The sequence below is a fragment of the Dromiciops gliroides genome, chromosome 4 (assembly GCF_019393635.1).
Source record: "Dromiciops gliroides isolate mDroGli1 chromosome 4, mDroGli1.pri, whole genome shotgun sequence".
Lineage (NCBI taxonomy): Eukaryota > Metazoa > Chordata > Mammalia > Microbiotheria > Microbiotheriidae > Dromiciops > Dromiciops gliroides.
The window spans coordinates 27,342,802-27,403,749 of record NC_057864.1 but is presented as its reverse complement, the minus strand read 5'-3'; the positions used below and the strand labels follow the sequence as shown (position 1 = coordinate 27,403,749).

The 60,948-nt window shown below is 46.9% G+C and overlaps 1 protein-coding gene across 1 annotated transcript; it reads right to left on the bottom strand.

Moving 5' to 3' along the window:
• Positions 1-17,718: 17,718 nt before the first annotated feature.
• On the bottom strand, positions 17,719-41,660 carry LOC122754545 (epidermal growth factor receptor substrate 15-like). The gene is made up of 8 exons (XM_044003072.1): positions 41,559-41,660; positions 40,964-41,053; positions 38,772-38,819; positions 32,768-32,863; positions 31,697-31,761; positions 29,386-29,511; positions 28,336-28,395; positions 17,719-17,799 (listed from the first exon to the last, which is right to left on the bottom strand). The coding sequence occupies exons 1-6, from the start codon at positions 41,658-41,660 to the stop codon at positions 29,433-29,435; spliced, it is 480 nt and encodes a 159-aa protein (XP_043859007.1). The 3' UTR covers positions 17,719-17,799; positions 28,336-28,395; positions 29,386-29,432.
• Positions 41,661-60,948: the final 19,288 nt, after the last annotated feature.

The window sequence follows — 60,948 nt, the reverse complement described above, 5'->3', positions numbered from 1 at the left end:
TCCTTCCTATCCGCCTCTCTGTGTCCTGCCCCTAAAAGTGCAGTCAGCCACATCCTGGCCTTGGTGTTGGTTCCACCTCTGACATTTACTAGCCGGGCTCACGCTCCTTCTGGGAACCTCAGTTTCCTCATTTGTAAAAGGAGATATCCTTGTGAGGAAAATGTCTTTTAAAGCCGGAAGCGTCAGGCAGCATGCTGGCCTGCTGACCTCTGGGCCTGAGCAGAGGTGAGTCCCATCTCTTCCCCAAGAGCAGCCCTGATGGTGTTACCTACCTTGGCTGGGTCAGAAACAAAACAAATGCATTTAGCAGCTGCTACACTGAGGGACAGAGAGAGGAGGATGCTTGGTTTTAGATGAGAATGCACACACACACACAGCTAAAAATTCACAGCGGCACACAAGCTCAAGAGGCCTGAGGCCTGGGGGCGGGGGGACAAGGTGGCAGGAAGAGGGAGTTACAGACCCGGAGAGCCCTGGGGAAGCTGCTCAGGGAGAAGATGCCCTCGGCTAGGATTCCCAGGACAGCCAGAAGGACTAGGGTTTATAGTCTATGGATGGGCTGGGAACAAGATGGGTCTTACCACATTCAGAAGTAACCTATGACTGACTTTAAGTTAATGACAGCCCCAGTCCCCAACTACTAAAAATCAGCTTCCCTGGCAATGCTACAGCCCTCATCAGCAACCCAAGAGAGGGAAGGAGAGGAAGAAGGGAGGAAAGGGCAGAGGGAAGGAGGGAAGAAGAGAGAAGAAGAGGAAGGGAGAAGAGAAGGGAAGGAGAATGACAGAGGGAGGGGTGAAAGGAAAGAGAAAGGCTGAGTCCCTGGGCACAGCTTCTGCCAAGGAGAGCCCTCATTCACTCAGTGGAATGAAGAGCAGTCTGCAACCGACCCCTGCCAGGCCAAAGCCAACTGTGGCACCACCGGCCCCGACGCAGCCACTCCTGACGGTGAATGGAGCTGAATAAGCATGATTTTAGCAGGGGAGAAAAGCCTGTGGGTGACATGAATGTGTGGTGCAGGAGATGGGACGAGAACAAATGCGGATGATCAGAGACACAAAAGCTCAGGGGAGTATTTCCCTTCATGTCAAGTCATGGAATAGAAGCCTCCAGATGCTCCAAAGGGAATTCCCAGAAACCTCAGTTAGCTGGAGAGCTGAGTCACATGCATCAATCACACCCGCCCGGCCCCCAGCTCCTGTTGGCATCTGGAGATTCAGCTGCAGCTGGCCACTAGGGCTGTGGTGAAAGGGCCCAGGAGGGCAAAAGGATCTGAGGGGGCTCTGAACCGGGCATGAAGCGTCTCCCATCTGGGACAGACCTTGTTACGGCTCCCTAGAGATCTACTCAATTTCTGAAAACCGGTATGATCCTCCTGGCCACACTTACCTCCTCCCCAGGGCTACAAGCACTGGAGAAATGTGAACCTTTCAATAGGGCAAATCATCTGGGGCTTCACAAAGGAGAAATTACAAAACAGACCCTCCCCAGCCCCAAGCTCAGGGCAGCCAGGCACTGATGAGGAAGGTCTACCAGGGGAGGGGCCCCATATAGTTCACATAGGTCAACCCTTTCATTTTACACATGAGGAAACTGAGTCCCATGTTCACGTGCATCGAGGCTAGAATTGGAAGCAAGTCTACGAACTCCAAATTCACTGTCCTTTCCACTCCATCAAGCTGAGTGACAACAGCCTATTGTTATGTGTTTGCATAAGATGCAGAATGATGACCAAAATATGACTAGTGACCTGTTTTCTACTGGTGCTACAACAACCATTAAAATAGCCACCAAGGCTGTTGTTTTTTCCATTTTGAGGTTTTTCATCATTGCTCTGATTTTTCTCTTATAACATGACTAATGCAGAAATAGGATTAATGTTATTATGTATATATATATATATATATATAACCTATATCAGATTACCTGCTGTCTAGGGGAGGGAGGGAAAAAAATCTGAAATTGGAAAGCTTGTATAAACAAAAGTTGAAAACTATCTTTACATGTAATGGGAAAAAAAATAAAATACTTTATTAATTAAAAAATAAATCAATGGGGGGCGGCTAGGTGGCACAGTGCCCTGGATTCAGGAGGACCTGAGTTCAAATCCGGCCTCAGACACTTGACACTTACTAGCTGTGTGACCCTGGGCAAGTCACTTAACCCCCATTGCCCCGCAAAAATTTTTTTAAATAAATAAATAAATGGAATTAAGTTGAGCAACAACAACAACAATAAAAAAAAATAGCCACCAAGAAATCATGTATCAATAAGGTAGTGAACTAGCCTACAATGGGATCAGTCCATTCCCAGAAATAGCTGGTTTCGGGAGAAAACTGTGTCAGGGAAGGTAAATCCTCGCCAACCAAGCCCAGCCAGAGGTTCCTGCTGTTAACGAGTGAGTGATGGCAACAAAGTGAGAAATGAACGTGCTGGGTGACAAAGATGAAGGGCGTGAACACTGCAGTGTCACAGACCAGCCATCCACCTTCCCCTCCGTCCCACCAAACTCCTCACAGCCTTGATCCATCACATTCCACACATCAGGACCCAGGCCAACATCCATTATAATGCTGGCAGTAGCTGCCTCACAGAATCTTAGAGGTGGACAGCATGCCAGGCCCAACCAATGCCTCAATGGAAGGCCCTCAGCAGCATCTCTGACGAGGGGCTTGGCAGTCCCTGCTTGAAGACCACTAGCTCCCAGGGCAGCCCATGCCCCAAGGGCATAACTCTCATTACTCAGAGGGGTCTCCCTACATCAAGCCCAAATCTTTCTTGGGCTGCAGATCTCTTCTCTCCTCAGTCACATGACAACTGGTCAAGAGGCTCACACCGGTCAACAACGAACTTTTTCCAAAGGAGCTAATTCTGTTGTGCCCCAAAGAGACACCAACCAGGCAAATGAGAATAAGGCAGGATAGCCCAGTAACTGAACAGAGGTTGTTGGGTTGTTTGGTTTGGGGTTTGGGGGTTTTTTTTGGGGGGGAGGGCGGGGAGAAAAGAGCACTGGGCTTGGAGACACTGAAGAGACTGGGGTTGTAGCTTTGCACAGTGCCTGGCACACAGTAAGTGATTAATAAATGTTTATTGATTGGTTGTATGCCAACTTTGATGCTGTGTGACCTTAAGTAAGTTGGTGCCCTTCTTCTCATCTCCAGTTCTTCACTAAAAAAAGGAGCTAATAACATTTTCTCTCTCTTGTGCTGGGGTAGGGGGAAGAGGGACAATATTATTATTCTCATTCTTGTCCTTAAAAAAAACCAACCCTGGGGGGCAGCTAGGTGGCGCAGTGGATAAAGCACCAGCCCTGGATTCAGGAGGACCTGAGCTCAAATCCAGCCTCAGACATTTGACACTTACTAGCCGTGTGACCCTGGGCAAGTCACTTAACCCTCACTGCCCCACCAAAAAATAAAATAAAGTAAAATAGAGTGTAGACATCATATTTCAAGAAAACTGCCTGAATCCAGCCTCAGACACTCTGGGCAGGTCACTCTACTCTGCCTAAGTTTCCCCAATGTAAAATGAGGCTCATAAGAACACCTACCTCATTGTGAGGATCAAACAGAGATCATATTTATGACAAGAGCTCAGTACGGTGCCTGGCACAGAGTGGGTATCCTATAAATGCTTAGGCCCTTCTCCCTCCCTTCCCATATCTCTTAGAACCAGACAGCAAAGTGGAAACAACAAGAGGGGCAGGGCCCACATACAAAAGTATCACTTCTTGTTGGAACTCAAAAGGCAGAGGGGATGCCTATCAAATGGGGCATGACCCAACAAATTGTGGCATCTGAACATGATGGAATGTTTTTGCACATAAAAGATGACTTCACAGAAACTTGGGAAGACTATTCTGGACTAATGTAGAGAGCAATGAGCAGAACCAGGGGGCAGATAATGCCACAATAACTGCCATTTTTCTTTGAAAGACAGAGCTCTTGGGCAGCTAGGTGGCGCAGTGGATAGAGCACCGGCCCTGGATTCAGGAGTACCTGAGTTCAAATCCAACCTCAGACACTTAACACATACTAGCTGTGTGACCTTGGGCAAGTCACTTAACCCCAATTGCCTCACTTTAAAAAAAAAAGAAAGAAAAAAGAAAGACAGAGCTTTGACCAATGGAGTGACCAAGCAGACCCCGGCCATCTCTATCCATCTCCTGATAGCCAGATGAGGAGCTCTGTGAGAGTAAGGAAGACCTTTATGGGTAAGCAGAAAGCCAAGCTAGGAAGTCAAGCTAAAAAAAAAAAAAATCTAAGCCTTGGAGCCCAAAAGAGCCTGGTTTGGGAGCCCACTCACTTCACACCAGCTGTCCCACACATGTCTGGGAACCTCCATCTTCTTCTTCTTCTCCTCTTCCTCCTTGAGGCAGGGATGAGGCTCAGGGCCTGCTCTGCCCCCACTCCCCAAGGTGAGAAGAATGATCCCTTGAGGGCCTGGGCCCACCCCAGGCCTTTAGTGAGCATCAGAAATAGAAGACGACAGGGGCAGCTAGGGGGCGTAGTGGATAGAGCACCGGCCCTGGATTCAGGAGTACCGGAGCTCAAATCTGACCTCAGACACTTGACACTTACTAGCCGTGTGACCCTGGGCAAGTCACTGAACCCCCATTGCCTGCCCCCCCCAAACAAAACAAAAGAAATAGAAGATGACAGAAGAAAGAAGCTCGCTACCATCTTCTTCCACATACCTCTGCAGGTCCATTATTTCATTGTTCAGGGTATCGAGTTCCTTAATAGCAGAAAAATCAGCCACTGGACTTGAGCCTACAAAGCTCTGGAAAGAGAACATAGACACACATAGATTTATTATCAATTGTAACATAAAATAACATCTGCACAAATAACGTTAAAGGCACTAGACAAACACAAGGTGGTGTTATTAGGAGTAAACTCATCACCAACAAAACAAAGAGGATACCAAATTGATAAGAAAATAACACCCCCCCAATCTCCCCTACTTCTCTAGGTCATGGGTTCTTAAAGTTTTGGGGTCACCAATCCCCTGGGCATTGGGGTTCTTAAATGTATCCAACAAAATCTGTAGGATTATATACAGGGAAACCAGTTCTAAAGAGCTACAGTTCTCAGAATGTCAAAGGCAGCCAGAGAGCAGGTGAAGAAACCTCATTCTAGGCAAAGCAGGCCTCCTCTTGCTCTGTGCTGGCTTCCTAATGTCCAAAAATACACAGTTAATCAAACAAAGGTGCTCCACCCACCAGTTCCCCCAGACCATGCCCTCCAGTGAGTGGCAGTCTGGGGATGACCACTGGCCCTTCCTAAGCCTCAACCGTGATCCCTTTGCCCTAAGACTCTTCAGAAGGGTTGATCATTAAGAAGGGCAGGGCCTGCCCTTCCCGCTTTCCCTGGCAGTGCCCTAGACCCAGCTAGCACCCCAGGCTCAGACTCCTTTGTGACCAGGAGCACACATCAAAGTTTTGACTGAGATTATGTGGAATGGCCTTCAGAGTCCTGGGTCTGATGGGTGGCAGGAGCTGTAAAAGCTCAAGAGGAAAGGCTATGAGTGAATTCAACTTCAATTAAGTACCTGTTATATACAAGGCATGAGGGGCCAAGGTGGCCCAATGCCCAGCACGCTGGCCTCTGGCTCTATGAGAAGTCAATCCTGGCTATACGGCCATGGCAAAGGTGCTGCCCTGCACTGGTGGAGGAAGTTTCCTCACCTGGGAGCGAGTGTCCCATGCCAAGGAAGATATGGAAAGCATCTCTTTTTTGGTCCGAGAGCTCATACAGTTTGATCCTATAGAAGCCCTGGCATCTACATTTGGAGGAATGAATTCTTCTGAGCTTTTCCATGTGTACTAGCAGGTCACATGATGCCTCTGCTCAAAAGCCTTCCTCGGCTCTATAACTGTGCCCAAAGTTCAGCCCACATCCTTGGCTTTGCCAACCTTCCTGGGTATCCTGGAGTCCCTGTGGGTCCCAAACAAGTCCTGAGATTTCCCTCCTCTGTTCCTTTGCTCACACTCTTCTGTGTGCCTAGAATGTGACTGTGTCCCCTCTTAAAAGTCCAGCTCAGAAGCTGCTTCCTTCAGGAACCCTTCCTGACTGCACCTCTGGAAACTTCCCCCGAGCCATGCACCTCACTGAGGTGCTGTGCGCCTCCATCCCTACTAGACCATAAGCCCTATGAGAGGAGAGGTCATGTCTTCTCCAAACTCTGCCAGTCCCCATGGCCGGCAGCTCTGTCCATGTGCTGGCTTGTTGTCCAAACACACCACAGTGCTTCTTGCTGGCACTCAATTTCCCCAGAGTGCTCCAGGCCAGCTCCAGCCCACCTTGTGCCATAAAGCCTCGGCAGGATCCCAGCCAAGCCAAAGTCCAGGGCCAAGAGGTCGGGGCTCTGACTCTTGCTAATTGTCCAAGCACCAAGAATCAGTCCTGCCAAAGCCTCTGGGGCCTGGTATGAGGGCCCTGTCACCCAGGGTCCTGGTCTGCGTTAACAGTCCTCCAACTGGGAAACACCTGGAGTGGGACTGAGGGCGGGTGTGGCCTCACGCCAAGGAAGGCTCACTCTAGCATCCCTGATGCTCCCGGAAGGGGAATATTCAGAACTCAGGCTTTAAGGCGAAATGCAGGAGACTGCGCCAATGCTTCCCCCCCAAATCCCAGAATCTTTGATTCTCAAAGCTGGATCGTGTAGTCTGAGCCCATGTGAGAATCTAAGTACTTTTAGTGACAGGGAACTCCCTACCTCTGTGATAAAATCATGGAATGTGGCAGAGCCCAGGGGTCCCGCCTGATTGATTTAGTATTGTTTGAGAAACTAAGTACCTACTTGGGATGATTAGATATAGGCCACACCTGGCCTGCCCTGAGTGACATATACTATTGACGTCACTAGGGGGACCACTCTCAGCCAAGCAAGTTGAAGGACCTCCCTTTTTGGGGGAGGGAGAGAAAAAGCAGAAAAGAGAATGCTGAGGTGGGGAGCTTCCGAGAGAGGACTGGAGAGGGGCTGCACAGCTGACTCCCAAAGAAATTACGGACCCCAGGTGGTGAGTTAATAGACACGAGGCCAGCTCTTTGAATTAGCTGAGCTGGAAGCAAGTTTGGGGATTGAGTCAGTCTTTGCTAGAGCCAGGGAGCTTGTCCACCTTTCTCTTCCCCTATTCCCTTGTCCCTGGCTTTATTAACTTCACCTTTGCTGTATATTTTATTCCCATTAATAAAACCTGATTTATTTGTGGTAAAGAGGTTGTTAATCTCCTTTCTTCTTGGCCTGGGAGAAATAACTAAAAAAGGCAGTTTGGAAGGGAGGAAACTCTGGACCTAGAGGTCCCTCCATTTTCTGAACCCCAATATTACAGCGAGCCACCCAATTAACCTTCCCCATATTAAATTTGGCCCCTACACCTCCCAAGGTACCCCAAGCTACCACTGGGCCCCTTCCTTGAATAACAGCAAGTAAAAATCCTTGCCCCTGTCATTTGCAGTTCTTCTTGCTGGTTTTACCTTCTGAAGCCCCAGAGGGGAAATAAATGAACACAACTCCCGTGAGATGCAGCCCAGAGATGATATGAGATCTCTGAATGTTGCTGGATGTTCAGGCTCAGCATTCACAGGGAGAAGGGGGAAGGAGCAATGCGATGTTTTCTGTCTTCTGAATTCTTTTTATCCCCATGCAGACCCACTTCAGTCTCTCCCCCCAGGTCCTTGGGGAGGCCAAGCCAGGCAAAGAGGACAACCTTGCCAGGCTAGGGAAGGACATATGCCATGCAGGAGAGCTCTAAGCCATCCTGCTTCAAGAGGGTGTGGCTGGGGGGGAGCTCTGGGAGGAACCTTGGGCTTCAAAACAGGTACCCCCCCCCCAACCAAAACCCAATAAGTTCTTGAAAAGGCAAAAAGTAAAGCTCTAACCTTGAGAGAGAGAGGAGTTAAGAAACTGAGAGTACAAGAAAGGTGCAAAGCAGAGGGCGGCAGAAAGGAGAAAAGGGTCCAAACTAGAAAAAACACAAAAAGGAAAGCAAACGTCACAAAGAGGTTAGGCAACGCTGGAAAGAAAGGGAGTGTCTTTTTTCAAATCAGAATACAAAGAAAAAAGAGATATTCTCAAAAGACCTCAAATCAATGTCAAAATTAGCACAGATTTGGTTTTTTTTGGTTAGGCGATACAGTGATTACGTAAGCTAAAACAGGTAAAATTCCATTTTAACGTTGCATGCCCTGGTAAATGGAATATGTGCTGGTGCCATGCTGATCAATCAGGTGAGTAGGTTCCTGTGGGGCAGTATCAAACTGGAGGATACCATAGAGACCACCCAGTACTGAACCCTCATTTTACCCAGGAGGAAAGTGTGGCCTCTATTGGCTAAGTGACTTGGCCAAGGTCACCCACGGGCTATACTGCATACCCAGGATTCAAACATGCGTCATAAGGTGGGTGCTCCTTCCACTTAAAAGAAGCCAGTCCAATCAGTGGAGAGAGGCAGGAGAGCTGGGTCCACATGCCAGCTTATGCCCTTCCATCTCAGGGCCTCAGATGCCTTGTTTGTAAGGCAAGGGCGTTAGGTTAACCACAGAATCTCTGTGGTAGAAGGTTAGACGGGACGTGAAAGGAACCCCCTGACCAGCGGGGATGCACAGGAAAGCGTCCACAGAGGAGACTGGCAGTTCGTGGGGGAACCCACCTCAAACCAGCCCAGAGGCCTTCCCCCACTGCCCCTTGTTCTACCCTCCCAGAAACACACAGCTGGTCTCATTCCTCGTCGAACCCAAGTCTGCTCTTCCTCTAAGCCTGTTCTCATGCTCTTCCCCATGCTGCCTGCCCTGTTCTAGACACCTGAGTTCAAATCTGACCTTGGGCACCTGACATTTACTAGCTGTGAGATCCTGAGCAAGTCATTTAACAATCACTGCCCTGCAAAAAACCAAATATTTAAAAAATTAAAAATAAGAAAAACTTTTCATATCCAAATTCAGGGCTTTTACATTTACTCCTCTGGAGTTTCAGTTCATGAGATTCAGACCCGTGCTCTAGCCTACTGAGATTCTTTCTAATATTCACTGTCCCCTAGCATGTTGGCTCTGCCCCCCTGCCTCCCCAACTTTCCCTCATGAGCACATGCCTATGCCTCTCTCCAAGTCATGGACCAGAGTGCTCACCAGCCCACACCTGCCAGGCACAGCTCCTGGGGCCACAAGGCCACTGACCCATCTATCTCAGAGTTGGGCCACCCGGCCAGGTCTGAATCCATTTAACTGTATCATGCCCATGTCAGCTCTCCCCATCATCTCTGCAAAGTATCTAACACTTCATCAAGAACTCTGCCACAAAGCTAAGGCCAACTAGCACCAGGGCACCATCTTGGCTAGGTCAATCATCAGGTGCCAAGAAGAGGCAGGTGCTTCTGGACTGCGCTGTTCTGGCTGAGGCTGGACAAGACGGGCAGCACCCACCCTGTCTCTTCAGTGCTCCAGCCCTGGCGCAGGGTGAGCTTGCGGGCTCCTTTCCCATCCCCTCTTTGCTCTCTCCAACCCTGGCGGTGTCATTACAGCCGCTGCTTCTTTCAGGCCCTGGGGAGGGAGATGGCTTACAAAATGATCTCTGAGGCCCCTCTAGCACTGAAGCTGTGACTCTGTGGCACCATGAGGTCTCCAATGCAATGGATGGAAATCATTCTGTTTTGTAGTTTGCTTTCCACCATGTTTGTATTGAGGAGACAGGACTGGGGATGGGGGGAGGTGCAGTGTGAGAGGAAGGTGACCCATAACACAAGCTGCGGGAGCCAAGGCCCTGGACAGACCACCGGGGGAGGTACAAATGCAGACAAAGCAGCAGCATGGACTGTGCTCAGGGCCTCCTCTTTCATCTGTGCTCACAGCCCAGGAATCCTCAGCAACCCCCAAAGAAAGCTCAAACCCCCTCCCCCGTCCCCCAAAAGCCAGGATGTTGCTATAATCTGTAAAGGAACACTCTCCTTAGAGGCTTGCTTTGTCTATAAATAAAGCCCCTCAATGTGCTGTTCCAGGGAATTTCCATTCAAAATAATTTGGAAAAGATGTAATTTTAAGGTTCCACCAAGTTTGTTAAAATAGAATTTTTGCCTGTTTGGCTAAATTAGTACATAACAACAATAATTAATACCTAAAAGACAAGTTCTCACATTTACTAAACACCATATGTGTTAGTGTGACAGCACCTGCTCTGTCCCAGAGAACTATGAGGAGGGGAATCAAGACAAGCAGTGGGGCTTTACAGGCCCCCCAAAGGCTCAGGGATGGCGAGTGGCCTGCCCTTAGCAGGAAAACAAATGGTGGAAGAATACTAAGATGGACTAGCCTTTTCATGATGCTATCAGAAGCCTAGGGCCAGCCAAGGTCATGCTTGAAAAGGTTTCCAGGCTGCCTGAAAGAAGGTAAGGCAAGAAGGCACTAAGTGGCCAGTGGAAATCCAGGAACTCACGTGACTAGAACCTGTAACTCTCGAGCCTGGGCTCTTCCATTCTCACCCAAATGTGTGGACACCCTTGGGGGAACACAGAAAGGCTGGGCCAGGCTTTACTCCGCTCCAAGAGGAGGGAGGGATGAATGAATGGGGAAGCATCAGACACATGTCCAGAGAGGCCACTCAGAACTGGGTCGGAGACAGACTCGCCATCTCCAGCGTCCAGCCCAATCAGCTCTCGACTGCACGTAGGGTGACAATCCACTAAGTGGTGTGAATTTCCCAATCCCCTCGATGAACTCTGTGCTCAGAACATAGTAGGTGCTTTGGAAGTGAAGTCTTACCTTCTGTAGAGCGGTCCTATCTGATGGCGGGATCATCTCCGCAGAAAGAATCTGAGGAGGATCAATGCCCTTGATTAGCTTCTGATTAATTAAGTGAAAAGCCAGAGCAAACTGCTCCTTCGAAAGTTTCCCACAGTCCTTTGTGTCACACAGTGCCCTGTTCAAACAGAGAGAGGGAAAGCAGCTGTTAGCTTCCACAGAGAAAAGCTCATACCCATCTCATCCGTCCATGTCCTGCTTCCCTGGGGCTGTGGGTGGGGGTGTGGCAGGTCATTCCCCAGGCTCCCTCCTTACCTCAACCAGCCAGGATCCTTCCTCTTCAGAGGAAGCACAGCTTAGGGCCCCCCTAACTCTAGGGAACAGCTGAACTTGTGAACTGCAGGTGAGCTCTGCCAGACTCTGCCCAGGGCTCTTCTGTCTCCACCTCACCATTGCCCCCCTCCTGGGACCGTGACACACCCCTCCCCCACACCCCTGGGGAGATGGATGCCAAGACCCTCCAGGGCCAGGGCCATGTGCCACTTAGCTTCCCAGCCTGACAGAGGGGCCATATGAAAAATATTTGCTGGATTTGTGTCCTTCACTTACAACATCTTCCATTCAGACCACACAGAAAAAGGCTTTTCACATAGTCCCTGTCTTTCCTTTTTTTAAAAGGGAGTCTCATAAGCCTGTGCCTTACTCCATGGGTTCTTGTAAGAAGCAAATCGCTTTCCAGTGGGAAAAGCAAAAGCAAGTCAGATGGCAAAGCATCTGCTCTCCCCGATGATGGCCGCAGGCACGTGCACAAGAACAGGAGCATTTAGCCTGAGGCTGGGGAGAAGGACTGGGTCCCATGAGTGTTCCTGTGCCTGGGTGGGGCATCCCAACCAGGCTGGCCTGCCTGCTAGGAATCCAAGATCCTCCAAGATCCAACCTTCTGCTTTCAGAGACCTCGTAGGCCTGCTTGGTTTGCTGACGGCCCATAGGCTAAAGGACCCCGAGAAAAACCAAGCTGGCATGCAAACAGCTGGGGAGAAATCCCGGGGACATCCCAACAGTGGAGCAAAGGCAGCAGCATGAAAACCGCCTCACCACCCCAGAGACACAAGCTCCAGGCAGGGTTTCTCTTTTGCACTGGTTATTGACCACACTGCTTTCTAACGCTCATCCGTGTGCCCCAGCTCTCACCGTCAAAGAGAACCCCTCTGGGTCTCAGGCAGACTGTTTCCCGCTCTTGCTCTGTCCTGTTTGTTCCCTAGGGCCCTCACACCCCATGGCCTCTGTGATGCTCCGGCCTCAGAGATGGCTGAACAACAGCACACAAAGAGTCTTGAGTAACAGGTAGGTATCACACTGGTCTCTGAAGGTAAGCCCAAGGGCTACAAGAGGGGCTTGGATGCCAGCAGGGTGTGCTAGCAAGCACACCAGATTTGCAGACAGAGGACCTCAGTTTGAGACCCCAGCTGTACACATCTCCCTATTCAACACCACTTGCCAGCTTTAGGCCTATTTTCTCTGGTCCCTTGAGATCTTTACACATCATATTGTCCACCCCTCCTAACTTTACCTCGTCTCCAAATCTGATAAGCACACCGTCTATTCCTTTGTCTCGGTCACAATCAGTGTGAAAGCCAGGGTCAAAGCCGGATCTCTGGGCTGCTCCCCTTCCAAGTTCACATCTATTACTAATGACCTTTCTGGTTAAATCGAGGCACCAAACACTTCTGAATCCCGTGTTATCTAGCCCACATCTCTTCTCGTCCATAAGAACAGGAGTAACCCTAACAAGTATTTTGCTCAGATACAGATAGACAATTTTTACGGAGATATAAAAGCCCTATAAAAATAGGAAATCCAGTTCACTGGGTACAGCCGATTCTTAATGCATTCACACCGGCGCTCCTGGTTGCTGTTTCCTTTCTGCATGTTTAAGGCCAGTCCCTTCAATAACATAGTCAAACATTTTCTAGTAACCCTAAGTCGAGCTCAGTGCCATGTTGTTTACATATCTCATTCTCTTCCCTTTGGGGGGAGGAGACAGCCGTGTGTGCGCCATCTTGCCTTTGTTCAGTTGCCTTCCTGTGCTCCACAAGGCCCAGAGACCAGCCCACTCACAAGCTAAGGCACGGGGTCTGCCTGGGCCTGACCACCTGGCCCCTAGAGGCAGCTGCTAACTGCACTCTTACCATGTCCCTGCCGATCTTGGGCACTGACTAGCCATTTCTGTGCTCAGTGAAGACTTCTTTGACCCCCCCCCCTTTTAAAAAACAAAAACAAAAGAAAAAACTTCGAGCTGCCCTTAGCTTTCCTTTCCAGCCTCAGTGCGTGCTGGGCTTTATTACAATGGACATTGCCACAGGATGATGTTGGGCTTTTAAAACTTTATTATCCTTATTTCCATCCTCTAAACATCTCTTTTAAAAATCTAAGCTGGCTTTTAAAAAAACAACCTGTTTGGGGGGTGGGGGGGCAGAATCTCCACATCAAATATTTATGATAAAAGCCTGCTAAGAGCATGCCCCAATGGGGGATCTCCCTATAGGGAGAAAGGATATGAACAACTTTGAAAAGAAGAAATGCAAACCATCAGAAAATGTGTCTAAGTCACAAAGAAGAGGAAGAGGAATAAGAACTTAGTGTTCGTTTCACATTCACCCAACTAAGAAAGATTAAAAGTGAGAGAAAGAATGACCAATGTAGAAGGAGACTGAGGGAAGATGGGCACACCAGCACGAATTGCTCGAGGAACTATGAAACACAGTCCAAAAAATAAGTTAATGGTTGGATGAATGGGAGTCAAATCACTAAATTCTTTATCCCTAAACTAATCCCCCAGGAGGTCAAAGAAGGAAATGGTTCACCCAGCCAGTCAGTCAGTCAACAAGCATTTATGAAGTGCTTTCTTTGTGCTAGGCACTGTGCTAAGCACTGAGGATACAAAAAGAGGCAAAAGATAGTCCCTGCCCTTGGGGAAACAAGCAAACAGATGCTTACAAACAAGCTATACTTAGCATAAATAGGGAAGACCCTAGACTTGAGAGAGACTGGGAAAGGCTGCCTGTAGAAAGCAGGACTTTAGTTGGCACTTGATCTATACTGTCGCCCACATCTGCCAAAAAAGCAAAAGAAGCACAATCCTGGAGCCAAGTGGGTGCTTCTTAACTAGGGAATGACCAGAAAAAACTGTAGCATATGAACTAATGGGCACAATTTCTTGGGCTGTAAGAAATGATAAATCAAATGAAGTATTCATAAAGACATGGACAAGTTGTGGAAACTGATACAAAGTCAAGTAGAAACAGGAGAAATGATAGCCAGTGATCACAATGATAGAAACCCAACACTCTGGGCAGTTGATCCATGACTACTTTAAATGGCCAGTTTTGGGTCCAGAGATCAGTGACAAAACACCCTCTGCTCCTCTTACATGCCAGGAGCACCATGGGGCTCCTGCACTGGCTTGGTCAGTTCTGCCGAGCTGTTTCAATTTGACACAAGAGAGGAGTGGGGAGGGGACAGATCGGGTGGGACACTGGGAAAAAAGGCAGCAGCAAAATGGGCTTTCAAAACTCTTAGGATCAGGAGGACCTGAGTTCAAATCTGGCCTCAGACACCTAACACTTACTAGCTGTGTGACCCTGGGCAAGTCACTTAACCTCAACTGCCTCACCCCCCCCCCCAAAAAAAAACCCTCTTAGGAGGGAGCAGTTAGGTGGCACAGTAGATAAAGCATCGGCCCTGGATTCAGGAGGACCTGAGTTCAAATCCAGCCGCAGACACTCGACACTAGCTATGTGACTCTGGGAAAGTCACCTAACCCTCACTGCCCTGCAAAAACAAAAAACAAAAAACAAAAAACAAAAAACAAAACAAACTTCTAAGAAGGCCCATCAGTTCCCTGTACATGCACCATGGCCTCGTGGGCCATCATCTCCTTTCCGCCATCACAGGATGGCCACCCCCTTGAGAGCAGACACTGTTGTCCATCTTTGCTCTCATCTTTGGGTCCCTACTGCTTAATATAGTACCTTGCACATCATAGTAAATGAGCCATTCAACATTTATTAAGTTAAGCACCTACTATGTGGCAAGTATTATTTTGTTTTTCAGTCAATTAGTCGTATCCAATTTTTTGTGATCCCATATGGGATTTTCTTGGCAAAGCTACTAGAGTGGTTTGCCATTTACCCCTCTGGCGGAGTAAGGCAAAAAGAGGTTAAGTGACTTGCCCAGGGTCACACAGCCAGTGATTGCCTGGGATTGAATTTGAACTCAGGTCTTCCTGACTCCAGGTCTCCCCCATCCATTGAGCCATGTAGCTGTGTCATGTGCCAAAGAAAGACTTAAAAATTATCTGCTGGCTCTTCCCTTGAGCTGTCCGAGGTAATCACTTAAGATGGTGAGGTACTCTCTTGATTCAGAGAACCCCACGAAATCATGCAAGTCAAGGGGTTCAAATCTCCGGGTCTACTTCAAGAATATCTGTGAAACAGCCCAAGCTACTGAGGGCATGCGTATCCGAAAAGCTACCAAGTATTTGAAAGATGTCACATTGAAGAAACAATGTGTTCCCTTCTGTCGATCCAATGGTGGAGTCGGCAGGTGTGCCCAAGCTAAGCAATGGGGTTGGACACAGGGTCGTTGGCCCAAAAAGAGTGCCGAGTTCTTGCTGCATGTGCTTAAAAATGCTTAAAGTCATGCTGAACTGAAGGGTCTGGATATGGATTCTCTTGTCACTGAGCATACCCAGGTTAACAAGGCCCCAAAATGAGACGGCGCACTTACAGGGCTCATGTCCGAATCAGCCTATACATGAGCTCCCCTTGCCACACTGAGATGAGACTGACCCAAAAGGAACAAATTGTTCCTAAACCAGAAGAGGAGGTTGCTCAAAAGAAAGAGAAACTGAAGAAACAAAAGTTTATGGCACAGGAGTAAATGTGATATTAATATGCAAATAAAAGTGAAATTAAACCATTTGTTACAGTAAAGAAACAAAACAAAACAAAAAAACCTGCTGAATCCTGAGCTCTCAACCTCTTGCATTCTCAAACTGGTCACTTGGAGAATCACAACACCGTGGTCCTTTGGGTCAAGCACGATGCCACAGGGCAGGGTGTACACAAGCTATCCAAGCCCCAAACCCATGAGCCAAGGGCGGAGATAAAGAAGAGAGGCAGCTGAAGGTTCATTAAACACTGAACAAAACCACAGGTATGTGGGTCCTTCCTTCTCAGATGAAATTCTAACTATGTGGCGGCTGCTGACACCACGTTCTCTCAATTGCTGGCCTTGGACAACTCATGGTCAGTCTATGGCCCAGCACCCTGAGGCACTGCTCAGTTTTCCAGTTTGTGCATCAACTAATCCTAAAACAAAAACTGCTTCTTTCCTAAGGGTTCCAACCATGATTCCAACATCCAACGAGGGCCAATACAAAGCTGACCACATGCTGGACAACAATGACAATAGCTTACAACATGGGAGGGGGAGAAAAGGTAAGTAAGAAAGCACCAAGAGTTCAGGAGAAGACCTCATCAGGAAGGGAGAGAGGAGGGCCTGCCCTTGGCAGCTGAGCTGGGTCTCAAAAGAAGGATCTTGGCAGGCACAGGGTGGCAGGCGGGCATCCCAGGCCTAGGCCTGCTTGCCAGGAGACCAGGGAGGGCAGGACCAATGAGAAGGGGCCGGGCGCGGTGTGCAGGGGTACACCTTTAAACAAATGCTTACCAGATATGCGCTAGCAAAGCAGATGGCAATCCTGTCTTAAGGAAAATCTCTCGGACCTCAAACCCAGACACAAAGCCGTCCACGTCCTTATCAGTCTTCAGGAATATCTCATCATATTTTGCCTTTTCTGCAGGTGATACGACCCACTGAAAAAAAGCAAAGAGCTGCTCAGCAGAAGGGCCCCCCCCCCTCCCCCAGCCAGGCAGTCACTCTCCTCTAGGACACCAGGCTGTCTGTCCCCAGTTCTGAGCACTGTCTACCCAACCCCCTCCCAAGGTCGCCCATACCAAAGGCAGATCATTAAGAAAAATCAAGATGCAGGAACCGATTCCCAGAAATGCCACCTCCCACCCCTTTATGGAATAATTGCATTGAAATCCAGTTCTCTCTTGACTTCCGCATGCCCACCGCACTAGGAGAAGGGAGGATCCCAGGCACTGAAGGAGTGGAGAGATAAAGTCTGGAGAAAAAAAGACTCCGAGAGGATCTCAAATGCTAACAGACAGCTTCCATTCCCTCTTTATCAGATGTGAACTGGCTGATTTGCTCATTTCACTTTCATTTCTTTACTTCTTCCATTCATCCAGGAAGGCTAGATGTAATTGGACTGTAAGGAAGGGGTGTGGGACTCACCCCATGCAGGTGAGAGTCCAGAGCTCCAATCCCATCTTCCATATTTACCAAGCTGCAGGACTGTGGCACAGTACCCTCCCTGAGCCTCAGTTTTCTCATCTGGAAACTGGGGGTGATAATATTTGCACTCCCTAACTCACAGGGCTGGTGTGAGGAAAGCACTTTGTAAGTCTTAAAGCCTTGTACTCAACAGTCATCACCAGTAATAATACAAAATCTCCAGGGGAAGCTACAAAATTGGATCATTAGTCTACAAATAATCAAGAGCTGATTAGACACAAATAGAACTTCCCAGGGCATAACGAGACAAGGGCAAGCATGCTGGGTAAGTGAGGAAGGAAGAAGTCCCAGATGGTGCACGTGGTCGTCTTCTGCACATGTTGGTACCATGAGCACCAGATTTGTGAACACTCCTTCCAGCTGGGTAAAATTCATCCTCAGTCAATTGGTTAAATGCCAGGCAGTTAGTTAACAAGGACGGTGAACATGGCTTCATGGTTACCTGTGTCGCTGCCCTTGCAGGTAAGACTCCTCCTGGTGGCGACGCCCGGCGTGGGTCCCTGGCAGGTGCTATGGAAGGCATCGACCGCTTGGAGGCTGAGGTACTAACCATTTTCCTCTTTGATGGTGGCACCAAGGCTGGCGGCAAGGACATTGGCACAGGTTCTTTTTCAAGGGCACAGTATACCAAAAACATGGCCTTCAAAAGAGATGAGCCAAGGAAAGATGTTACCATCATTAGGTACATTGGGCCACTCAAAACGGATGGATGACTTAGGCATAAGGAGTGACATCATAAGCAAATAAGGGAAGCACGGAAGATTTTACCTTTGTGCTCTATGGATAAGGAAGAGTTTATGACCAAAAAAAAAAGAGAAGATCACAGGAGGTAAAAAGGAGAATTTTTATTACACAAAATTAAAAAGGTTCCATACAAACAAAACCAATGCAGCTAAAATTAGGAGGAAAGCAGGGAATTTGGGGAAATTTTCCATCAAGTTTCTCTGAAAATGGCCTCACTTCTCAAATAGATGGAACTAAGTGAAATTCATAAAAATAAGAGCCATTCCTGGGGGCAGCTAGGTGGCGCAGTGGATAAAGCACTGGCCCTGGATTCAGGAGGACCCGAGTTCAAATCTGGCCTCAGACACTTGACACTCACTAGCTGTGTGACCCTGGGCAAGTCACTTAACCCTCATTGCCCCACAAAAAAATGAAATAAAATAAAATAAGAGCCATTCCCCAGCTGATAGTCAATGGATAGGAACAGGCAATTTTCAGAGGAAGAAATCAAAGTTATCAAGTCATGAAAAAATGCTCTAAATCAGTAGTGATTTGAGAAATGCAAACTAAAACAAATCTGAGGTGCTACATCATAATTACCAGAATGGCTAATATAACAGAAAAAGAAAATGATAGATACTAAAAGGGAAGTGGAAAAATAAGTACACTAATGCACTGGTTGTTCTTTTTGTTTGTTTTTTTTTTTAAGTGAGGCAATTGGGGTTAAGTGACTTGCCCAGGGTCACACAGCTAGTAAGTGTTAAGTGTCTGAGGCCGGATTTGAACTCAGGTACTCCTGACTCCAGGGCCGGTGCTCTATCCACTGCATCATCTAGCTGCCTCCATTAATGCACTGTTGATATAACTGTGAACTGATCCAACTATTCTGTAGAACAATTTGGAACCATGCCTAAAGGGCTCCAAAACCATGCATACCCTCTGACCCAGCAATACCACTACTCCATCTGTATCCCAAAGAAAAAGGAAAATGACCCATATGTACATATCAATTGGGAGATGCCCTGAATGAATTGTAGCATATGATTGTGATGAAATACTACTGTGCTATAAAAAATGATGAGCATGGTTTCAGAAAAATCTGGAAAGACTTACATGAACTGATGCAAAGCAAAGTGACTAGAACCATGAGAATATTGTATATAGTAACAGCAATAGTATAACAACAATCAACTGTGAAAGACTTAGCTGTCTGGGTCAAGACAACGATCCAAGACAATTCCAAAGGACCCATTTTGAAAAATTCATCTTCAGAGAGAGAAATGATCAACTCTGAGTGAAGACTGAATCATACTTTTTTTTTTCAAACTTTATTTTTATTGTTCTTTTTCTGTGTACTTTCTTTCTTTCTTTTTATGAGGCAATTGGGGTTAAGTGACTTGCCCAGGGTCACACAGCTAGTAAGTGTCAAGTGTCTGAGGCCGGATTTGAACTCAGGTCCTCCTGAATCCAGGGCCAGTACTTTATCCACTGCACCACCTAGCTGCCCCATCTGTGTGCTTTCTTTTACAACATGGCTAATATGTTTTGCGTGACTTCACATATATAATCAATATTATATCATTTGCCTTTTCAAGGGGTTGAGGAGGAACAAGAGGGAAGAAGAGAATTTGAAACTCAAAATTTTTCTTGTTTTTCTGTTTGTTTTTTTTTTTAGTGAGGCAATTGGGGTTAAGTGACTTGCCCAAGGTCACACAGCTAGTAAGTGTTAAGTGTCTGAGGCGGGATTTGAACTCAGGTACTCCTGACTTCAGGGCCAGTGCTTTATCCACTGCGCCACCTAGCTGCCCCACGAAACTCAAAATTTTTAAAAAAGAATGTTAAAAAAAATTTTTTTTACCTGCAACTGGGAAGTATTTAATGAAATAAATTTTTTGAAATTATTTTTTAAAAAGAAACACCTGAGAAGACTCATATGAACTGATGTAAAGAGAGCAGAACCAGAAGGTCATTATACACAGTAACAGCAATATTTTGAGGATGATCAACTGTGAAAGATTTAGCTACTCTGATCCAAGACAATTCTAAAGGACTCATTATGAATAATGCTATCTACCTCCAGAGGGAGAAATGAGAGACTGAGTACAGATAGAAGCAAACTGTTTTTACTTTATTTTTATTGCCTTTTATTTTTTTTGGCAATATAGCTAATATAGAAATATGTTTTGCATGACTTCACATGTATAATCAATATATTGCCTGCTTTCTCAGTAGGTGGAAGAAGGGCTGGGAGGGGGAATTAGGAATTCAAATTTTTAAAAAAGTGAATGTTAAAATAAGCACATTAAGATGTAAATAAATAAATGGATGGATGAATAAACAATTTTTTAAAAAAGGAATATTGAGCCAGTCATGGCTGGGTTTGAGGCCTCTTTAGGGGGATTCCCTGGTCCTCTGAAGGCAAGTATCTCCCTATCACCAAAACATCTGCACCAAGGCAAGTGGCCAATTAAAGTATACACCCAGCCCCATGCTTCACGTGGCTCTAAGGAAGAAATGGGAATATAGGACTCCCACCCCTTTCCCCAAAGAACTGGCCAGACCTGAAGTTCTTAAAGGCAGCTCAGAACCTTCCAGGACTTTTCAGCTCCCTTTCCCTAGGAGTTTTAAAAGCCAAAGATGTTGAGGTTGCCAATCTAGCGCCTGCATTCCTACTCCCCCAACATGCCTCCCTACCCCAGACTCCAACAGGGACAGAGCAACAGTTCAGTGGCTTGGGAAGTTGTTTGTGGCCCAGATTAGAGTTGTGGAAAGGGGCCCACAGGACCACATTCACTCTGCCATTCCCACTCTGAACTAAGGTGCCGAGCTGGTGGTGACCAACTTCCCATGTGAGACCAGTCACGTCCATCGTTCTAGCAGAGTCACTCGGTTTAGGCTCCATTTGCCAGTCTGGCAATTTCTGCATTTCATTTCTTTCACATTATACAAAATGGTCTAGGTTAAATTTGTTTTTTGCCCAAGCATAAATTTAGGTCTGATATGAATTAGGGTCCCATGAACAGAAACACTTGACATCTGGAGATAAACAGCATGGCTTCCACACCCAGAAAAGCGAGCTTTTAATCCTCGGGCCCTTACCAACAACTCTCCCCTCCCTAGGAATGGCTGGAGAATTCAACTTCTGTTTTAGAGTCTCCTAAGAGGCTGTCTCTGGCTCAGCCTCCATGGAGCTCAGGGTTACAGAAACAGATCAGACCCCAAACCTCATGACTCAAAGACCACTTAGAATTTATAGAGAAGTACAAGATTGGCACCAAATGAGGGGAAATGATTAGCAAGGACCACAAAAGGTCAGCGTTCCTCCCAGCAGATGGAAGTGATTTCCTGGAAAGGCGGGTACTGAAAACACAAAGTACAGTTGGCCATCTGTTGTCAATGGACAACAAAAATTTTTGGAAGCTAAAGAACATGTTTTTAATTTCCCATTGCCTGAATATGTTGCTTTCCTTCACAAACGAATTCAAAATACATTTTTAAAACTTTCCACAAGAGTCGTGACCAACTTGAAATCGTGAATAACACGGAGGTTTCTTTTATACATATACTCAAACCCTATTCCTTCCAACAAGGGAAGGTGGGAGCTTGGTGCTGGGAGCCCCCACGAGGTGAGGACCTCAGGTAAGGGGAGGCAATCCCCCTGGCCCATCCCAGCTTGGGTCCCAGAGTCTTGGGGTCCCTTCTAGCTCTGACGGCCTATGATTGGCACCTCTAGTCTGGCCCTCTGGCATACACAGAGGAGGAAAAAAGGAGATTCAGAGAATCGCTCCTCATAGCTATATATTATACCACAGCAAATGACACTGAGTTTCAATATTAACAAGAACCCCTTACACATTTAACTGGCAAACAGCCCCAAAACCTTGCTTCTGACTATAAATGAAAAGCAAAGTCCACTCTCAACTCAGCCTTGGGAAAGAAGGCAACCATCTCTTAGGCCCTGCCCACCTTTCCCTTCCCTACTGCTGAGCACTTAATAAAGTCTAACTTGGGCCTCAGCCCAGTGCCTTCACCTTCCTTGACTCATCTGTAAAATGGGAACAGTCTGTGCACAGGGAGGAAAGTCTGGCATAAAACTAGGGAAATGTAAGCTCTTATTAACAAACAAAAGACGCACTTCACAAAGTGTTCAGTTCCCCGTCTGACTCTCTGAGCTGGCAGCTTTTCCCTTCAGGGATTTGATCCCTTGGATGCCAGCTACGATCCCTGAAAACAGCAGCCAGAATGAGCATCCTGAGGCCATTCAAGGAATACAAGCTGTCTCAGGACAAGGATGACAGCTTCTCCTTCCCCAAAAGCTCCCCAAGGGCCTAGCACTGTGCTCTTGGCTGCCCCAGAGGCTCAAGCTATGCTGAGGATGAATAAACAACCAGCCCAATTTAAGGCCTGGAATCCAAATGTTAAGGGCTAAAATTCTAGCTAAACTGTCTAAAATATCTAATGAGTGGTCGCCAATAAATTATAAGCTTTAGCAAGAGTTAGACTTTTAAGCATTTATTAAGGAGAATAAGAATTTGGTAAATAGAGAGAAAGGCCTAGATTCCTATCTATTAAAGGGAGAGCACATTTCTAGCTCCCTTCTCCACCAGAGTCCAGAGGAAAGACCCCCAGAGCGAGCGCCAGTCTCTTCCTTCCTCCTCCCACTAGTCCGCGTCACTTCCTGACGCCAAAGAAAAGACTCCTAGTCTTGTCCTCAAAGACCTTCGTTTCAGGGGCGGAACTCTTCTACAGTAAGTCTCCAGCAGGTGGCGTCATTCCAATCGTTACACAAACCAACAATAATAATTAACCAGCCCTATTAAAATTCTAGACTGATGGGAGCTTTTCTAGCAGGAGAGCTGACGGGAGAGGCAAAGAGCAGCAGAAAGAAGGAAATGGGGGTGGGGAGGGGGCAGTTCTGGACCAGCTGAGAGACCCTCCTCCTAGTCCCAATTCTGTCACTTGTTACCTCCTTCTCTGGGCCCGTTTTCACATCTGAAAACATGAATGGACTAGAACCCACCCTCACCTCCAAGATCCACCATAGCTCTAGAACACTCCGGACACATGTAAACACAGACTGATATGGAAGGGGCAGGGAGGAAGGAAAGCGGCATGGAACCTTTGCAATGAGAAGCAGTCGTTCTAGAACAAGGAAAAGGAGGCAGGGTTTCCTAGACAGGTACCAAACTCTTGGGATTTGACCAGAAACCTGGAGATCATTAACAATTAAAATGGGTTGAATAAGACTGGAAAGAAATAAATTCACACATTCTATCGACAATGAGCAAAGCTGAGTAAAGGGAATTAGGGCTGTGTGGGAAGACCTTCCCAACCTTTTCAGAGGCCATCTCTGAATTGAATTGGGCTCTTCTACAAGTCTGACCAAGGCAGCTACACCTGGTCACTCTCTCACACTTGGTTCCTATGAGCTCCCTCCCAGCTGCCTCCCTCATTCTTAAGGTCCTCCCCACAAGGGCCTGTTCTTCAGGCCTAGACGGCCATTTCCTGAGGGAACCCAGTAGTGTTCAGCTCCCCCTCAGGATTTCTCTGTGTCTTCACTGGCAGCCCTGCTCCTTGCCCCTTTCCAGTTTCCCTTAAAGTGCTGTCTTTTCTGATTAGAACATAAACTCCAAGAGTGGAAAACGTCTGGAGCCAAAAGACTTGAGTTCAAATTCGGCCTTTCACAGTCATAACTTGTATCACTTAGGGCATGGAGCCTTTCTGGGTCTCATTTTCTTCATCTGAAAAAGGAGGGGGTAAAGTCAGATGGCCCCTAAGGGATTTCCCAGTCCCAAATCTATGATTTTATGATACAGAAAAGGTAAGACCTGGCAAATGAGGGGATCCTTTAAAAAGAACAATAGATTCTGGGCCTTTAAAAAATACTTTTAAAATATTTAAGGGGGCAGCTAGGTGGCACAGTGGATAAAGCACTGGCCCTGGATTCAGGAGGACCCAAGTTCAAATCTAGCCATAGACACTTGACACTAGCTGTGTGACCCTGGGCAAGTCACTTAACCCTCACTGCCCCACAAAAAAACAAAAAGGAAAAGGAAAATATTTAAAAAACAAAAATTGGGAAATGGGTCAAGAAAATAAACAATTATCAAATTAAACATGTAAATCCTGTATTAGAGGCTCTCAGGTCAAAGCCGGCTCAGTTCATCCAATGGACCCAGGTAACCAAGTCCCTCCAAAAGGCCACGCCCACCAGAAACCAAAGGCAGCTGGCCTGAAATGACGTGCCTCCAAGAGATCTGGCAGCACGGAATGTGGCTGATCCGGTTCTAAGCATCGGACGGCTATGTGGGCGCCCAACACCGAGGCAGCAAAACAAGGAGGACCTAAGCCAGCTCCTCTCTTCTATGATTCAGTCAATCAACTGCAAAGTTTAAACAAAGAAAGAAAGTAACCCCTTCCAGACAAATATTCACCAAACACTAACTTAAGCAAATAAAATGCATACCTCTGGCCTCCACAGCCCAGAGTCCTGAATGGAGAGTGATGGCCAAGCCCAGTGGCCCAGGCGCCAGCCTACCTGACACCTGAGAAGAACCATGTGAGGCACCCCCTCTGCATCGTGGGCCAAACTCCAATATGACTCTGGGGTGAACCTTGGGCTATGCTTTTGGGGAAGCCACTTGAGTGTTCACCTCTAGTTCCAGAAAAGCATGAGCTGCCCAAAGGTCTGAGACTCCAATCCGCCATGACCTGGGGCAAATGGATTTGTTTAGCTAAAACCTGAGAAGATTGGCCTGAACTAGTCTCTAAACCTTGAACTCATCTCAATTTCATTTTTGAAGGTGCACGTCCATGGCTCTGGGAGAAGGTTACCATGTCAAAACCAATAACGATCATTCCCTTGAACTAGTTTCCCTAATGGAGGGAGAGCATCTCCTTTTAACCACACTCCAAAAGTAGGAGGGGGGACAGGGGTCGAACTATAGCTGTCTTCAGCATTCAAAGGCCTATCATGTGAAGGAGGGAATACACTCCTTCCTTCTCCTTTGCTACTCGCTGGGTGGTGTATTTATTAGACAGAGTCAGGAAGGCCTGAATTCCAGTTGGGCCTCAGACACTTCTGTAGCTTTGTTAGCTCCCCTCGGTCTGCCTTGGTTTGTCTCCACAAAATAAGGGGGCTGTCCCAAAGCAGAATGGACTGCCTCAGAAGTAGTGGGGTAGCTAGCATTGTCCTCGGGAGAGGTGTTCAGGTGAAGGCTGGGTGACCCCTGGGGGGACCTTTTTGCTGTCCAGGTACGGGCTGGGCTCCCTGCTCGCAGAGATTCTGTGGCTGCACAGGGAGCTCTGTGTCACAGGGTTCCCTCATGGGGTGTTGTTGAGAGGATGCTTATTTCAGAGAGTCCCCTTGAACTCTAACAGACCGGCCTGAATTTGGAGTCAGAAAACCCAAGTTCCAATCCCAGCTGTGCTCCTTACTGAGTCACATGAAGCAAGTCACTTGCCCTTTCTAAGCCTCAGTTTCCCCTTCTGTAAAATGAGTGGCCTGGGCTAGATTAATAAATTTCCACCCTTGACCAGTGGTATTTTTTAGGCCAAACTATCTCACATAATTTGTACTTTCACTATCTACTGACTTGAGAAAATATCCAAGCATAAGCAAGGACTACAGGGAATTCAGTCACATTTTTAGAAAACCCAGGTGTCCTCAAGGGGTCCCACAGTGTGGGGCCTGGCACACAGGAGGAGATGGTGACTTCCTGGCTGCCCACGCTATAAGTGAAAAAGACCCTCTTTGCAACCCAAGAGTAAACAGGACAGACAATGCACTTTGATGAGGAAGGCCGTCTCGATAAAAGAGAAGCTCCTATTTCATTTCCAACATGCCAAAAACAATTGGTCCAATGAGTTGCAAATGGGGCAAAACTCAAACAAAATCCCTAAAACAAAAGCCAGGACCTCTGCTGGGTGCTCCGGTTCCGTGTCCCAGACACGGCGAGTTTCGTACCATCCTTGGGCCACAGAATTTCCAAACTCCCCTGGAGCTCTAGATTCCAAACCAATATAAAAAGACGTAGGCCTAAAGCTGCACCCTAACTCCCCTCCTCCAGTCTATTCTTCAGCAGTCACCCATGGGACCAGGATACCTAATCAGAGAGCCGATGAAGGTCAAGGATAAAAAGAAAGGCCCCCACTTATGGACCACACAATACTCACAGTAGTATTTAAAATATTTAAGGGGGCACCTGTTGTGCCAAAGAACCAGAGGGAAAAGAGGTCCATTGACCAGGAGAGAGCTAAAGAAACCGTGCTATGTGACTGGAAGTGAGCTGAAAGAAACCAGGAGCAAAGTGGACACAGAGAAGCAAGGAAAGACTTGTGTGAATGGATGCTGAGGGATGCAAGGACCTCGGTGTAAACAGAAAGAAAGATGGTGACCACACCATCAAACCTGAATGCTTTCACATCCTCACAGCGAAGCCCCTTCCAAAGGAGGCTGTGAGGAGGCGTTACCCCCACCTTCTCAGGTGGAGGACAGAGCTCAGGAACACTGTGCACAAGACTGTTTCTACCCAGGGAGGTTTACGGGGCCTGTGGAAAGGAGTCAGGGAAGGACAGGTTGGGAACATCAATGAGGAAAAAAAACAATCCAGAAAACATTAATAGAAAGTTACATAAAAACAAACAAACAAAAAACCTGTCAGTAAAGCAAACACAGCCCATTCCACTGGAAACAATTCTCTAAGAGCTTATTTTCTTTCTTTAGAGGTAAGTTTTACTTGAAGGGTTTTCCTCTTCCTGTGGCAACAAACACCAATGGAGCTCCAGCTGCAGGAATGTGGTCAGCCAAGAGTCAGGTGCCACCCCAGCAATCTGCTACACTTTCGGCAAAATCAGTGCAGGAAGGGGAACCGGAAGCCACAGATCTCCAGCCAATCCAGGACTGGATGATCTTCCAAACACTGGTGGCCAATTTCAATGCCCTTTCTTCTTTCAACTTCCCCAGAAGGTAGAAAGAGATTTAATTGGTCCCTAGCTTAACATATTATGTGCCTGATAAGAAACAAGGCATATGGGCAGCTAGGCGGCACAGCGGATAGAGCACCAGCCCTGGGTTCAGGAGTACCCAAGTTCAAATCCAGCCTCAGACACTTGACACTTACTAGCCATGTGACCCTGGGCAAGTCACTTAACCCCAAGTGCCTCACCCCCCCCCCAAAAAGCAGGGCATATCAGCTAGGCAGCTAGGATAGCTGTGGATGAAGCGCTGGGCCAGGAGGCAAGAAGAATTGAGTTCAAATTCTGCCTCAGATACTAGCTGTGTGACCCAGGTCACTTAACCTCCATATGCCTCAGCTGCCTCTTCTGTAGAATGGGATAATAATAGCACAAGTACAGTGAAGACAAAATGAGATAATATCTTTTAAGCATTTTGCAAATCTTTTTTTTTTTTGAGGCAATTGGGGTTAAGTGACTTGCCCAAGGTCACACGGCTAATAAGTTTCTGAGGCCAGATTTGAACTCAGGTCCTCCTGACTTCAGGGCTGGTGCTTTATCCACTGCACCACCTAGCTGCCCCACATTTTGCAAATCTTAAAAAGCTATAGAAATTGGGGCAGCTAGGTGGCGCAATGGATAGAGCACCGGCTCTGGAGTCGGGAGTACCTGAGTTCAAATGTGATCTCAGACACTTGACACTTACTAGCTGTGTGACCCTGGGCAAGTCACTTAACCCCAATTGCCTCACTAAAAAAAAAAAAAAAACAAAAAAACTATAGAAATACAAGCTATCAGCAGCAGCAGCAGCAGCATCATTACCTTAGACACCAATTCCAAAACTTCCTTTGGCTTTTAAAAAAATGAAACCAGGAGTTCAAATCCAATTTTTTTTTAAAAAGCCAGAATATTTGAAAAGTTGCTGGGTACATAATGGATAAAGTAAGTAATAATAATGAAATAATGCCCTCCAACAGTCAAGATGGGACAGAGCTAATGTCCTCTAGCATTTCTATAGCAGGAACCATGGGACCTGCAAGGCCTCCAGATTATGGTGGGGTGAGGAAGTGAAAAGAATGGGGGGGAATGTTCTTTCCTTTCTTTTTTTTTTTTTAAAGATGAGATGTATATAAAGCATAAGATCGTTTGACCACAGCCCCTTTCCTCCCCCACCCCCCACCCCCGGGAAGAAGCAAAGCATATATTCTAACAGGACAAGCAGTAAGCAGTGATTCGCTGAAAAATGCAGACTGGTGAGGAAATGGGACAGTAAGCTTGTTGGAGGGAGAAATTAGGCTAGGCAGGTGTCAGCTTAGGGAAAAGGAAAGAGGAAGAGAAGACGACTGAGTAAGCAGAGGGTGGGGGGTGAGGGAGAGGTGGCAGCTCAGAGCCCAGATGTGAATGAAGCCACGTGAGATGACGGGTTGGCCCGGGCCTCTGAGGGCCCTCCCAGCCCCACGTCTGTAATCCCATAAGGACAGGAAGTTGGGATACTTACAACAGCAAACTCATCTCTGTCCAGCATTCCATCATGGTCAATATCACTTAACTCCCAAACCTACAACAAACCCCACAAAGATGATTTCAGTTCTCTTACTTCCACATCAAATAAATAGCACAAGCTTAGTTGATGAACTGATATTCATGATGAACTTGGTAACATTTCTAGAGCCTGTGGCAATGGACAAAGCATGCATCTTCCATCACACGCCATCTTCCCAGAAGTCCTGGGATGGCAGCCGTGACATCTTGCAGTGGGGGAAACTGCGGCTCAAGCTGCTGGGTAGCTTGGCAGCTAAGGTCCCAGAGCTCACGTGAGCCCGGCCTTGGAGGAAAACTCTACTTCTATAACTATTTAATTACCACTTCAAAGCTAACAATTCCAAACACCATGAAGCTGAGCAATTAGAAAATGGGCTTTTTAAAAATAGCGATTGCCTTTACATGTAATGGGGGAAAATAAAATGCTTTATTAATTAAAAAAAATAGCAATTGCCTTTACATGTAACAGGGGAAAATAAAATGCTTTATTAATTAAAAAAAAATAGCAATTGCTCCAGAAAGTATTTTTATGAAACGTCCTAAAAATTACTTCCTTAAAAACAGAAAGTTGGAGAATTTAGTTAAAAAATGCAACTTAAAAGTAAGCTCTACTAGAATAAACCCTACATCAAAAGCTCAACGAAAAATCTTCAAATCCCAGGCAGTAAACATTTGAGCAATGAATCAGAAAGAAACCTACTTTGGAGATTCAGGTGCTGTTATTGATGCTATGACACTGAGAAATACTGAGTGATAATAAATATGGAAATGATCTACAGTCAAACTAGAACGTGTACATTTCAAAAGAAGAGGTAGGTATGATATTAAAATATATAACATGAAAAATTAGCAAGATGATTTAAAACTTGCAGCATGTTTTAAATGGAATGGCAGGTGACGGCCAAACCCAAACAAACCAACAGCTGTGATTTACAACCCATCAATTCCCAGAGCCCAAAGCCCAGCACTTTCTATCTATTGACAGTGACTGTGAAGATGTCCTCACTCTCCCAAGGATGTCCACAGGCAGCTTCGAATTGAGCAGCACCGGCTTCACCTTCTCACCAGACAATAAGCCACCCACAGGGCTAAGGCTGTCAAAAATTGCATCGTATTTGGCCTTCTCCTCGGGCTGTAATATCAAAAGGTTAGAGATGGTTAAAATCATAGATAATATAAAGAAAAGGATTTTCTGACCAAAGTGTATATATAAAAATCAAATGGCAGGTTATTTACACACATACACACCCCCGCCATCTGATTTTTTTAGACATTACATAAAATAAATGAAAGTCCCATTTTTATGTTGAGCAGAATAATGGTTGCAATTGAATCCTTGGAGACTCCCAGAAGTCCTAACTGCTCTCATTTAATTTCTGGAGAAAGCCACAGATCGCCTGAGCTCAAAGGAACCAGCCTGATGGTTTCAAAGTGAGAAGTGATAACTGTGCTCAACAATATAATGATCTAAAACAAGGCCAAAGGACTACTAATGAAGCACACTATCCACCCCCGAAGAAAGAGCTAATACTGATGGAACACAGACTGAAGCGCGCTGCTTTTCACTTCCTTCATTTTGTTCTTTTATTCGAGTTTTCTTATACAGAATGACTAACACGGGAATGTTTTACAGAACTGGACATGTATAACTTAGATCTGCTTACCACCTCAGAGAAGATGGAGGGAGGGGAGGAGGGATAAAAATTGGAACCCCAAACTATAAGTAAAAATGTTTATTACTTATAAAAAAACCAAAAACAAAGTGAGAGCCGAAAAAGGAGACCATCGTACGTAGTATCAACCACACTGTGCGATGATCAGCTGTGATGGTCTTGGCTCTTCTCAGCAATACAATGATCCAAGACAATTCTAAATGACCCATGATGGAAAATGAGCTTCACATCCAGAAAAAGAACCCCAAAGTCTCACTTTTTGGGGGTTTTTTTGGTTTCTTCTTATGGTTTTTCCCTTTTGTTCCAATTCTTCTTTCACAACACGAATAACGTGCAAATATATTTAACATGATTGTACATGTATAATAACCTATATAAGATTGCTTACTGTCTTGGGGAGGAAAGAGAAGGAGAAAAATGTGAACTCCAAATCTTACAAAAATGAATGTTGAACCCTGCTCCCAAAGACAGCAACCAATCTGATATGGGCTGTCTGTGTACAGTCATGTTGAACACGTTTCCAGATTGGTCATGTTGTGAAGGAAGAATCAGGACACAAGGGAAAATCCTATAGAGGTCATCTTTAAAGGGAAGAATTTATCTTCAACATAGTTTATACCCCAATAAACACCTGCCACAAATCTCAGTATCAGAAAAAAAAGTGAATGCTGAAAACTGTCTTTAGGTGTAACTTTAAAAAATAAAATAAAACACTATTAAAAAACCACCAAACAAAAAGTGAGAGTTGAGGCCCAGGGAGACTTCTTGCCCAGGCAGTACACTTGAAGAGGGACACCACTGCTTTGCCAAGTTCTTTGAAATAAAGAGAAATCACTGCCTTACACATTAAACAGGACATGTCTGTTGTCCCTCTGAATATGAACCTACTGCCTAATAAACTGAAAGTCAACCTATGTAACTATCATCTAAAGGAGAGACCAAAGAAAGCGGCTTCTCATTTTCCCAAGTTTGTCAAAGCTTTACACCTGGGGTCTTACCAACTGCCAATAGCCCATATCAATGTTTGAAATTAACCACCCAACTGAAAATGGAAGGACAATTTTTTTGTGTGTGTGGAGCAATGGGGGTTAAGTGACTTGCTCAGGGTCACACAGCTAGTAAGTGTCAAGTGTCTGAGGCCAGATTTGAACTCAGGTCCTCCTGAATCCAGGGCTGGTGCTTTATCCACTGCGCCACCTAGCTGCCCCCTGGAAGGACAATTTTTAACAATATAAAAGGATATTTGAGACACAGAATCCATCTGAGAGCCTCAACCAGGTAACTGACTTGGTGAAGCATTCCTTTCTGAACCACAAATGTCAGGCTATTTCCCCAGAAATCTTCACTTGAGAATGGCCAAATGGGGAATGAAAATGCCAAAGGCGCAGGTTGGTCTGGCCCCGTCAATTTTACAAAAAGAAAGGTCTGAACCCAGGGGCTCAGTTACCAGGACATCTCAAAAAGAACAGCTGAACATTTAATACTAGACCCAGAGAGCCTATGTATCATTGCATACCATACAAACCAGGCTTCTAGGCAGTAATCGCCCTTTGGAAGCCAAAGGCTCAACCACAAGGCCCCGTGAGAATGGCCCCTAGGAACTGGGGCACTTCCCCACCTTGAGAAGGCCCCAAAGACACTTACCTTGACAGCCCACGGGAGCTCGGCCGATGCTGGTCCACTGAGTAGCAATGGGCTGCTTGATCGCGCTACAACAGAAAGCAGTGTCATGATGCTTTTGAATGTTGAAGGTTGTCTGTTTGCACATCCCTACCCTGGGGTGAGGGGTGGGCTGGGGGGTATTTGAGAATCAAGTCAAAATATTTCAAAATCTGAAACATTCCTTGAATTATTTCTTGTCACTTTTGCAGATGTAAATGCAGCGTATTATCCTAAACTGTAGGCTTAGTATATAATACTGAAAAACAAGCCCTCAGAACTCATTCTACTGATGAAAAATTCTAGTCCAAACTCTGACAGGGCAATATCTACCATTACCCAACCACTGTGGAAACACAGGCTCGATACAATTAAAGCTGACATGACGAACATCTGTAAATAATAAATCTCTAGATACAAAAAGATTTTCCAGCCCCAGCTTATGGCTGCTTCCTTCAAGCAGTATTTGATGCAACCACATTCTAGGTACATAGCCTGAGTGGACAGGCCCTCAGAGCTTGCCACCATGAGGCCTACAGGTCACATTAACAGTCCCTTCTCAAGACTGCAGCTGACCAGGCTCTGGCAGGCAGTCTTGCTGGAAGCAGTGGCCCAAGGAAACACCATCCCATCTCTCCCCCTTCCTGGGGGACTGGGCTTCTGAGGTAGCAAGCACGTAGTCAGTCCGGAGCCTGATCCAGGCTAGAAGCCAGTCAGCTTAGCCTAGAAGGCAGAGTCCGCAAAAGCCCGGGCTTCCGTCACCCAGGGAAGGCTATCACTGAAAGTACTGGGGCACACACCCACTCCTGTACAGACCAGAGACATGGTCCGTACTTCAAAATGACTTCAGTGACCGACATTCTTACCCACACCAAATGTTCTCTGAAAGACAGTCCTCCTTTCCTGGTCTCCCAGCTCATAGCCTCAACTCTGCAGAGCACACAGTAGGCTCCTGTTCTAGTCCCCAAGCCTTGGAAATAACTAGCCTAGAAGGATGCTACAGGGGAGATCACTTCATCACAATCATAGCTTCCCCAAGCAGGCAGATTTCCTTACAAATCGAGGTGGAGGGACGGCCAAATGAAGGCTACTGAGGGAAACATCCAGTCCGTTTTGTGCACAGGCCACGAGTCTCAAAGCAACAAAGAATTCCTGAGGGGGGAAAAAAGGGCAAGATTAAATACTGAACCCTGGTCTGTCAGCAAACACAAGACTACTTTGTCCCTGTTTTCCCACAGTTTTCTGTGTCAATGTGCATATATTTAGTGTATCCTGGGGCAAGGGGGAAGGAGTTCGTTCATCAGTTAGCTGCATTAAAAAAATACTTAATTTGTCCTCATTAACAATCCAATTACTCAGAGTTGTAGTTTAGGCAAACCAAAACACCTTCAGGTGAGTAAGAGAAACCATTGATTTGCCTTTAAGCTCCCTGAGGTCAAGGATAATCAGTCTCCTCAGAGCCCAGGACAATGCCAGCAGATGCTTCACCAGTGTTGATCACACTGAATATCCGAAAAGAGCATCGTGGGAGCATATAGCTCGGGGCTGGAAGTGCAGGCACCAAGATGTTCTGGGGAGACAGCAGGGTGGAAGTGATTCAGATGACTTGCCCTCAATAAAGAGGAGAGGAAGATCCATGCTCATTCAGACACCTACTGGTGTGTGTGCCTGGGGCAAGCCCCCTGGCCTCACAGAGCCTTGGTTTCCACACCCTCAATGCCCATCACACCAGGCTGGTGAGATCAAATGGGAGACTTCATGTCACTAATCTGCTATGAGGAGCATCATCTCTCCATGTCACGCAGGACTCATCTAAGCCCCACCACAGCGCTGGCAGCACATGAGGCATTATCCCAATAGGGAAGCATGGGTGGGGGGGGCAGCCCATGATCACCCAGTGCTGCTGAAAGACTGTGCCAGACCGGGCAGCCTGCTGCATTCCCTCATCACAAAATGGGAGGAGCTGCCTTAGACTAGAGGAAGGAGCAGGCTGAGCCTTCTTCCTATCCTAATGCTCCTAAGAATGTGACCATCTAATAAGAAAGAACTTACATCCACCTTCCCCAAATTCTGGCCTTCAAGGCCCTTCAGAAGCAATCACCCTGAAGTTTGTTGTGCCGAAAGCTGAGCTGGAATTAGAGGCACTGAGCGGCACCTTGGATAGAGGGACTAGGCACAGAGCCGTGAAGACCTGAATTCAAATTCTGCCTCTGACCATCATTAAACTGAACCTGGGCAAGTCTTCTGTCAGCCTCAGCTTTCTCATCTGTAAAAGAGGGTGACAACAGCCCTTCCTCTCAGGGTGGCTCTAGGATCAAAGGAGATGAACCTTGTGAAGTGCTATGCTGGTGCTAGCATATTATTAATGAACTGACACGGAGCTGGTTCACAGGACAAGTGTTAACTCTCCTACCTGGGGCTTACTCAGCACATAGGCAAAGGCTCCATTACAATTAAAAGAGCTTGCCAGCTTGTGAGGCCAGAATCCAGCCATCCTAGGAGTGGGATTTCCGCTCGCCTCCCTCATCAATTGGGAAGTCCCAGATGAGTGAGCTCCCTTCACAAAGGCAGGCGCAGACCACCCGGCACTAGAGCTGTGAAGAGCATACATGGGCCCCGAGTATCGGAGCCAGTGTGTGTCAAAGGGGAGACTCAAACCCAAGCCAGACACGTGACCACTCTTACTGCCCCGTTTTCCTCAATCCCTGCCAATGGCTGCTTAGGACCAAGGGACATGAGCTCATCAGGGCCACGAGCTGCAGAAAGAGCAGGAGATGGGGTCAAATGCTTTACCAAAATTTGGGGCCAGAGGATTGGGATGAAACCCAAGTCTTCACCGTACTTTTGTTAAACAGGACAAATTATTACTCTCCAGGCCCCAGCCTCTTGGGGTTTTTTTGTTGTTGTCTTGGCCAGTCGGGGTTAAGTGATTTGCCCAGGGTCACAGCTACAAAGTGTCTGAGCCTGCATTTGAACTCAGGTCCTCTTGACTCAAGTGCGCTACTTAGCTGCCCCAACCAGTTTTTTCATCTGTAAAACACAGAGCAGGACTGCGTGGTATGTATGCCCCTTCAGGCTCAAAACCCTTTGACTGGATGACCTCACAGAGCTTCAGTTTTCTCATCTGAAAAATGGGGCTAACACCACATGGCACTACCCACTCCACTTTGAAAGCTTCCTTCCAGGAAAGAGGTGTGAGCTATGATTACAGACATACCCAGAGGCCAGAGGCAAAAGGGAAAACAAGACAATCCTCTAACTCTACCCTCTTTCTCTTCCATATCTCACCACCAACTGCTGATCTGCCCAAGGGGTTAATGAACAAGCTTCACCTTAATGACAATGGGGTGGCTAAAACAAGCCCTGGCACAAGCTTGCCCCAAGCCACCTTGGGAGCTGTCCCAAAGGAGCCTGCCCACCTCTAGAGGTCTGCAAGCAGAGGCTAATGGCAGGTCTCGGGCACCCATGGATCGTCCAGACTGTCCTCTGAGGTTCCTTGCAGCACTTGAGAATGTGGAGAGCTGAGGTCAGAGATAGTGGGAATGACTGTCCACTGCAAGCGACAGAGCCAAGAGAGCTGGCCACCTGCCCACTTAAGCCTGGGTAAGCTTTCACCACACACAGTGAGAGGTGTGTGTGTGTGTGTGTGTGTGTGTGTGTGTGTGTGTGTGTGTGTGTGTGTGTGTGTGTGTGAGAGAGAGAGAGAGAGAGAGAGAGAGAGAGAGGAGAGAGAGAGAGAGAGAGAGAGGGGCAGGCCTGACTCAGGCTAGTGAATACAAGTTACCTATCCCTCCTCACCTCTCTCAATGACATGCCCTGATAGGGCTGGTGTGAGGTAGGCAGTCTAAGGATGGACAAATGAGCAAACTGAGGCTCCAGGGAAAGGTCACACAAGTCCCAAGTATCTGCTGACCAGGGTCAGACCCTGAGCCCCCTGGCCCTAAGCCCAGGTCTAAGCTGTTCTTCCTACCACACCCCCTGGTGTAGAAGGGCCAGGCCATACCCCCATGATGAGCCATGTTCACCTTTGGTCAGGGAACATTCTCCTCTAGGCCCTTCCTCCATGGAGGGCTGGACAGAGGGGACAAACTCATGGGGAAATTGAGCCAGGGGCAAGACACCAGGGCATCAAACTGAACCTTCCCCACCACGGGGGGCACATTTAACCACCCTAACATGACGAGCCTCAGAGGGGGTTTCCATGTGGGGATGTCAGCAGGCAGGGTGAAGACTCCTCTCTGGCCCAGCAGGCCATGTGATGGGCACACGGCCTCACTTCACAGGACTTCGGGAGCCAGAAGCGTTAGTGCTCTCATGACCCCCAGAGCCCCCGCACCAGGCCAAGCATCGCTGGCCTTTCTAAACAGCTTTGATGACATCATCTAACCCATTAATGATGAGTACAGAGACGCCCTTTCAGACTACAGACCTCATCAAGTATCGAAATGTGGCTCCCGGGGACGCCATCCACGCCTACTACCATCCCTGCTCTGAACCACTACCCAGTGCCCTGGCACCCACCCACCCACCCACCCAGCCAGCACAGAACAGCACAGCACAGCAGTCCCTGAACCATCACTCCCCTCATCTTAGCCTTGGGGCCTCTTGGCCCAGAGCCAGCCTTTCCTTCCAACATTTCCAGCTCAGGAGCAGGGAGCTCCCACTCCACGGAGGAGGTTCAATACCTCAGGGCAACTCTGCCTTAGAGACCCCATGCTGCCTGTCTGCTCCAGCCCAGGTGCCTGGAGCTCTGCCCCCTCCCATCTAACAGCTCTCCAGCCAGCTGAGGCAGCCATCACATCAGCAGGCAGGTCACCACGCAGGGAGAACCCTATACAATCCTTATTGTGTGCTGATCCCTCTCTGTCCCTTCTCCCCAGCGGTCAGCCTTTGGACTGCAGGGGGTGGGTCTTGTTTTAGAAAAGGGATGGGATTGGTGCAGACTGGTTAAGACTGGCAGGCAGCCAGGGACAGTGGAAAGAGCACCATGGGGTCTACAGTCACAAGACATGAGTTCAAATCCTCTGACTGTCAATAAACATTTATGAAGCACCTACCAGGTGCCAGGCACTGTGTGAAACAGAAGATACAAAAAAAAAAAAAAAAAGGCAAAAAAAGATAGTCCCTGCCCTCAGGGAGCTCACAATCCTAACGAGGGACATAACAAGCTATAAAAATAAGCTATGGAGGGGGCAGCTAGGTGGTGCAGTGGATAGAGCACTGGCCCCTGGAGTCAGGAGGGACCCAAGTTCAAATCTAGCCTCAGACACTTAACCTTTACTGTGTGACCCTGGGCAAGTCACTTAACCCCCATTGCCTCACTAAAAAAAAAACTAAAAACAAAACAAAAAAATAAGCTATGGAAACAATTGAGAGGGCAGGGGATAGAATGAAGAGGACTGGAAAAGGCTTCCTATAGCAGATGGCCACCTTAGTTGGGACTTAAGGGGAAAGACAGGAGGCAGAAATGGGGGAGGAGGTGAATTCCACCCCACAACAAGTGGCCTGGGGACCCTCAGAGGGAGCAGCTCACACACAGCAAGTGTCCAACGTGGACAGTGCTACCAGGCATCCTCAGGCACTCAGGACACCCAACCAGGCCAACGTTTCAGAGCGCTGCTCCCAGCTTTAGAAGTATCCTGGCCTGTCTAGGGTAAGTTTTATCCTCTAAGCTACAAAACCAGGAAAAGTTACAGGTATGAGGAACAGAAAACTACTTTTTGAGTAGTTTGAGTAACTAAAGCAGCTACAGCAGATAGAGCGAGCTGGGCCAGGAGACAAGAAGACCTGAGTTCAAATCTGACCTCAGATATATCATAGCTGTGTGATCCTGGCCAAGTCACTTAACCCCTGCCTGTTTCCTCAATGTAAAATAGAAATAAAAGCACCTACTTTGCAGTTTTATCATAAGAAGCAAAAAAGATTTTACTTATTTGTAAAGTACTTAGCACACGTAAATGTTTCCTCCTTGTTCCCTTCCCCTTCTGCAAGGCCAGAGCTCAAAGTTAATAAACATCATTGGATTTAGATGTGGACCTCATGAAACACCATGTGGATCCACAAGACACATTCAGATCCACACAGGCATGGGTGTGCATGGAAGACATGCATACACACAGGTCTACATGCCATGATGCCCCAGGCTGCCAAGGGGTCCAAAAAGGAGAAGTTCCCCACAACCAGAACTCCCATGGGAATGCCCTCAGAGGCTTCCTCTCTTTCCCCTCAGGAGAGTGGGAGGCAGAGAGGCCGTCCGTCTGTTTTAGTATTCCCCAGGACTTTGGGGGCAATTAAAGAAACCCACAGTGAAGTGAAATTCCACAAACGTTTAATGTTTGGAAAGATTTTCATTCCAAGATTTTTACTTTTACAACAAGTAAGTAGCTGTTAGAAAAGCCCTGGTTCCTTGGTCCGTTTCTAGCCTGCCTCTCCCCCTGTGGGCTGACTGGCCCTGACAGCTCATCTCCAAAACGCATGTTCTCAGCTGTGACCTCCAGGCCTTTGCATGGGGGTTTGCTCCCACTGTTGAACTGCGCCACTCACTGTCCTACCAGCCTCTGCCCAGAGAATCCTCAGATGCCACCTCTCTCTCCCTGAAATGGTTTGTTATTTATTTCTCTGCGCACCACATTACAGGTCCCCAAGGGATGGATGTTACAAGAGGGCAGGAGTCGGGTTTTTCTTTGAATCCTCAGCTCCTAACATGGTGATTTCATCCAAGGACTGTACAGATGTACAGACAGAAACCCCTTCACTCAACAAATCACCTTTAATTTAGCGTCTCAGGAAGTTGCACAGGGCCCTGAGAGGCTAAGCTCCCCGCCCAGGGACACACAGTCCAGCACTCCTTGAAAAGGCAGGAAAGAAATTGAACCCAGGCCCCCACCCCCCATACACTTTGCCATGCTACCTCCAACCTTGGCAGCTGGTGATCAGGTGTTTACCACTTGTTGCAGTGAATTCAAGTGACAGCTAGCTGATGACTTAGCTAGCGGAAACAAAGGAGCAGTCTCAGCTCTCCCGTGAGTGTGGTTCTCTGAAGGCTAAGACGACATCTTACCTGCTTGTTCAGGACGCCTTTGGCATCTGTATCCGCCAAGTCCCAGATCTGAATTCAAACCAAAAACAAAGAGCACGTGTCATCCCTCCAGTACTGGCAGATGAGCATACCCTCATCAGGTCTGTCTGCCCCATGTGCTCTGACTGGGGAGACCCGAAAAACCCCCAAATTCCCTCCAGCTAATGGATTTCAGTTTGTATTAGGAAGGGTCCAGTGTTTGCCTCTAAGTCAAGATTAACTTATGCTGGAAGTAGTAAAAGGATTCGTTGTGTTGCCATCTGTGCAGCTCAATGTGCTACTACTATCTGGGACCTCCCAGCACCTTGGAGAGCTCACGCTCAAGGGGAGCGGTCTTCCCAGTGACCCCGATTGAGCAGGTTTTCTTCTCCTCTCCCAAGGAAGAGAACAGGGAACAGATTCAAAGAGTGTGACCTCCTCTCTCTGCTCCATCAGGAACTCTGCACAGATCATTTCCTATGTAGACACAGAGCTCTCTGAGGGCAGCAGGTCTTTTGCCCTTTCCCCATGCCTATACAGTTCTGTGCCAAACCAGGCAATGAATGTCAACTGAACTACTTACATGGGGTCACCCTACACAAAGAACACGTACATGAGGTGCAGCTCGCTCTTTTTTGTGGTGGCAAAGGATCGGGAAACTGAGGGGATGCCCATCAATTGGGAAAATGTGCTATATGATTGTGATGCAATACTACAGTGCTTTAAGAAATAACGAACAGGGGCAGCTAGGTGGCGCAGTGGATAGAGCACCGACCCTGGAGTCAGGAGGGACCTGAGTTCAAATCTGACCTCAGACACTTAACACTTACTAGCATGTGTGACCTTGGGCAAGTCACTTAACCCCAATTGCCTCACTAAAAAGAAAAAAAAAAAGAAATAACGAGGCAGGATGGTTTCAGAAAAACCTGGAAGGCTACACGAACTGATGCAAAGTGAAGTGAGCAGAACCAGGAGAATACCGATGCACAGGAACAGTGATATCATACTATCATGAGCTGTGAATGACTTGGCTACTTTGATCAAGACATGATCCAAGACATGAAAAATGTTAGCCTCCTCAGAGAGGGAACTGATCAGCTCTGCGTGCGGAATGAAGCAGACTTTTTTCCCACTTTCTCTTGCATATTTCTTGCTTTTGGTATGTGTTCGCTTCTGCAACACGGCTAATACAGAAATATGCTTGTCACTATTTCACATGTACACTCAACATAGCATCACTTGCCTTCTCAAAGCGTAGAGGAGGGCTGAGTAGAACTGAGGGAACTTGGAACTCAAAACTTTAAAAAATGAATGTTAAGACTTGTTTTTAACATGCAATTGGGAAATATTTAATGAAATAAATAAAAATGTATTTAAAAAAGAAATAGCTGCTGGGAAAACAATCTAACATTCATTATAGTCTTGCTGAGCCTCACCTGAGGGAGACATCATCCTTCACTGACCCAAGGCCCTTGGTTCACCAAGGGTCCCAGTATAGTGGTGGGAAGGGGAAGCACCCCAATCATATGTGAAGGGTCCATTAAGAGTGAGAAGCTAAAGAACTGTGCAGTATAGATGCCGAATGAACCATACTATTTCTTTTGTTTTTTGGTGCTGATGTTTTTCTATTTTGAGGTTTTTCATCATTGCTCTGATTTTTCTCATATCAGATTACCTGCTGTCTAGGGGAGGGGGGGAGGGAGGGGAGAAAAATCTGAAATTGGAAAGCTTATATAACAAAAGTTGAGAACTATCTTTACATGTAACGGAAAAAAATAAAATACTTTATTAATAAAAAAAAAGAGTGAGAGGCTGAGTAATTAGCTGGAAGAAGGAAGGTCATGATCTGCTGGGGTGGAATCAGGAAGGGTTTCCTAGAACTGGGGGCAGGATCTATAAAAGACAGGCAGGGATTCCAAAGACACAAGTGGGAAACACATGCCAGGAGCAGTGGGAGCCCACCAAAACAGCTGGTTGGTAGCTGGCTGTGAGCTGGATTTCAAAGCCTGAAAAGCCAATGACATGGGAATGGGAACCAACCCCACCAGGCGCCTCTGCTGAACAGCACTCGGGTCTAAGCCTCAGCTCTACCGTCCAGAGGACTGTGGCAGGCTCCATTTCATTCTAAAGGACCGATAGCCACCCCACCAAACTGACAGGGACAGAAGTCTAATAACTGACCAGGCTGTCCCTACCTTTCCAAGGATCAAGTCTGGAAGACCTGATTTTTTCAAAAAAGTTGCAGCATCAGATGCCAGCACCCTTCCAACATTGCTTGAGTCTACCTGAAAGAGACAAACAAACAAGAGCAACGTGTAGAGCAAGCAGGGACAAGGGGATCGACATGGGCCTTAAGTTAAGGTACAAAGCACATTCCTTCCAGGTGCCTGCTCACACAAGCAGCAGGGAAGTAGAAAGCAGCAGCCATTGATAAATGGGGAAAAAATCAGAGCAGGTAAGTGGCTCAGGATCCTAGCATTTACATCTGGAAGAGACAAAATAGGTCACTAGATTCTACCCCATTATTTGACAGAGGAGGAAACTGAGGCTCAGAGAGATTAATGGGCCTGTCCATGACCTCCCCATGGCACCATAGCTCTGCCCTGGGAACCAACATGGAAAATCAAGCAAGATGGCGACATCTCCATGCATATGAATGCCCTTCAAGTACTTGACGCCAATGGTCACATCCTCATCGTCCCTCTTGTCTTCTCCAGCCCATCTCTTCCCTGATCTTCAGCCAGCCCTCCTAGCACCTGGTCTCCCCAGTCCTCTCCCCATTAAAGTCACACTCTCATGAATAGGATCTGCCTTGTCCATGCGCTTCAGGGACGACGTGCCCAGAACAAAACCCAGGGCCTCAGGAGGGGCTGAGGAGGAAAAGGGCCGCATGACTGCCACCTGCCTCAGGCAAGGGCTCTATGCTTCGGCGAGGATAGTTAAGGATGAAATGAGATTTGTGGCTGCCTTGCGTAACGCCTACTCAGAAGGAGCTTGCAGGCAACTAAACTAACAGATCTTTCTCACAGGACTTCTTCTTCTAAGCCTCCCTAGGAGGCAGCTGGTGGCACAATCACGAAAGAACTGGGCCTGTCAGGAAGCCCTTAAGTTCAGATACTTCCTAGTTGTGTGACCCTCAGTAAGTCACTAACTTGTTTGCCTCAGTTTCCTCAACTGTAAAATGGGATAATAATAGTACCTTGCCTCTCAGGGTTGTTGTGAGGATCAAATGAGATCATAAAAAAGCACTGAGTACAGTGCCTGTCACATAGTAGATGCTTAATAAATACTTATTCCCCTTCCTTTCCCACTCCCCCCCGCCATCTTATACTGAGAAGGTGGTTTATTTTAAGCTATATGACTTAATATATGACTATATTTATCCCTATTAAATTTCAGCCTGGAGTCAGCCCATCCTTCTAGCCAGTAAAGATGTTTGGGTATCCGGTCAAACCAATACGTTAGCTCTCCTCAGCTTTGGGTCATCTACAAATTTGTTAAGCCTAACATTTATAACACAACCTTGGACCCTGAGCCCAAGGACTCAGGAATAGTAGTGCCCCCCCCACAACTTCAACCCCCAGCCCATGTCCACTGGCCCGTGCTTCCAGCCTGGTTCCCAGAGCCACCATCAAGGGAAGGAAACCAACAGAAAACAAGGATAATGCCACTGGGCTCTAATATATTCCATAAGAAAATTCTTTCCTTGGGTCAGTAAAATAATGTTTATTCAAGAGTGATGACAAGTGGGTCCAAGGGTGGTCCTAAGAGATGGTTTGAGAATCCAAGGCAAATATTCCCTTCACAGCTGTCCAACCACCAGCCCTTTCTTTATAACAACACTGTGAGGCAGAAAGGAGGGGATGGCTGTCGCTATGTTTACGAGATGAGCAAACTGAAGCTGCATCACCCAGATCTGGTCACAGTCTGAGTCAGAATCCCCACATCTGTGTAAGTAAGCTTCCCCTTACGCTTACAGGGTTATTTGAAGGAAACGCTCTGTCACCTTCATTTGTGAGTTATTCTTAATGGACTTGACCAAGGTCACAAAGCTAATGGAGAGAAGGAAAGGAGTTGTAATCCAATTTTTGGACCAGAAATCTGGTAGCTAAATTATATAAAAATAAAAGAAATTACTAGTTGATAATTCTTCAAATTGGCTCTTGAAGAAAATCAGCTGCAGAGGCAACGTTGACCTTGTTGGTAACACTGGAAGTCATGGGAGTCATGACTGGGAAAAAGGCCTTACTCAAAAAGAACCAGAAGCAAATGAGTGTAGGGGTCGGTGGGGGGTGGGTAGAGGAAGCGATAAGAGTGGGTGGAACAGGCTGGGGAAGGGACATCTGGGTAAAGATCAGTAGAGGGGAGAGATAGAAGCCCCATTGTCATGGGAACGGAGAGGCTGCTGGGAAACACTGATCACAAGGCTGGCGCCAAGGTGTGGGAGAGGATGCCTGGAGGGTCCAGCTATCAGGGCGACTGTCGGGACACCCATTTTCCTTGCTGATTTCTCTTATGCTGGAGCAGGACAACTGAGGAAATTCAATGATGGTGTTAATTTGCTTCCCCAGAAGGTGGAGGAACCAACAAGAGGATTGAAATTCCAGACCTGATTGTCACCAACAAGGAAGGAACGACTGGTTGATGAAGTAAAAACAATAGTGAACTTTTGTGGAAGAAGCCACTCTATTTTAGAATTGGTGAAAGAAAAAGGCTGTACATCCAAGTTTCAGAGATCACATGTCAAAGGGTTCATAAAAAGGACAAGATCCGGGGACTAAAATTCTGCAGGGCACTTAAGCCCAAGAAGGATAAGGAAACTCCAAAAAGAAAACTTTTTTTTCCTCTCTTTTTTAGTGAGGCAATTTGGGGTTTAGTGACTTGCCAGGGTCACACAGCTAGTAAGTGTTAAATATTTGAGGCCGGATCGAACCCAGGCACTCCTGACTCCAGGGCCGGGTGCTCCATCCACATGTGCCACCTACCTGTCCCCCCCCAAAAGAAAACTCTTGAATGGAAAAAGAAAAAATTGTGACCAGTAAAAGGAGCTGCCTGAAGACAGAGATGAATAGCATTTCCAAAAGTCCCCTCCCCTGACGAGGAACACAAAAGGGGCGGGTAACGAAAGTGAATCCAACAGCTGGTGCAGGCCTGGGATCAGCAAAAGGGGGCACCACAGCTCCAGAGAACAAAAAGCCCGACGCTGCTCCCCGCTTTCCCTTCTCCCTCCTATTCTGTCAGTCAAGTGAGACAAGTCGCCACATTTAAAGGAGAACAGAGGGGAGCCCATGGGAAGCTGATGAGGGCCAATGTGATGGGATAAAGTATCTGCCTGCAGGTCAAGAAGACTTCACGTAGATCTTGCCTTCTGACACTCAACTGCTATGTGACCCTAAGAAGTCACTTGAAGGGGGCAGCTAGGTGCGCAATGGATAGAGCACAGGCCTGGAGTCAGGAGGACCTGAGTTCAAATCCAGCCTCAGACTCTTAACACTTCCTAGCTGTGGACCCTGGGCAAGGTCACTTAACCCCAATTGCCTCACCGCCCCCCCCCAAAATCATATAAAAAAAAAAAAGAAAGTCACTTGAAGTCTCTGAGATCCCCAGTTCTCTCATTAGCCAAACAGGCACAATAACCTGAGTCTCTACCCACACAAAAGTGAGGCCTCAAAGGAGACTTTTTGTCAGTCATTCTGTAAACCTTCCCAGTCAGCCACGTGTGGTTATCCTCCTCCTCACCATCATTGTTGTTAAGCTAAGTAGGGAGACAGCAAAAGAAGCCCTGACTGCCCTGGAGGGGGCCAGGCCCAAATGAACCATGACCTGAGTCAGGAAACACTTGGAGACCGCTGAGCCACCATGTGACCCATGAAAGGTCAGGAGATGGATATGGGCAAACATTTGTCTCAATGTTCAAAAAAGTAATTGAAGGCAAACAGACTCTGCTCCTGAGCAGTCAGTGCGACTTAGCACTACCAGCAAAGTTCTAGAGTCTAGATTCAGACAAGGGAACACCTTGAAAGGGAAGAAGTGCCAAGCGGGAGCCAGCGCCAGGCCCTCCTTCTTGCTCCTGCAGGCACCAGCAGCCTTACTTGGTTTTGCTTTTCCCCCATCTCTGCTTTCTCTTTCACAAAGGAGGGTTTGATTCAGGAGATTAGAAGGGAGGGGGGGCTGTAATAAAACTTCATTTCAAGCAAGAAGGGGGAAAGGAAGCGGGGGGGTCACAAAGGACCTGTACAGCTTCACCAGGAGCAGGTCCTGGCCAGGGGAAGCAGGTATGCTTGCCCAAGATGCTGGACACCATCACCATCAGGAGTACTGTAGTCTGTGACGAGGAAGGCTTCATGGGGGTGGGAAATCTCAGGGAATGACTGTGTTATTAAGAAACCAAAGGCCTCGAGAAGAGGAGGAGAGGAAGAGGGCCTTTAGAAAAAGCTGAGCTACGAGTTCACGATTGTGCAATCCTGTCCAGCCTTCTTTGGATACGGAAAAGTTCATGTTTGCTGATGCCTGTCAAGTTCATAATTTTTTTAAAATTAAGGGGAAGAAGAGGGAAACAGAGAAGAGGCCCATGTCAGACCACGCTGCGTTTCCCTTTTTGACAGTTACCAGACTGTTAGATCCAGGGAAATGTTGTGGATATGGTTTCCGCTAGATTTCTCAGCCAAACATCTGGCAAGCCAGGGCACACACACCAGAGAGACATGGGCTGGAAAACAGTGCAGGAAGGGGGGTTCCAAAGCGGTCAAATAGCAGGCCTGTCTGGGGCAGTCCCTTAATGACTCAGTGGCAGAAGTGGCCCGACCACTCTGGGCTTCAGTTTTCTCATCTGTAACTGGCGGGGTCCCTTCTAGCTCTCAGCCTATGACCACGAATATGTGCACTTTCACTTCGTAAAACATCACAACACAGGACAAGTGAAAAATGAGCCAAGGATGCTTTGGGCTGAGACCCGAGGAGTGAGCCTCCACTGAGACAGGTAGCAGTGCAACAAGACGGAAAAATAGGACCCATCTGTCCGCGTTGTTACAGCTCCATTCAGCAGGCCTTTCCCGGGCATCCTGCACACAGCCCTGCGCCACGCACTGGTGGGACAAAGACAAAATGAGCCCACGGTCCCTTGTCTTCTAGCTGAGATTCTCTTGCAGGGATACTTAGACAAGATGAGTAAATGACCCGATCTTTGGAGAAGATGCCACAGCTTAGAGATGGTAGGAGGAGGCCCCACAGCCGGACTCTAGTATCCTGGGAGGAGAAAGTGCTCCACAAAGCCCACTACAGCACATTGAAGGGAAATGGGTGGGGATGAGACCACAGGGCTGCAGAGCACACCCCGATCAGAGGCACGAGCACCATGAGAATGGAGAACAATTACCCCCAGCATTAGTGGGGGTCTGTTGGGGACCAACCCAAAGAGCCATCAAGAGAACATGATGGGGGGCAGCTGGGTGGCGCAGTGGATAAAGCACTGGCCTTGGATTCAGGAGGACCTGAGTTCAAATCCAGCCTCAGACACTGTGACACTTAACTAGCTGTGTGACCTTGGGCAAGTCACTTAACCCTCATTGCCCTGCAAAAGCAAAAACAAAAACAAAAACAAAAGAGAACATGATGTTGCCCCTCAGGTCTTTATTACAACTGACAACATAATCAATCAACACATTGAGGGCACCCTCCATGGAAATCAGGAGACATGCAGATTTACACAGATGATTGAGAGCAGACCAGTTTCACTGTTACATAACTGAATCAATAGCGCAAGGAACACAAAATCCTAATGTCTATCATTGATAATTGGAAAAAAAAAGTTTTGACAACAGAGCAAAACATCACCTTAAAAGAATCCAACAAAGGAGTTTCTCATGCATGTATTCAGTAAAATGATAATAGATCTTTGAAAAATGCAACTAGAGAAAGGTGTTGTCAAAAAGCCCCTAATGATTAAATTACCCAAGCCATTAACAGTGCTGACCACCATCATGGAAGATGGAGGTCCCAATGAGAGGTGGTAGTCCCTTGGGATGGATCCTCTGGAAAGTCTTCTCTTTGTAATGACATCCATCCCCAGAGTAGTGAAAGGTGTTGTCCATACAACACCTGGGCTGCTCACAGGCAACTGCCCAATGATGAAAAAAAAACTAAAAGCATGCCAATTCCTGTTGTCCAGAGGATGATAAGCAGCTGAGTGGTCCGCCACTTACATTAACACACTAGAACATCTATTGCTAAGGCACCATGAATTGGACCCAAACTCAACCAAAGGTAAAAAGGGATTAGACAATATTTGGGACACTGTGTAGCTCGATCCCAGGCTACTCTCTGGTATGGATTGGTGGGGAAGTGCACAGAATGTGGAGCCGGAAGTCAGGAAGACTTGAGTTCCAAAGTGCCCTCAGACACTTACATAGCTGTGTGACCTGGGCAAGTCCCTTAACCTCTGTCTCAGTTTCCTTATCTCTAAATGGGAACAATGATAGCACCTACCTTCCAGGGCTGTTGTGAGGATCAAATGAAACAAGTGTAAAGTGCCTCGGCACGTAGTAGCCACTACACAACGAAATGACCTATCAGTGATAGCTGAAAGGTCACAGAAACGGGAAAAGAACCATAAGATAGCAGAAGGGGTAATTTTTCAAAAAAAGGGAAGAAAACAGAGACTGAACAAAACAAAAGCCAGTGAGATAAATGATGGAGATAGGGTGACAGGGAGGACAGGGCACACGCTAGCCTAATAACCTCATTTCCTCTCTGGACTGGATTACTGAATTAATAGGTGAGAAGATGCTGGAGAGCTGGCTTGCCTAGATTTTCTGTAAAATGTCTCAAGACGTTCTGTAGAGAAGATGGAGAGATATGATTTGGATGCTAACCTTAACAGCTGAATTTAGAACTGGATGAAGAGCCAGACTCTTGAGAGCAAAGTTGTTCATGTCAGTGCGGGCATGAGGTCCCTGGCGAGGGCCCCCAAGGAGACATAATTATGATTGTCATAGATGACACAAAACTGAAGGGAGGCAGCTACAAAGGTGTGAAAGGATCCAAATTCAATAAGGATAGAAGTAACATCGTGCACTTGAATACATAAAAATAACAGTGTGGTACAATGGAAAGACATTGCTCTAGGGTAAAGGACCCAAGTCAAATTCTGGCTCTGATATTTCATGCTTATGAAGCCTTGAGCAGCCACTTGACTCTCTTCCCAGCTCAAGTCAGATCCCATGATCCCAGACCACAGCATCAACTTTAGAAATATAAAATGGAGGACATCTGGTTTTAGACAGTAAACTGTTCTAAAAAAGATCCAGGGAGTCTTCATGGACTGCAAGCTCAATATGAGACAGCAGTGATGTGGAAACCAGGAAAGCTGATGCCATTCTAGCTGCATGAAGCAAAGGAGGGAAGATGGCCCCCACCGTACACGACCTGTTGGGAAGGTTGGGGGAGGACTGGTCCTCAGTCCAGAAGGACACCTGATAAGCTGGAGAACATTTAGAAGGAAACCAGGAAGGTAAGGAGCCTTGAGTCCATGACACAGGGGAGATGTTTAAGCATTTCAAAGAGAAGGTGTGAGCATATGGGGAGGTCAGAAGGAGAAGGGAGGATCATGGGGACTGACTCCAAGTATCTGAGGGGTCATCTCGATAAGGGACTAGACTCAGGGGGTGGAGGATCTGCTAGCCAAGTCCTGTGGAACCCACAGCCTCTGAGGCATTCACCTCGCCAGTGCCCTAAACGATGCCTGATGGAGGGCACTGATTTCCAGAGGACTGAGGCTCAAGGACATCCCCGAGGGAAGGACTGAGCAGGAGTCCAGATGTGCAATGAGAGCAACGAGAACAGTCAGCTCCTCACAACAAACAGGATTTCAGACTGAGAGGAGAAATCCACAAGCTGGCGTATGGGAACCCTCAGCTTCCAGAACATTTTCTGACCTAGAAGAAGCTGGTTGGGAGCTGGGGGGAGACTTCTTTTAAAAATTGGCAGTAAAATCCTGGGCCATCCAGCAACAAACAAAAGATGCCTGAGAAGAGCCAAAGACTGGAGAGTGCAGTCAGCATACACCGCCCTGGAGCGGGCTCACTGCACAAAAAGGGAAACGCTGAGTGGCCACGGATGTGCAGACAAGGCCAGGCTTTCACATGAAAGGCAAGGAGCGTGGGAAAAGCCACCAGAGACACAAGAGCCACGACGCAGCAAAAGTCCCGGCACAGCCCACAGCAAGCCCTCAGACATCAAGAGAGAGGACACAGCAGGCATGATCACGAAGAGGCCCAAGACAGCAGAGATACTCGTTGCCAGAGTCAGTCCTTGGAGGTGGGCAGGGGCTTGCACGAGGGGGTGGGAAGGAAGCAGAGGCCTCCACCACCAGACATACCCTCCTGGGAAAGCCTTCGTGAAGCAATTGTCCAGATCTGCACCTCCCAATATCAGACAAGCCCAGAATCGATTAGCAAATATTTAGGAAGAACTAACGAGGGTGCCAAACAATGCTGGGCCACGGGAAATGAGGAGTAGCAAAGCCGCCCCAAGAACCCCAAGAGCTGACAATCTAGTAGGGGAAACAGCACATACACGTCCATCTATGAGCATGGGCACTGCATCAACAAGATGAATACAAGGTCGTTTGAGGAGGAAGAGAGAAGGGCAGGGGAGGGAGGGAAGAAGTCACAAAAAACCTCATGTAAAAGTGGGCGCTGGAGCTGAGCCTTCTTTGATGAAAATCAGGGATTCCAAGGGTATGGAGGAAGAGCACTTGTAGGCACCTGGGACAGAGACAGGAGATGGCAAGTCCTGCAGGCGGAACCACAAACAGACCAGTGTAGCTGGGCAGTAGAGTGGAAGGAGGGATGCGATATACAAGAGTGGAAAGGGAGGAAGGACCAGGGACGTGAAAGGATATATAATGCCACCAGAGGCATTTATATTTACTCCTAGAGGTAGCAGGGAACGCTGCTGAGTAGGAGAGACACATTCATAAAGAAAACCGCCCTGTCGGCTAGGAGGGGAAAAGGCTGGAGACAGGGAGATGGAGCCGAAGTCTAATGCAATAGGCCAGCTAAGGGGAAGGTAAGCCTGGATAGGGCCGTGCTCCTGTTTTAGAAGGTTGGCGATAAGCTGGAGACCACCTAGGAGGAGGAACTCAGGAAAGTAAGGAGCCTTGAGTCCATGACACATGGAAGAAGGGAGATGGTCTTGGGAGTAGGGGAAAGGGGAGGGATGCCAAAGGTGCAGAAATAACAACAGTGTGACTGAGAGGACATGCAGGAGCTCATCTCATTCACATTCACAATCACAACAGCTAAATGTGCATTTCCCATCATCCTCTTCTCTTCCACTTATGCTTTTCTCTTTCATCCTGTCCCCTTCCCAAGGGCCCGCTTTGCTTCTGACCACAGCACTCCCTTCCCCTGAGACCTCCCTGCTGGTTAAGACAAATTTCTGTACCCAATCGTATGTGTAGAAATGGTCTTCCCTCCTTGAATTAGTTCAGATGAGTTTAAGACTCACTCCCCAACATCTTCCCCTCCATCATATAAACTGCTCCTTGCACATCTCACTTAAGTGACCTAATTTTCCCCATTCTTCCTCTCCCTTCCCGTCTCCAAGTTCATCCTTCTATTTTTCTTTTGAGATCATCTCAGCATAACCAAATCACACTCATGCCTCTGTCAAGCAGACACCTATTAATAGCCTGAGGATGATAAAATTCTCAGAGGTTTACACGTATCATCTTCCCATACAGGGATGTAACCAGTTTAATCTTGTTTCATCCCTTATGAGTTCTCACTCATGTTTACCTTTTTATGCTTGGGTCATCTTCTTGTGTGTACAAGGTAACTACCTGCTACCTTGTATTTTTGTACATGTGGGTCCTTTTCTATTCAGCTCAGTCTGTTCTTTCATCAGGAATGCTTGAAAATCCCATATTTCAGGGCAGCTAGGTGGCACAGTGGATAAAACATTGGCCCTGGATTCAGGAGGACCTGAGTTCAAATCCGGTCTCAGACACTTGACACTTACTAGCTGTGTGACCCTGGGCAAGTCACTTAACCCTCATTGTCCGTGTCCCCCCCCCCCCCCAATTTCATTAAATGTCTGTTTTTCACCTCTGTATATACTACTGTCCTGGGTAGGTTATTCTTTTTTTTGTCTTTTTGTGGAAGCAACTAGGGTGAAATGACCTGCCTAGGGTTACACGACTAATAAGTATCTGAGGCCAAATTTGAACTCATGTCCTTCTGACTCCAGGACAAGAGCTCTATCCACTGCCCCACTTAGCTGCCCCTGGTTGAAATCCTAGCCCCTTAGCTTCCCAAAACATTGCATTCCAAACCCTCTACTCCTTTACAATGGTAGCTGATAAATCTTGTGTGATCCTAACTATGGCTCTACAGGGTTTGAATGGCTCCTTTCTGGCTGCTTACAATTATCTTTTCCTTGATCTGGGAGTTCTGGACTTGGGCCTACATGCTCCTGGCAGTTTTCATTTTAGGGTTTTCTTTCAGGAGCTGACCAATAGTCTTTCAATTTCTACTTTGCCCACAGGTTTCTGAGATATCTGGGCAATTTTCCTTTGCAATATTTTGAAATATGATTCAAAAGTTTCTTTTTGTTTTGTTCCTTGCTTCAGTTATCCGATGACTCTTAAATTCTCTCTTCTCAATCTATTTTTCAGTCCAGCTGTTTTTCCAATAAGATAGTTTATTTTTTCTTCTATGGTTTTCAGTGTTCCAAGTTTGTTTTATTTCTTGATGTCTCTAATGACTTTGATGATTCTAATGGAGTCATGAGCTTCCATTTGGCCAATTCTCATTTTTTAAGGAGTGATTTTCTTCAGGGAGTTTTCATATCTCTTTTATGAACCTTAATTTCCTTTTCATAATTTTCGTGTATTGCTCTCATTTATTTTCCCAACTTGTTCTCTACTGCTCTTATTTGATTTTTAAAAACCTTTTTTTTCTCTTTTAAAAAAAAAAAATCAGGGACAGCTAGGTGGTGCAGTGGATAGAGCACCAGTCCTGGAGTCAGCAGTACCTAGTTCAAATCCGGCCTCAGAGATTTGACACTTACTAGCTGTGTGACTCCGGGGCAAGTCATTTAACCCCAATTGGCCTAAAAAAAAAGAATCACTTCCTTCAGTGAATCCTCATTGGGCTTGGGTTCAATGTACATTTTTCTTTGAGGCTCTGCTTTAGATGCTTTCAGGTCATCATTTTCTTCCATGTTTTGTGTCTTGACTTTCCCCATCATCAATCACTCTTTATTGTCAAGTTTCTTTTGTTTGCTCATTTTTCTAGCCTATTTCGACTTTGAAATTTCTGTTAGAGGCAATTTTCTGATGAAGAAATCAAAGCTATCTATTGCCATATGAAAAAAATGCTCTAAATCACTAGTGATAGAGAGAGGCAAATTAAAACACACTAAGTACCACCACTCACACCTACCAGATTGGGCTAATATGACAAAAAAGGAAAATAATAAATGTTGGAGAAAGTGTGGTAAAAATTGAACACTAAGTGCATTGTTGTAGAGCTGTGAACTGATCAACCATTCTGGGAGAGCAATTTGGAATTATGCCAAAGGGCTATAAAGCTGTGCATACCCTTTGACCCAGCAATACCACTTTGGGGTCTTTTCCCCAAAGAGATCATAAAAAAGGGAAAAGGACCCACATGTACAAAAATATTTATAGCTGCTCTTTTTGTGGTGGCAAGGAATTGGAAATCGAGGGGCTGTCCCATCAATTGGGGAATGGCTTGAACAAGTTGTGGTATATGAATGTAATGGAATTCTATTGCTGCTATAAGAAACAATGAGCAGATGGATTCAGAGAAACCTGGAAGGACTTGCATGAACTGATGATGAGTGAGATGAGCAGAACCAGAAGAACATTGTACACAGTATCAACATTATGTGTGGATCAACTATGATAGACTTGTTTCCTATCAGCAGTACAATGGTTCAAGATAGTTCCAAAGGACCCATCATGGAAAATGCTCTCCAAATCCAGAAAAAAAAAGAACTGTGGAATATGGATACAGATTGAACCATACTATTTCTTTTGTTTTGGGTGCTCTTGTTTTTCTTTTTTGAGCTTTTTCCTTTTTGCTCTGATTCTTCTTTCACAGCATGACTAATGAAGAAATTTGTTTAATGTGATTGTACATATATAACCTATATCAGATTACTTGCTGTCTTGGGGAGGGGTGAGGGAGGGAGAAAAATCTGAAACTAGAAATCTTATAAAAACAAATGTTGAAAACTAAAAAAAATAAATAAATAATACCAAGGGGGATGAATTATTATTAACATTATTACATATGATACTGTATATGGCTTATGTAGCTTTAATTTGTTTCAGGATGATTTATTTATAATGCTTTCCATCCCCATTAAAAAGATCCCTTAAAAAGAAAGAAAGAAAGAAAGAGAAAGAAAGAAAGAAAGAAAGAAAGGAAAGAAAGAAAGAAAGAAAGGAAAGAAAGAAAGAAAGGAAAGGAAAGAAAGAAAGAAAGAAAGAAAGAAATAAAGAAAGAAAGAAAGAAAGAAAGAAAGATAGAAAGAAAGAAAGAAAGAAAGAAAGAAAGAAAGAAAGAAAGAAAGAAAGAAAGAAAGAAAGAAAGAAAGAAAGAAAGAAAGAAAGAAAGAAAGAAAGAAGGAAAGAAGGAAAGAAAGAAAGAAAAAAGAAAGAAAGAAAGAAAGAAAGAGAAGAAAGAAGAAAGAAAGAAAGAAAGAAATTTCTGTTAGGAGTTGGGGGGCTCTGTTCACTCTGGGGGTGGGGGTGGGGAGAGGAGGGATGATTGTCTGACTTCTGTCTTATGTCCTGCTGCTGCTTTCACAGATCAGTAAAGGAGCCTTTAAGTTTTCACTGCTTCCAAGTGGTAACTGGGGAAACAGCATTCTGGTCACTGCCCTCCAGGCCTTCAAGTTCCAGACCCATTTGCAGTCTTGTTTGTGCAGTTAAGTTTCTGTGGGCCCTATGTGAAGATCTGCAAGTTCAGCCACTGAACTGCTGGCTCCCCCTTGGTTGTGTTATCTGGCCTAGTTTTATTCAGGGTTGGCTATGCTGGGGACTATGGATAAGAATTCAGTCCCCACAGTGTTCCTGGACTCAAAGCCACACAGCTGCAGTTCCTTCACTTGTCCCTTGCTCCTTACATAGGCAGCACCCCTGGTACCCTGTCCACCTCAACTCTGACCCAGAACTGGCTAAGTGGTGACAGAGCTGTTACATGGTAGCCATGGCTGTGCCAAGTACCAAGATGGGTGTCCCTGGCATCTCTTTCTGCCCCTGCTCAGTCCCCTTGCCATCCTTGGATGCTAGGTGGTCACACCATTGCAGTTGCTATGTTACATACACTTCTGACCTGCCCAGAGTCACAGAGCCATATGTCAGAGGTAGAGCTTGAACTTGGGACTTCCTGGCTCTGAGGCTACCACTATGCCATGTACTGTCTCAGAGAGGAATGACTCTGAAAAATAGATTCCACCCACAACATCTGACTTTCACATGCTTTTTACAAAGGGCAGCAACTGTCAGCAGTCACAACACCTAGTTATTTCTTTCTTCATATTTAGGCACCTAGCCCAAAAACTGACAGACACAAAGAGAGTGCTGTCATGGGGGGAATGGCTGATCAAGTTATAATATATGAATATAACAGAATATTGTGGTTTGTCCTTCATTCTCAAAGAGGACCATGACATCAGGGTGATGTCTGAACTGTACTGAACTGGATTTAAGTGAGGTAGGGCTGTGCAAAGTCACCAACCTCACTCTCTCCTCCAGAGCCATCTGGATCCAGTGGCAAGATATGGATCAGGACTAGAGATGGCCCCGGATGTTTGACGCAATTGGGGTTAGGTGACTTGTGCAGGTCCACAGCTTGTCTGAGATCACATTGAAACTCAGGTCCTTCCAACTTCAGGCCAGTGCTCTATTCACTATACCACTTAGCTGTCCCAATGGAACATTACTGTACCATAAAAAAATGGTCAAAGGGAAGCTGTCACCAAAAGTGGGAAAGACTTTGTTGCAGAATGAAGTTGAGAGTGAGCACAACAACTCATGATAATCATACCATAAAGACAGACAACCTGGGAAGGCTTCCAAACTCTGCTCACACACCATCACAAGTCATAGAAGATGGAAAATGAAATTTACCACCACCTCCTGACAAGAGGAAGGGATGGGGCCAACATTTCTAGACATAACCAATGGAAGAGATTTTGTTTTGCACATTTGTTACAAAGGATGTTGTTTCTTTTGGGGGGAAGAGGAGGGATCTCTTAGAGTAAGGGGAACTAGCAAGAGCAAAAAAGAAAAGAAAAGGTGGTTAATCATTGTTTTAATGAACAGGAAAAAAAAAAAGGAAGAAGTTCAAAAGCAGACAAGAGCAAGCAGGAAGGCTCTGATTGGACTGCCAAACTTAGATACTGTTTTTTAAAAAAGCAAGCCATATACACAATCCTCTTATGCTTTGTACATAGAGATGATGTTTTAAAAGCAGCCTGGCTCTCTCTCCACAAAGGAAACAACAGGCAGATGACCACTGCCTACTATCCAGCCAATACGAGGATGGCCCCAAAAGCGGGTCTATCAGGAGTTAGGTCCTGGTATCAACCCTGCACACGGACGATGAAATAGCCCAGAACTGAATAGGAGAAAGACAATGGGCTGGGCGCCACTGGCAAGCATGCAGCCACATCTCGGAAAACAAAAAAAAGGAAACAGAAAAATCTTACCTGGCGATAGAATTTCTCATAGACTGGATTTCACTTGACAACTACAAAAAAAAAAAAATCACAATGAGATGTTGCTTTTAATTTCTTATATTCTTATAATTATCTATTTTTCCATGATCACATGACATATTGCAAATGGGGTAAGGCTAAGATAAATAATGCATACTATCATGTGAAACCTTCCTCTCCCAATTCCAAGGACAAGTAAAAAGTTCCTTTTCTTTCCAACAGTCACCAACCTCACTCTCTTCCTCCAGAGCCATCTGGATCCAGTGGCAAGATATGGACTAGATCAGGACTAGAGATGGCCCATAGTTTGACGCAATTGGGGTTAGGTGACTGCACAGGGTCATCATTCCTCCTTATGGGGCTGACCTGGGAACTAGCAGACCCCCCAGACAGGCCACAGGGACCTCTTTACCCTCCACTTGGCCTGTTGCAATAGGCCTACATCCTTCTGGAAGCCCCAAAGGTCCTGCAGGAGGCCTCTCCCCCTCTCCCCAAATGACTTCAGGGCGACCTTGTAGAAGTCCTGTATTTACCTCATTGCATCCATGCTGTTGCTCCCAGGAAAAAAAAAGTCAGCTCTGTAGGACAGAAAGTCCAGGGTGCTTTAAAATGGTATGGGGCTCTGGGATGCCACCAGCAGAGGCCAGCATCCAGTGGAAAGCAGTGTCCCCCCTAGTTGGGAACTGGGCAATAATGGGGCAAAGGGGGTTGGCTGGAAAAGGAAAGGGTTCATGGCTCCTCTGAATACAATAACGGAGGCTGGTCCATCTTCCCACTGGCAGGCTGGGGGATCCACAGGTGTCTCAAACTCTCCATCCAAAAACGGAACTCAACTGATCCCCTGTCCTGGGACCCATCCAGGCCTCTTCTTAATGTCTCCATTTTGAGCAGGAGACAGCTCCCTCTGCTGCTCCCCCATCCTTCCAGTCATCCCAGGTCCCATCCAGTCCTCATCCCAGACTTTTTTTTTTAAACAAGAGTAGCTTTTACTTACTTACTTTATTTATTTATTTATGGGGCAATGAGGGTTAAGTGACTTGCCCAGGGTCACACAGCTAGTAAGTATCAAGTGTCTGAGACCAGATTTGAACTCAGGTCCTCCTGAATCTAGGGCCGGTGCTTTATCCATTGCACCACCTAGCTTCCCTCCAGACTCTTTACTATCCTGTTGTTCTGTCTCACAGATTCTCCCACCAAAGCACCTACTGTGTCCATTCCCTGCTCACCACCCGGATAGCCACTCACTACCAACCTCTTGGTGCCTGGCCTATGCTTCTCCCAACAGCCTCCAAGTTCCTCTTCCTAAAGCACAAATCTGGCCGTGCCCCCATCCTGTTCAAGAGCAGCCCAGGCCCAACCCCTAAGTACTTCGCAAAGTCTCTCCCTCCCTCTCTTCTCTCTCCCTGACATTTCAGCAGCTAAGGCCTCTGGGACAGAATGGAAACTCCCCGGTGTGGCTCCAGTTCTAGACAGAACTCTACACTCCAGCCTGGCTGGCCTGGGCCCGGAAGGCAACCCCACCTCACGCCTACCTGCAGGAGTCCTGGAGGACGCGTCTCCAGATCCCTGGCCCAGTTCCACCCCAAATTACTGGGTACTGCCTTCATATGTAGAGGCTGTGTTCACATAAACTGTATGCACGCTATTACCCCTGGTAAGAACACCCCCTGAAGGCAGGGGCTGCTCGGTTTTTGCCCTAGTATCCCCAGCCGAGACCCTGGCACCAGGCAGGCACTGCTCATACTTGAGCCGCTCCAAGTTCTGATGGCCAGGCCAAGCACAAGTCCAACCCCTCCTTCATGTCAATGTGTCTCCCCCAAGTCCTCTCCTCTCCAGGGTGAGCATGCCTAGTTCCTTCCATCGACTACAGCAACATCTTGGGACCCGTTGCTGAGTAGGCTGCCCTCCTTTGAACCGTCTCCAGCACTGATCCTCCCCAAATGGGGAGCCCAGAACTGAACGCCCCCCAGCCATGCTTCCCTGGCCCAGAACAGCACGTTTCCGCTATGGCAGCCGGGCGATAAGGATAAGGATCGGAACTGAACAGGATGAGGAGGCCTGGGTGGGCTGGGATCTGCACGTTGGGGAAGAGGACTCACTGCATTCTACAGTTGCCTGGACAGATGAATGCTATCAACAAGATCAAAGCCTGTTTACACTCTCCAAAGGACAAACTGTTTTCCGGCCCTTTCAAAGGGCACATCTCCATACAAGATAGAGAGCTCCGGTGGCCAAAAGGCAGGCCAGTGGTAGTTGAGATGGACTGCCAGTCACTCAGCTAGTCATTAAAGGGAGAAGGGCAGGACCAGGTGACGCCAGATGTACTGGGAAGAAAGAAAAGATTTCTTTTTCGTCCTTTGTTAAGCTTTAATGTACCATTTCTCTTATTGGCCTGACTGGCATCAGGCCAAATAATCTCAAGGATCTGTGACTGCCCTTCTGGGCACTCACTCTTCCAAGGTCCAGTAGCCCCTCCAGGGCTTGGGAAATCTTGTACAGCTGCCCAAAGAGGCAGAAATCCCCGCCACACACACACACACACACACACACACACACACACACACACACATACCTTGCCAGCCCAGTGACTGGCTGAGCCACACTTGGAGGGCTGCTCGCCCCTGCTCTGCCCCCCCCATGCCATCAGGGGGCCCCAGGGAGGCCCTGACCTGAGCTGGGCACTCATCACACTGACTGCATTCTAGAGCTAGAAGACAACTGAGAGTGAACCCAACAGCAGAGTCCTGTCGGTCACAGTGTACCCGAGGTCTAATAGTCAGACATAAAATCACTGAAAACTCTTCTTTAAATCTTTAAATAAATAATTATTTGAAGAGAAATTGCATTTTTGGTTGTCATAACCAAAACTTCTTAAAATACTTCCTTTTTTCAAGAGTCGGCTGAGGTGCCCCCATCCCTTAATTGTCTGACCTTTCACTCTAAAGCTGAGCTTCTTAAACTGTGGGTCTTGACACCATATGGGGTCACATAACCGAATGTGGGGTTCTCTAAAAATTTGGCAACAATAAAAGGTTATGTAGACAGACAGACAGACACAGACACAGACACACACACACACACACACACACACACGCACACACACCAGGAGTTGGGTAAAAATTCTTGGGAGAAAAGGGGTTGATTCACCTGTAAAATCAACAAGTATGGATTAATTGCCTACTCTTGACAGACACTATACACTAGAAATCAATTTTCTCCATGACAAATGACCTCTCAAGATCCTTCCCATTCTCCTCCTGGCCCAGTTCCAGGCTTTCTGGACTTCAAAATCATGTCCTGTTGCGGTCCCTTCTCCCTGCCCTCTCCCCAGCCCCCTTGTGTGTTTTTGTTCCCCACTAGAATGTAAGATCCTTGAGGGCAGGGACTGTCCTTGTGTACTTGCATCCCTAGCACTCAGCACAGAGTATGTAATGCCCATTCGTTCATTCATTCACTCCCCAGAGGAGGATGCTTAATGAATGCACTGCTGAACAGAACTGGACCACCAGACAGTGTGATGGTGGGGAGGGGAAGGTGGCACAGCACAAGTAGCTTATGAAAATACTTATTCAGGGAAGGTTAGGGATCTATAGCAATGCAGGGAATATTCACATATGGAGTAATTAGAATAAATGATTCAAAAATAAAAAGAATAACTGACTCATTTCTTTGTATCCAATGTGACAAGTATTTATTAAGTACCTATTTAGCGGCAGGTACTATGCCTGGCGTAGGGATGTTTCAATGTATCTGTGGTCTCCCTAAGGGCCCTCCCTCCAGCTCTCTTCACCTGGCATGGGCACCAATGAAGCACAAGAGCTGGCCTGGTCATCATTCATCCCTCTTTCCCAGCACCGCACTGGACCAGCCTGCCTGCCCCTCTCTCCCTCTCAGTCTCTCTCTTAAAAATCAATATTAAACACCAGTGCTTATCTATCACTGGGGAGGCAGACTTTTCATCAGGTTAGCCAGAGGGCACAATGCCACAGAAGGCATTTTAAGAAGGCCAACTGGTATTCCAACTGTGCTGGGGGAAGGAGTACCTACACAGATGAAACACTATTTCCATGATTACTGGAGCATCTAGAGTTTGCAAAGCACCTGCAAATTGAAAGTACAAGTATTCCCACTTTACAGATGATGAAACTGAGGCTCCTAACACTCAGTTACTCTTGGTGACATAATAGTCAACATGAGAATCGACAAGAGAAGCAGCACAAGTCAGAAATAGGGAAAAGGGACAGAAGGTGGAAGGGGAAAGGAGGTGGAGGTGGGCATGGTGGCAAAGGGCCAAGACCAATGTTTTTAGAGTGCCAATACATCAAGGATCTGTCATTTCCTCAGTGGCAGATGGCAAGCAATTTGTGAGAACTGCCTGAAACTCAGACAAGGGGACGCGCCTATAGTAGTCACACAGTCATTACGTGGGAGAGTCCAGGCCATCCCAGCATTCTCCCTGCCTTCCTTGTTCAGGGGAGGCCGAGTAGGGAAGTGGGGATGCACACAGAGAGCGCTACCATCTTAGTGTCATATGCCCACTCCATTGGCCACCAGGTCAGAGCATAGTCCATCTGTGGCTTCAGGCTTTCTTTTTCTTGCATTCAAAATAGGAAAGGCTTTATTTAGCACCATCCTGTGCTTTCAATGACTTCAATTCTGATGAGCCATCTCCACACAGAAAGAAGGGCAGTGATCAGGACTGGGGGGGGGGGGGCGGGGCTAGATCCTAGCTTCTTAAACCAAATGTGGGGGTCGCAAAAAATTTGTCAACAGCAAAGGTTATGTATACCTATTTTATATACCCACGTACCTGGGGTCACATAAAGATGTCAACATTTCTTGGGCAAAAAGGGGTCACCAATAGAGAAAGTTTAAGAAGCCCTGGGCTAGATTATGCGGCATCCCTAGAACCCACCTCACCAACAAGATGAGAGGCCCGGGCCTGGAGGGCTGCATTTCTGGGCTTCTGCCAAGGTTTGCCAAGGGCTTGGCTTCACAGACACAATCCTATCCTTCACAGGGGATGTTCTGTCTCCTGGCTCTGGCCATTCTCTCTGGCTGCTCTCCTCCCTCCTCACCTCTGCCTCCCAGCTTCCCTCAGATCCCAGCTGAAGTCCCACTTTCCACAAGATGCCTTTTCTGATCCCCCTTAATGGCAGGGCCTTCCCTCTATCTCCATTACCTCCAACTTATCCTGTCTCTATCTTATCTGGTACCATCGTTGTTTGCATGGTCGTCCCCACCCGCCCCCATAGACTGGGAGCTTCTTGAGGGCAAGGACTGCTCTTACCTTTCTGTATATCTCCAGTTCTTAGCACAGTGCCTGGCACATAGAGGGAAATTAATAAATGCTTACTGACTGCTGAGGGGGCCAAAGGTGTGAACCTGGGAAAAGGAGCTAGCACTTGATGGCTGTTCTCAATTT

Bases quoted from the DNA above. Each gene is read 5' to 3' on its own strand.
- LOC122754545 (XM_044003072.1), bottom strand. From the start codon at position 41,660: ATGCGGCCCTTTTCCTCCTCAGCCCCTCCTGAGGCCCTGGGTTTTGTT. The intron at 38,820-40,963 runs GTAGGGACAGCC...GTTTGAATTCAG, and splicing joins CAGACTTGATCCTTGGAAAG to ATCTGGGACTTGGCGGATAC. The intron at 29,512-31,696 runs GTAAGTGTCTTT...TTGATATTACAG, and splicing joins AGCTCCCGTGGGCTGTCAAG to CCCGAGGAGAAGGCCAAATA.